General features: G+C 52.7%; 1 protein-coding gene and 4 long non-coding RNA genes across 18 annotated transcripts; 4 read left to right on the top strand and 1 right to left on the bottom strand.

Annotated features, from left to right (window-relative positions):
- Window positions 1-8,635: 8,635 nt before the first annotated feature.
- Window positions 8,636-12,815, top strand: LOC127474313 (uncharacterized). Its single transcript, XR_007905802.1, has 3 exons — window positions 8,636-8,685; window positions 11,782-11,819; window positions 12,403-12,815. It is a non-coding gene; the product is annotated as an uncharacterized LOC127474313 (long non-coding RNA).
- Window positions 12,816-42,682: 29,867 nt separating this feature from the next.
- Window positions 42,683-54,445, bottom strand: LOC127474262 (uncharacterized). Of its 6 annotated transcripts, none has more exons than XR_007905788.1 (5): window positions 54,413-54,445; window positions 51,867-51,907; window positions 43,734-43,926; window positions 43,156-43,348; window positions 42,683-42,770 (listed from the first exon to the last, which is right to left on the bottom strand). It is a non-coding gene; the product is annotated as an uncharacterized LOC127474262 (long non-coding RNA). The 6 variants fall into 6 exon arrangements; XR_007905784.1 differs by lacking the exon at window positions 54,413-54,445 and adding an exon at window positions 53,834-53,947; XR_007905786.1 differs by lacking the exon at window positions 54,413-54,445 and adding an exon at window positions 53,449-53,511.
- LOC127474274 (uncharacterized) lies at window positions 42,818-53,329 on the top strand. Of its 2 annotated transcripts, none has more exons than XR_007905791.1 (3): window positions 42,818-42,944; window positions 51,848-51,965; window positions 53,121-53,329. It is a non-coding gene; the product is annotated as an uncharacterized LOC127474274 (long non-coding RNA). The 2 variants fall into 2 exon arrangements; XR_007905790.1 differs by lacking the exon at window positions 42,818-42,944 and adding an exon at window positions 43,431-43,522.
- A 3,822-nt stretch (window positions 54,446-58,267) lies between the features above and the next one.
- Window positions 58,268-60,093, top strand: LOC127474320 (uncharacterized). The gene is made up of 3 exons (XR_007905809.1): window positions 58,268-58,342; window positions 58,597-58,720; window positions 59,245-60,093. It is a non-coding gene; the product is annotated as an uncharacterized LOC127474320 (long non-coding RNA).
- Window positions 60,094-60,798: 705 nt separating this feature from the next.
- Window positions 60,799-66,984, top strand: LOC127474062 (uncharacterized). 8 transcript variants are annotated; one of them, XM_051794471.1, is made up of 5 exons: window positions 60,799-61,053; window positions 61,634-61,745; window positions 62,444-62,525; window positions 63,945-64,161; window positions 64,748-65,020. In XM_051794471.1, the coding sequence occupies exons 1-5, from the start codon at window positions 61,032-61,034 to the stop codon at window positions 64,864-64,866; spliced, it is 552 nt and encodes a 183-aa protein (XP_051650431.1). In that variant the 5' UTR covers window positions 60,799-61,031; the 3' UTR covers window positions 64,867-65,020. The 8 variants fall into 8 exon arrangements, 1 of the variants encoding a protein (XP_051650431.1); XR_007905711.1 differs by lacking the exons at window positions 61,634-61,745; window positions 62,444-62,525; window positions 63,945-64,161; window positions 64,748-65,020 and adding exons at window positions 66,354-66,478; window positions 66,800-66,984; XR_007905710.1 differs by lacking the exons at window positions 61,634-61,745; window positions 62,444-62,525; window positions 63,945-64,161; window positions 64,748-65,020 and adding exons at window positions 66,367-66,478; window positions 66,800-66,977.
- The last annotated feature ends 1,545 nt before the right edge of the window (window positions 66,985-68,529 follow it).

Here is a 68,529-nt window from a genome sequence, read left to right as displayed (position 1 = left end):
CTGTCTGCTCAGTGTCCCTCTCTGTCCACTCAGTGTCTGTCTTGGGGAGGCTGATATTCTTGTTCATCATCTGGTGCTGTAGCACCATCAGAACTAACCTCCATGCGATGAGCGCCTCTTTAGCTATACGGTCCCCCTTATCGCTGTCCCGCCAGAGGCTGTAGCCTATGGTGTGCCACTGCTCTACGCTGGTGTCCTCGGCAAGCTGGTGACCCTTGCGGTCGAGCCATCTGGCGAGTGATTTTGCCAATTTTTTATCTAAGGGGTGACCGTGTTCTATTACAAAGTCTTTTAGGTGCCTGTATACAAATTTTTGGGAGGTTGAGAGTGTGAGTCCCATGTTGATGTTAGTCGGGTCTCAACAACAGTCTCTTGATGGAAAGTCCTCCCTTTGGTGTTCTGCCGGGCTGTGGGTGTTAGGGTAGGGTGAGGAATGTCCTCAGCAGTTCACCTGTCTGGTGAGTCGACCCGTGCAGCTACCGCTGAGCCCACAGCCGTCTGTTCTGCTGAGGAGGACCGGCGGGGACGATCGCCTCTCCTGGCATCGCCTGAACCCAGGTGAGGACACAGGAGTTCTCTCAATATGAGAGTCCTCAACTGTGCCCCACGTTGGGCGCCACTTGCCATGGTCCGGGGGGATGGGAAATGGGACCGAGCACTGCAATAACGGTTCTTGGCACAGTCGAGGGTTCGTGCAGCAATGCCACTTTATTCAGGGACAACAGGGGTTTAAATAAGGTAAGTCTGAGGGGAGGATTCTGAACTGGGGAGGAGCATGGAACTGACAACTCAGGGAAAAGTGTGATAGGGAAACAGGGAAAAGGCGGGTGGAACTTTGGAGTCTCCAACAGAAAGGGCCAATGGGAGCTCTCTTTGCATTGCAGCAAACTGTAGCCAATCAGTGGCAGAGGGGCGAGAAAGCAGGGGAGGACAGGGTGACAAACAACATTGGGCAGGAAAATCTGAGAGAGAAAGGGGAACAATATGGAGGTATAACAAACTTCATAAAAATTCAACAGTAAACTGGGGTACATAAAACTCCATGACAATACAGCAATAAACTGGGGTAAAACTAGGGAACAACTGTCAGTCTGGTGGATGAATTGTCCAGTGTATAAAAGTCCATCTAGTTCCCATAGATGCTTCTCCATGCCACATATCTTTCCCAATTGGTTTTTTCTTCCACCACACCCTGCTACATGCAAACATAACAAACGACAGCATCAGCAGATGTCTTTCCATTCCTCTTTCCCTTCCCATTCTCCGTTCCTCTTCCAATTCCCACAGCCAACACACTATTTCACTTCTCACTTTAACAAAACTCTTTTCTCCTTCAAGCCCCTCAAAGGCGCCAAGGCCACATAGGAGGCCACACACGAGGCCACACACAAACAGTACTCCTCTTCCCACTTGACTACACCTTCTCCCTCACTGTTCTACAGGGAACACCAGGAATCTGCTCGCAGAGGCCTCTCGTTTCCCATCAGTAGCTCAGCACAAGGAGCTAAAGGAGTTCAAGCCTTAGGCCACAAGAGATGACAGCAAGGAAACTTTGGGAGCAAACTAATGCTGCTAACACGGACCCAGCTGAATCCAGCACACAATCACAGAATCCAAGAGTCCTTCAGCTTGGAAAAGACCTCCAAGCTCACTGAGTCTTGTGCAGCCCCTCCCCGACCGCCTGCAGGGACTGGATGATGCTTTGCACAAGCACCAAAAGGAATGTTGTGAAAGCCATGGCCTGCAGGAGGACACAGAGAAGGGCTTGGTTGGGGCTGGGAAGGAGGGAGCTGGCGCTGGGGGAGCGGGGATGGAGCCTCGGGGATGTGGCGCAGCAAGGACAGGGGCCCAGGCAGCTGGCAGGCGGCAAGGCCTCACCCCCTGCCCCAGCAGCAGCACCGGGCCCTGCCCAAGGCGCTCCTGCCAGGGGCTGGGCCCTGCAGGCAGGGGCAGAACCCTCTCCCTGGGGCGGCCTTGCTACCCCGGCCCTCGTCCGGCCCAGCCTCTCCCTGTGTGCGTGCTCCCCACAGCACAGGCTGCACTGGGCAGCATCCCCTGATGGACCCTGCAGAGCTGCCCCACGGGGACACTTCCCTTTTATGTCACAGGTGCCACAGCCTGTCCCAGCCAGCCCTGCCCATTGTCCCCACCCCGGCTCAGTGACTCACAGTGGCCCCTGGCAACCAAAGAACCAAAGCCCCACACCCCCAGAGTGCAGCCCTACCCATGTGCAAGGGGCCCCCAAAGGGTTCCCTGCACAAAGCAGCCCCTCCAAACCCTTGTCAGATAGAAAACTGGGGGACGTGACCCTTGGATGCTTTTAGGACAGAGATACAAGCTTTTCTTGAATAATGGAGGGGGTCACTTTTTTATTATTCATATTTACAGTTATCCATTTGGGGACAGGATGTCCTACAGGCTAATGTGCTGTCACATTTGGAGTGAAAAGTACTTTTCAAAGAAACCCAGGGTGCATGGGTGATGCAGAGGAAGCTGCCAAGTCACCCAATGTGAAGCTCAACACTGCTTTGCACCAGCACTGCCCTTTCACACACATCTTTGGCAAAGACAAAGATGTCAGGCTTTAGTTTCTAAATCAGTAACACTTGACAAGACCGCTTTATGAACTGACAGCAAGAGAACTTAGGAGCAGTTTAGGGTTGGCAAGTGTAGGAGCCAAGAAGAGAAGGGCTGATGGGTATGTCATGAACACTGACAGCTGGATGGTCGTGGAGCCGACCAAGGACTGCCAGACACAAAAGACATCACCTGTTGGACTTGGTCCAAACACCAGCCCCTCCTCTCCCTTCTCAACCACTCAACCACAGCCTGCACACACCCACACCTGCCAGGGCCAACTGGCTGTTTCTCTTCTCTTTTCTGCCTGGGGGCGAAGGAAGAAGGACAGGGAGGGCATTTGCCTTTGGGCCAGAGGGAAGGGGAAGGAGATCCCCCCAAATCCATCCCTGGCAGGATGGGGGCTGGAGGAGACATTGGGGAACCCCCAAGAATATTTTCAAGGGGAAAAAAGGATGGGGGCACCCACAGGGGGTTGGGGGGGGGGAGGGACCCAGGAATCTCGTGGTGGGACACTGGGGAGTTCCCAGTAGTTTCTTGGGGGGGTGGACCCCCAGTAGTCCGGGGTGGAAAAATGGACGGAGGAATCCGCCGTAAAGGGTGGGTGACACCCAAAAGACTCTAGGAGGGGGTCAGGAGGGGCCCCGGAGTCCTGAAGAGTGTTTGGGGGTCCCCAGGAGGGAGTCTGGGGGTCTGAGGTGGTCCCAGGAGATTTTCAAGGGTTAAGGGGATGCACAGGAGATTTGGGGGAGGAGGGGGAAAGGCGGAGGGTCCCCAGGAGTCTTGGGGGGGATCTGGGCGGTTCCCGAGAGTCTTGGGGGAGATTCGGAGGGGTCACCAGGAGCCCCCGGACCCCCTGAACTCACCCCACACCACCATGGCCTCGTTGGGGTCGGACGTGAATAACAGCGCGGCGGGGGGGAGACCCTGGGGCCAGGATCGATCGGGACCAATCGGGTTCAATCCCGATCCTCCCCTCCCCCGCCATCACCGCCCCGCTCCCGGCAGCCCCCGCGGAAGTTTCCACGTTCTATTGGGTGACTCACCGGCACAAGGACAGGGGCCCAGCAGAATTTGGCAATGACGTCATTCCAGCAGAGCCGTTCTATTGGCTGCGACCCACGAGGGAGCCCCAAAACCTGTTCCTGCCTTGGGGGGGAAGGACAGCCGGCACGACCGGGAACGGGGGTGCAGAGGGTGTTCAAGTGCCCAGGAAAGGGGCAAAAAACTTTCCCCTCTCCCTCCCAGTGCCCCCTCAGCCCATCCCAGTGTCTCCCCTCTCTCCCAGTGCCCTCTCAGCCCATCCCGGTCTCTCCCCTGCTCTCCCAGTGCCCCCGTCCATCGAGGTCCCAGCCCAGCCCTGCCCCCTGCTCTGCTCCGGCCTGGATTTCTCCCCTGCAGGGGCAGCTGAGGTGGCTCCAGGGTGGGTGGGAGCTTTCGGGGCAGGGGGTGGCTCCTGACATGCTGCTGGAACCGCCCCTGTCTGGGCGGGCCCGTCAGCCTGGGGCACCTCCTCACCCGAGCCTGGGGGACGGACCGGCAACTGGGAGGGGCTTTGGGAAGGAATGGGGAGGCTGAGAAGGGCTTGGAGGTCGTGGGGGTAACTGGGAAGGGGTTTGGGGGAGTTTGGGGGTTTGGGAGGGAGGTTGGGGAGATTGGGGCAGCTGTGAGGGGTTTTGAGGAATCGTCGGGGATGTGGGAAGGAACTGGGAGAGAGTTTGGGGGCATACTCAAGGGGAAGGGGGCAACTAGGAGAGGGTTTGAAAGGTCCTGGGAGGGCTGGAGGTAACTGGGAGGGGTTTGGGGGCATCTTGTGGGTTTTTGTGGGTCTGGGAGGCAGTCTGGGGGCCTCGGAGGGTTTAAGGGGAAGTTGGGAGTGTCCTGTGGGACCGGGATGGGATTTGAGGGTTCCTGGAGGGGCTGGGAGGGCTTTATGCCTTTATACTGCGGGCATTGTCTAGTATTGATGGGGGTTATCCGTGAGTTGACTGTTTCATAATCATCCAAATTTTAACAAGACTTTGAAGGTGGTCAACCTCAGTTTGAAGCAGCTCATTTTTAGCAACAAATTTATCCGATTTTTCTCCTGTTTCCCTCTCAAAGGCTAACGATGACTTCAACACCACATTTTCTGATTTCAAAACAGTAGACTCAACATCAGAAATCCATTCATGACTTCCCTGTCACCACTCCATCCGAATGTCTGTGCACTCACTGTGGCCTGAGAGAAACCTACCTGTTTGCAGCGCACTGACTGGGTAACTTTTCTTTTTGCAGGTGGAAAAGGGCAGATAAAGAAAAAACAGATGGGTCCAGCAGAAGTGATGCTGCTTCTGTCAAAAGCAGAGCAGAGACCGAAAGCATAGCTTGCAGTCTCTTTTTTAAGGTTAAGTTCAGAGAAAAGGGTTTGCGTATAGCTTGCAGTCTCTTTTTTAAGTTTAGGCTTAGGTAACAGGGTTTGCGTATAGCTTGCAGTCTCTTTTTTAAGTTTAGGCTTAGGTAACAGGGTTTGCGCATAGTTTGCAGTCTCTTTTTTAAGGTTAGGGTTCGGGAAGAGGGTTTGCGCATAACTTGCAGTCTCACTTTTAAGGTTAGGGTTAGGGAAAAAGGTTTGCGCATAGCTTGCATTCTCACCTTTAAGGTTAGGGTTAGGGAAAAAGGTTTGCGCATAGCTTGCATTCTCACCTTTAAGGTTAGGGTTAGGGAGAAAGTTTTGCGCATAGCTTGCAGTCTCTTGGTTAGGGTTAGGGTTAGGGAACAGGGTTTGCGCATAGCTTCCAGTCTCTCTTTTAATGTTGGGGTTGGGGGACAGTGCTCTATAGAAGCAGAGTACATACTGGACGGCGGTGGGTATTCTGCCAGACACGCAACAGAACAGCAACAGCAAAAGCAGAGACCCAAGAGAAAAAGCAAAAGATTCTGACAGCGGTGGGCAGTGAATCGGGCTTATAGCCTGAGAGGGGCTTATTGGGCACCACTGCGTGTCCAGAATGGGCTAAAACCGCGATTGTTAGATCGCGCACTGAGACAAATTCTTCCTAACCCTAACCCTTACCCGTACCCCTAACCCTAACCCTAACCCTAACAGTAACCCTGTCTTTTGCTAACCCTAAACCTAGCCCTAACCCTAACTTTTGCTAACTCTAACCCTAACCCTAAATTTCATAACCCTAACCCTTTCTAACCCTAACCCTAACCCTAACCCTAACCCTAACCCTAACCCTAACCCTAAACCCTAACCCTAACCCTAACCCTAACACTAAACCCTAAACCAAAAGGAAACTTCCTTTGCTATGCCTACTGGGCAGAGTCAGTGCTGATTGGTGTTACAACCCGCCCCAGGAAAAGGGGAGAGGGGGTAACTCAGGTTTTTATTAATAATTCCCTTGGGGTGGATTATAGTGAAACAACACTAAATAATCGGTGTCTGAAAACATATACTGGCAAGGTTTATTTTTACAATTCTGTATCGACAGGCATGCTAGCAGTTTGGGAGTTGGGCTATCAGTTGGGAGGCATGGCTGAAAACAGGAAACAACAGCCCTAATTCCCAGGAAAGAAAGCCTGGAAGCTTTGGCTTTGTGGTGCAGTTGGTGGGCCACACTGGGCACTCCATGGGCAGGCAGCAAGAGTTTTTTGGATCTGGGAGTCAATCTGGGGGCCTCGGAGTGTTTGAGGGGAAGTTGGGAGTGTCCTGTGGGACCAGGATGGGATTTGAGGGCTCCTGGAGGGGCTGGGACGGGTATATACTGCGGGCATCGTCTAGTATTGATGGGGGTAATCAGTGAGTTGACTGTTTCATAATCATCCAAATTTTAACATACAATATGATTATTAGAATAAAAAGCAAAAAGGTAATATCAACAAAACATGGGTGAAGCTCTTGGTTGAAGACTGGTTTCTTCTTTTTCTCCAGTGATTTTAATTCTTTTTCGTCTGGGTTTTAATCCCATCTTTGGCATTTTGCTGCGAACATTTTGTCCCCATATCCATTGGAAATTGTATTAACTGTTGATGAGAACAAAGTGGAATCCCAAGGTATGTGATATATTGATAGGATTTCACTGGTTGGCTTTTAATTTGTCCAGGTTTATTGCCATAATGCTTCTGCTCTTTAACCACTTGAATCAGAATGAATTGAGTTGTTTTCTGGGTCAGGTTCTCTTTTTGAGTCCAAGGTTTTTTAGTGGATTCAGTATCAGGCACAAAGGAAATTGAGGGAGGTAAAGAATAATCTTCCCTTTGTTCATTATCACAGGGATCACTCAGTCTATTTTCATTAATGTGAGGAAAGCTGGGAGACTCTAGAAACATCAGTTGAACTTCAAATTCTCCTTGTTTCTTTCTCTCCTGAGACTTAGAATCAGGGTTCTCTGTGGTTTCCCAAGTCTCAATGCCAGGGTAAGACACTGGTTTATGAAGTTGCCTGACCAAACCAGGAGCCTGTTTTTTTAGCAACAGTTTTCTCTCTGCACTCTGGTGCAACAAGACTTTGAAGGTGGTCAACCTCAGTTTGAAGCAGCTCATTTTTAGCAACAAGTTAATCCGATTTTTCTCCTGTTTCCCTCTCAAAGGCTAACGATGACTTCAGCACCACATTTTCTGATTTCAAAACAGTAGATTCAACCAGGGTAGAGCAGTATAAACCGATATAAACCAGTACGGGTAACTGAAACAGGGAATGGGGTGGTGGGATCAGTAAGGACCAGTTAAGGGGGTTGGGGGCACTTCATCATCTCCGTCAAGGTCAGACCAGTACAGACCAGTATAAACCAGTATAGACCAGTATGGACTGGTATAGACCAATATAGACCAGTATAAACCAGTATAGACCGGTACGGGTCATTGGAATGGGGAATGGGGCAGTGGGACCAGTAAGGACCAGTTAAGGGGGTTGGGGGCACTTCAGCATCTCCATCAAGGTCAGACCAGTACAGACCAGTATAAACCAGGGTAGAGCAGTATAAACCAGTATAAACCAGTACGGGTCCCTGGAACACGGAATGGGGTGGTGGGACCAGTAAGAACCAGTTAAGGGGGTTGGGGGCACTTCAGCATCTCCATCAAGGTCAGGTCAGTATAAACCCACATAGACCAGTATGGGCCAGTATAAACCGGTATAAACCAGTATGGACCAGTACAGGTCACTGGAACGCGGAATGGGGTGGTGGGACCAGTAAGGACCAGTTAAGGCAGAACTCAGTTGGGACTTAGTGGTTTGGGGGTGGGCGTGTCCCTTCTTTAGGTGGGCGTGGTCTCTCCCTGGTGGGCGTGTCCCATCCCAAGGTGGCCATAGCCTCTGCAAGTGGGCGTGTCTTTTGCATCCTCTCCCCCTCCCTGAACTGGGAGCTCAACTGGGACTTACTGGGTTTTGGGTGGGCGTGTCCCCTCCCAATGATGGACCCACTTTCAGCCCCTCCCCCCACCTTTAAAGGCCCCCCCAAAGCCCCTCCCCCCCCTTCCTGCACCTCCCCAACCCTCAGGGTCTCTCCTGTCCCGCCCCCACCCTCAGAGTCCCTTCCTTCCCCTCCCCCCAGTGAACCTGCTACCCTTCCCCCACTCTCAGGAGCCCTCCCTGCCCCTCCCCCACCTTCAGGGGCCCTCAGGACCCCTCCCCCAACCTCAGAGACTCTCCTGCCCCTCCCCCACCCTCGGGGAACTTCCTACCCTTCCCCCACCCTCAGGGACCCTCAGGGCCCCTCCTTCACTTTCGGGGTCCCTCCCTGCCCCTCCCCAACCCTCAGGACCCTCCTGCCCCTCCCCCCACCTCGGGGTCCCTCCTGCCCCTCCCCCACCCTCAGGGACCCACCTACCCCTCCCCCACCCTCAGGGACGGTCCTGCCCTTCCCCCACCCTCAGGAACCTCCTGCCCTTCCCCCACGCTCAAGGACCATCCTGCTCCATCCCCACCCTCAGTGTTCCCTCCTTCCCCTCCCCCCCCCACTGGGGCTGTTACTGGTCCCTTACTGGTCTGCATTGGGAAGGGAGAGGGGAGGGGCCGCCCCCTCGAGGCCCCTCGCCCCAGTGACGTCGTCGGGTCCCAAAAATAGCCCTGGGGGCCCAAACTGGAGGGGGGACCTGGAGCCGCTCCCAGTGTGACCAGTTCAGGTACTGGGAGGGACTGGGAGGGACTGGGAGGGGGCAGGGCTTCCCCCTCTCCCCCCCTCCGTGTCCTTGGGGTGACCTTGGGGAGGGAGGGGGATGGGCCGCTCCCAGTGGCTCCCAGTAGCTCCCAGTAACCCCAGTAATGCCTCCGGTATCTCCAGTGACCCCCCCAGTAACCCCAGTGACCCCCCCAGTAGCTCCTAGTAGCTCCCAGTAACCCCAGTGTCTATCCCAGTAGCTCCCAGTAACTCCCAGTAATCCTAGTGTCCATCCCAGTAACTCCCAGTAACCCCAGTGTCCACCCCAGTAGCTCCCAGTAACTCCCAGTAAGCCCCCCAGTAGCTCCCAGTAACTCCCAGTAACCCCAGTGACCCCCCCAGTAGCTCCCAGTAACCCCAGTGTCCATCCCACTAACCCCAGTGACCCCCCCACTAGCTCCCAGTAACTCCAGTGTCCATCCCAGTAACCCCAGTGACCCCCCCAGTAGCTTCCAGTAGCTCCCAGTAACTCCCAGTGTCCCCCCCAGTGCCTCTAAGTATGTCCCAGTTTAACCCAGTTCCCCCCCCGTGGGCCCTGGGCCGGGTGGGGGAGGGGCGGGCTCACATTTCCATGGCAACATCCCTTTCCCTCTGGCCCAGTTTCTCCCAGTTCCTCCCAGTTTAACCCAGTTTTTCCACATTTTTCCCCATTTTTCCACATTTCCCCCCATTTTCCCCATTTTTCCCAGATTTTCCCCCATTTTTCCACATTTTCCTGAATTTTTCCCCATTTCCCCCCCATTTTCCAGATTTTTCCCAATTTTCCCACATTTTCCCAGATTTTTTCAGATTTTCCCAATTTTCCCACATTTTTCCCCATTTTTTCCACATTTTTCCCACATTTTCCCAGATTTTCACACATTTTTCTCCAGATTTTCCCAGATTTTTTTTCCCATTTTTTCCACATTTTCCCCGATTTTTTCTCACATTTTTCCCAGATTTGCCCAGATTTTTTCCCCCATTTTCCTGGATTTTTCCCAGAATTTCCCATATTTTCCCCATTTTTCCAAAATTTTTTTTATCTTTCCCCATTTTTCCCCATTTCCTGGATTTTCTCCCATTTTTTCCACATTTTCCCGGATTTTTCCACGTTTTTCCCAGATTTTCCCAGATTTTTCCCCATTTTTCCCAGATTTTCCCCAGATTTTTTCCCATATTTTTAAATCTTTCCCCATTTTTCCCCATTTTCTGGGATTTTTTCCCATTTTTCTCTATTTCCCCCCATTTTCCCAGCATTTCCAGCATTTCCCCCCCCAGTTTGTCCCCATTTTCCCAGATTTCTCCCAGATTTTCCCAGATTTTGCCCTATTTTTTCCCCATTTTCCCAGATTTTTCCCAGATTTTTCCTCCACTTTTCCCAGAATTTCCCACATTTTCCCAGATTTTTCCCACATTTTTTCCCATTTTTCCCACATTTTCTCAGATTTTTCTCCACATTTTCTTCCAGATTTTCCCACATTTTCCCACATTTTTCTTGATTTTTCCCGATTTTCCCCATTTTTCCGGATTTTTTCCAATTTTTTCCCATTTTCACACATTTTTCCTCATTTTCCCCCATTTTCACGGATTTCTCCTCATTTCCCCCATTTTCTCACAGTTTTTCCCAATTTTTTCACATTTTCCCAGATTTTTCCCCATTTTCCCCAGATTTTCCCCATTTCGCCCCCATTTTCTCGGATTTTTCCCCATTTTCCCACATTTTCCCAAAGTTTTTCCCACATTTTCCCAGATTTTCTCCCTATTTCCCCAGATTTTTCCTCATTTTCCCCATTTTTTCCCAGATTTTTTCCCGATTAGTTTCCCCATTTTCCCGGATTTCCCCCCTTTTTTTCCCACATTTCCCCGGATTTTTTCCCAATTTCCCCCCATTTTCCATGATTTTTCCCACATTTTTTCCACATTTTCCCAGATTTTTCCTCATTTTCCCCCATTTTTCCCACATTTTTCCCCATTTTTCTCAGATTTTTTTCCCCATATTTCCAGATTTTCCCAGAATATTCCCCATTTTCCCCCATTTTTTCCCTTTTTTCTCTGATTTTTCCCATTTTTTCCCCTTTCCCCCCCATTTTTTCCACATTTTTCCCAGATTTTCTCCCTTTTTCCCCAGAATTTCCCAGGTTTTTTCCCAATTTTCCCCATTTTCCCAGTTTTTTCCCATTTTTCCCCCATTTCCCCAGATTTTTTCTCGATTTCCTCCCATTTTCCCAGATTTTCCCCCCATTTTTCCCACATTTTCACAGATTTTTCTCCAGATTTCCCCCACATTTTTCCCCCATTTCTCCACATTTTCTTGGATTTTTGGGTCCCCAGTTTTCCAAATTTCCCAAATTTCCCCAGTGGGAAAAAATGGGGGGAAAAAACCCAGGAATTTTGGGGAAAATGGGGAAAAATTGGGGAAAAAAGTGGGAAATTTGGTGAACACGAATGAAAAATTGGGAAAAATGGGAGAAAATTTGAGAAAAAAGTGGGAAATTTGGGGAAAATTGATAAAAATGGGGAAAAATGGGGGGAAATTTAGGAAAACTGGGGGAAAATCCGGGAAAATGTGGACAAACGGGGGAAATTTTGGGGAAAAAGTCAGAAATTTGGGGAAATGGGGGATTTTGAGGGGAAATGGAGGGAAAACTGGGAAAAAAGTAAGAAATTTGGGGAAAACGGGTGAAAAATCAGGAAAAATGGGGGATAATTGGGAAAAATTAGGGGAAATTTAGGAAAAAATTGGGAAAAAAAGACGGAATTTGGGGAAAATGGGAAAATTTGGGAAAAATGGGGTGAATTGAGAAAAAAATGGAGGAATTTGGGTAAAATTGGATGAAAAATTGGGGAAAGTTGGGAAAAATGGGGGCAAATTTGGGGAAAATGGGAAAAAATGGGGGAAATTTGGGAACAATGGAAGGAATGTGGAAAAAAAATGGGGAAAAATGGAGAAAAATGGGGAAATTTGGGAAAAATGGAGGAAATGGGGGGAAAATTGGGGAAAGAGTGGGAAATTTGGGAGAAATGGATGAAAAACTGGGAAAAATGAGGGGAAATTTGGGAAAAACTTGGGTGTCCCCACCAGGTTCGGCCCCGCCATGGCCCCGATAGCCCCGGGATCAGGTGAGACCCCTACCCCATGCCCTGACCCCTCCCCCTCCCCGAGGTCACTGCCCTGACCCCCCGAGTCCAGGCTGTGACCCCTCCCCCACCCCGTGGCCCCTCCCACACTTTATGGCCCCTTCCCCATTCTGTGGCCCCTACCCCATTCTGTAGCCCCTACCCCACTCTGTGACCCCTCTCCCACTTCATGGCCCCTCCCCCACTCTCTGACCCCTCCCCCACTCTATGGCCCCTCATCCACTTTATGGCCCCTCCCCCACTCTCAGACCCTTCCCCCACTTTAGGGCCCCTCCCCCACTCTGTGGCTCCTCCCCCACTCTGTGACCCCTCCCCCATTCTGGGACCCCTCTCCCACTCTGTGGCCCCTCCTCCACTTTACGGCCTCTCCCCCACTCGGTGACCCCTCCCCCACCGACAGCTTCTCCCTGCAGAGAGAACAGCCAACACACTATTTCACTTCTCACTTTAACAAAGCTCTTTTCTCCTTCAAGCCCCTCAAAGGCGCCAAGGCCACATAGGAGGCCACACACAAACAGTACTCCTCTTCCCACTTGACTACACCTTCTCCCTCACTGTTCTACAGGGAACACCAGGAATCTGCTCGCAGAGGCCTCTCGTTTCCCATCAGTAGCTCAGCACAAGGAGCTAAAGGAGCTCAAGCCTTAGGCCACAAGAGCTGACAGCGAGGAAACTTTGGGAGCAAACTAATGCTGCTAACACGGACCCAGCTGAATCCAGCACACAATCACAGAATCCAAGAGTCCTTCAGCTTGGAAAAGACCTCCAAGCTCACTGAGTCTTGTGCAGCCCCTCCCCGACCGCCTGCAGGGACTGGATGATGCTTTGCACAAGCACCAAAAGGAATGTTGTGAAAGCCATGGCCTGCAGGAGGACACAGAGAAGGGCTTGGTTGGGGCTGGGAAGGAGGGAGCTGGCACTGGGGGAGCGGGGATGGAGCCTCGGGGATGTGGCGCAGCAAGGACAGGGGCCCAGGCAGCTGGCAGGGGGCAAGGCCTCAGCCCCTGCCCCAGCAGCAGCACTGGGCCCTGCCTCTCCCTGTGTGTGTGCTCCCCACAGCACAGGCTGCACTGGGCAGCATCCCCTGATGGGCCCTGCAGAGCTGCCCCACGGGGACACTTCCCTTTTATGTCACAGGTGCCACAGCCTGTCCCAGCCAGCCCTGCCCATTGTCCCCACCCCGGCTCAGTGACTCACAGTGGCCCCTGGCAACCAAAGAACCAAAGCCCCACACCCCCAGAGTGCAGCCCTACCCATGTGCAGGGGACCCCCAAAAGGTTCCCTGCACAAAGCAGCCCCTCCAAACCCTTGTCAGATAGAAAACTGGGGGACGTGACCCTTGGATGCTTTTAGGACAGAGATACAAGCTTTTCTTGAATAATGGAGGGGGTAACTTTTTTATTATTCATATTTACAGTTATCCATTTGGGGACAGGATGTCCTACAGGCTAATGTGCTGTCACATTTGGAGTAAAAAGTACTTTTCAAAGAAACCCAGGGTGCATGGGTGATGCACAGGAAGCTGCCAAGCCACCCAATGTGAAGCTCAACACTGCTTTGCAACAACACTGCCCTTTCACACACATCTTTGGCAAAAAGATGTCAGGGTTTAGTTTCTACATCAGTAACACTTGACAAGACCTCTTTATGAACTGACAGCAAGAGAACTTAGGAGCAGCTTAGGGTTGGCAAGTGTAGGAGCCAAGAAGAGAAGGGCTGATGGGTATGTCATGAACACTGACAGCTGGATGGTCGTGGAGCCGACCAAGGACTGCCAGACACAAAAGACATCACCTGTTGGACTTGGCCCAAACACCAGCCCCCTCCTCTCCCTTCTCAACCACTCAACCAAAGCCTGCACACACCCACACCTGCCAGGGCCAACTGGCTGTTTCTCTTCTCTTTTCTGCCTGGGGGCGAAGGAAGAAGGACAGGGAGGGCATTTGCCTTTGGGCCAGAGGGAAGGGGAAGGAGATCCCCCCAAATCCATCCCTGGCAGGATGGGGGCTGGAGGAGACATTGGGGGACCCCCAAGAATATTTTCAAGGGGAAGAAAGGATGGGGGCACCCACAGGGGGTTGGGGGGTGGGAGGGACCCAGGAATCTCGTGGTGGGACACTGGGGAGTTCCCAGTAGTTTCTTGGGGGGGTGGACCCCCAGCAGTCCGGGGTGGAAAAATGGACGGAGGAATCCGCCGTAAAGGGTTGGTGACACCCAAAAGACCCTAGGAGGGGGTCGGGAGGGGCCCCGGAGTCCTGAAGAGTGTTTGGGGGTCCCCAGGAGGGAGTCTGGGGGTCTGAGGTGGTCCCAGGAGATTTTCAAGGGTTAAGGGGATGCACAGGAGATTTGAGGGAGGAGGGGGAAAGGCAGAGGATCCCCAGGAGTCTTGGGGGGGATCTGGGCGGTTCCCGAGAGTCTTGGGGGAGATTCGGAGGGGTCACCAGGAGCCCCCGGACCCCCTGAACTCACCCCACACCACCATGGCCTCGTTGGGGTCGCACGTGAAAAACAGTGCGGTGGGGGGAGACCCTGGGGCCAGGATCAATCGGGACCAATCGGGTTCAATCCCGATCCTCCCCTCCCCCGCCATCACCGCCCCGCTCCCGGCAGGCCCCGCGGAAGTTTCCACGTTCTATTGGGTGACTCACCGGCACAAGGACGGGGGCCCAGCAGAATTTGGCAATGACGTCATTCCAGCAGAGCCGTTCTATTGGCTGCGACCCACGAGGGAGCCCCAAAACCTGTTCCTGGCTTGGGGGGGAAGGACAGCCGACACGACCGGGAACGGGGGTGCAGAGGGTGTTCAAGTGCCCAGGAAAGGGGCAAAAAACTTTCCCCTCTCCCTCCCAGTGCCCCCTCAGCCCATCCCAGTGTCTCCCCTCTCTCCCAGTGCCCCCGTCCATCGAGGTCCCAGCCCGGCCCTGCCCCCTGCTCTGCTCTGGCCTGGATTTCTCCCCTGCAGGGGCAGCTGAGGTGGCTCCAGGGCGGGCGGGAGCTTTCGGGGCAGGGGCTGGCTCCTGACATGCTGCTGGAACCGCCCCTGTCTGGGCGGGCCCGTCAGCCTGGGGTACCTCCTCACCCGAGCCTGGGGGACGGACCGGCAACTGGGAGGGGCTTTGGGAAGGAATGGGGAGGCTGAGAAGGGCTTGGAGGTCGTGGGGGTAACTGGGAAGGTGTTTGGGGGAGTTTGGGGGTTTGGGAGGGAGGTTGGGGAGATTGGGGCAGCTGTGAGGGGTTTTGGGGAATCGTCGGGGATGTGGGAAGGAACTGGGAGAGAGTTTGGGGGCATACTCAAGGGGAAGGGGGCAACTAGGAGAGGGTTTGAAAGGTCCTGGGAGGGCTGGAGGTAACTGGGAGGGGTTTGGGGGCATCTTGTGGGTTTTTGTGGGTCTGGGAGGCAGTCTGGGGGCCTCGGAGGGTTTAAGGGGAAGTTGGGAGTGTCCTGTGGGACCGGGATGGGATTTGAGGGTTCCTGGAGGGGCTAGTAGGGCTTTATGCCTTTATACTGCGGGCATTGTCTAGTATTGATGGGGGTAATCTGTGAGTTGACTGTTTCATAATCATCCAAATTTTAACAAGACTTTGAAGGTGGTCAACCTCAGTTTGAAGCAACTCATTTTTAGCAACAAATTTATCCGATTTTTCTCCTGTTTCCCTCTCAAAGGCTAACGATGACTTCAACACCACATTTTCTGATTTCAAAACAGTAGACTCAACATCAGAAATCCATTCATGACTTCCCTGTCACCACTCCATCCGAATGTCTGTGCAGTCACTGTGGCCTGAGAGAAACCTGCCTGTTTGCAGCACACTGACGGGGCAACTTTTCTTTTTGCAGGTGGAAAAGGGCAGATAAAGAAAAAACAGATGGGTCCAGCAGAAGTGATGCTGTTTCTGTCAAAAGCAGAGCAGAGACCGAAAGCACTTTAGGAAGTTGCTTACAGAAGCACTTGTGCATTCCAAGTTACAGCTCAGGAGTCTCAGTGACTTGTCCAACATGGGAGTTCCTTTTCCATTTCTCAACCCCCAGATTCCTCAGGAGTAGGAAACTGGAAACACTGACTGAGAAAAGGTCCATTCCTTCCTAATAATTGTGCTTTGCCCTTCCCATTTGACAGTGCTCTTAGAAATGTGCTGGTGTGATCTGGATCTGGGAGCAGCCCTGACCTCCCACAGCCCTGACCACACACACCTCATCCAACGGCAGGATGAACCTGCCTGGCTCCTGCTGGGGTTCTCACCACCCACCGACAGCTTCTCCCTGCAGAGGGGTGGGCAACTACCCAGGCAGGATGAGACCTGACCCCGGCAGGCAGCAAAGTCCCTGCCCTGGCACAAAGAACCCCGGAGCACAGGGACACTGCTCTGCAGGACAGCCCCGGGCATCCCTGGCTGCACCCCCACCTTCCCACCCCGCAGCCATCCCTGGGAGAAGGAGCTCACCTGCGCTGTCCCTCTGACGGTGCTGCAGGGAAGGCCTGCCCTGGAGAACCTCCTCCTCCGGCGCAACAGAGAAACTGGGAGAGTCCTGACAGATGTGCAAGGCTGTGGGATGTGGTAGCTTTAGGAGATTCCTCCAGGAACACAAGCGACATTGCCCTGCACCTGTAGACTCACTCTGCAGAGGAGTGTGAAGTTGTGTCCCCAAGTTGTGTCTCAGCTGAACACCTCCCATCTTTCTGCTGCCTTTAACCTCCCTTTTGCCTTTCTTCTCTTCTCTCGTGCCTACAGGCAGTGCCCTCGGCCCTGCTGGGCTGTGCAGAGGAGCTGCTCCTGGGCAGAGCTGTCTCTCTGCAGTGCTGCCCGCTTGCCAGGATTTCCCTGTGTGCCAGGAGCCCGGCCCAGCTGAGCAGCACAGCAAGAGCCAAAGGCAGCCCTTTCTCTGCCCCTCTGGGTTCCCCGCAGGTGTCCCTGGGGCTCCAGGGGAACCTGCTGTGGAACAGACTGAAAGAAACAATGATGTTCCCTCTTCTCACCTCTTCAGTGACACTTCTTTCCAGCAGTGACACTTCTTTCCAGCTGTGACACTTCTTTCCAGCAGTGACATTTCCCCTCTTAGAAAATTACCAGGGTATGATGATCACCTTTTCTAGTTTCATCATTACACAGGACACCAGGAGGGTGACAGCAAAGGATCTGGTAACTCCCTGGCACAGCGGGGGTTTTCCTGATGCACACATGGGGGTGTTCAGAGACACGAGTCCTTCCCTGGCACACACACAGGCAGTTCATTGCAGCAGGGGCAGTGTCTCCCTGGGCTCCTGCTACCACTCCCAGAGCCGGGAGCCACCTCAGCCCTGTAATGCTCCCACCCTGCCCACTCCTACACTTCAGATGAACATTGGGGTTTTCTAGTCACTGGAACTGCCCAGCCCAGTCCCTCCCTGGTCCCCCCATCTCCCTGCCCCGCCCCAGCCCAGCAGAGCAGCACAGTCGTTTCTGGTCCTGCAGCAAGAAAGGGAGGCAATAGAGGACAGGGACAGTGACTGCATGTCTGGACTGCTCAGGAGATCATCAGCTCAGGCGGCAGCTCCTGCAACCCCAGGACCAGACCCGCTTCCCAGTGGCCCAGGCAGCTGCTGCCACGTGGGCACAAACTCTGCTGCCCAGGAGGGTCCTGTAGTGAAGGACTTTGCAGATGGCCACGTAGCGGTCATAGGACATGATGGTGAGAAGGGCAAGCTCCGCTGTGATCAAGAAGAAAAGCAAAAAACACCTGTGCAGCTCATCCTGAGTAGGCCATGCCCCTGGTGTTCCAGAGGGAATGGGCCATGGTTTTGGGGAGAGTGGTGCAGATGCAGCCCGGGTGTGTGAGGGAGAGGTGGAGCAGGAAGAAGTCCCTGGGGGGTGTGCAGGTGGTGGTGGCAGGCTACGGCGCTGAGGATGAGGCCGTTGCCCAGGAGGGCAGCCAGGGAGATGCCCAGGAAGAAGCAGAAGTGCAAGAGCTGCAGCCAGGAGGAGGAAGTGGGGGATGGAGCTGCTGTTGGACAGGAGCTTCCTCCGGGCATCAGGAAGTGTCCAAGGAGGAAAAGGCAGTGAAAACTTTGGGACAGGTTTCCTAGATCAAACCCATGAATTCCTCTGAGCATCTACCCTCATCCCAAGTATCTGCAGTCACACATATATAGATTCTGGACTGTAGAAGACAGGCTTAGCATGACTTTAAGATGATTTCTTCTCAATTTTTTGATTTATTTTTCTACTGCCAGGTCTGAGAGGGGCATCGTGGAACCAAAGGAACCCTGAGACATTTCAGAATCCCACATGTGTTGGGTGTGTCTGAGCTGGAGTTCATTTTCTCACTGCAGGCGTCACAGGGCTGTGCTTTGCATTGGGAGCTACAAAGGGGTTAATCACACCAGTGCTTTGGCAACTGCTGAGCAGGGCTGGTGCAGCATCTGCATTGTCGGCTTCGTCCCCTGAATCGGGGGCAAGATCATGGGAGGCGATACAGACAGGTCAGTTGAGCCAAATGGACCAAAGGGACATTGCAGAATATATGGTGTCAGCTCAGCTACAAGAGCTCAGGAAAGGAACAGGAAAGGGGGAAAATCCATTTTTTTACAATACATGCCTTCTGAGCGGCTTCTCTGTGTGGTGAAACCCTGCTTCCCATGAAGTGGCCAGGTATCGCTGCTGACAGGAAGTAGAGAGAAAATCTTTTTATTTTCCTCTTCACTTATGCATGCACAAACTTTGGCTTTTGTTTTAGTAAAGTGGAACCTGATCTCAAGGTAGAAATAATTTTCCATCTTATTCTGTCTCTTCTCTCTGGCTGGGAAGGGCAGCAGTAGAGCAGCTTGGTGGGCACCTGGCATCCAGGTAAGGTCAACCCACTGCAACATTGCAGGGTCTCATGGAACCAAAGGACTGCTGGGAGACTGGGGGAACTCACGGAATTAAGTGGCCGTCGTGGCACTGCCCTGCATCATAGAAGCAAATGTTCCCTGGGAAACTACAGAAACCAGGGACTTAAGGGACATCATTGGGATGTGCGGGACCTCATGGAATTAAACAAACCGTGGGATATCTTTGGAACTTCATGGAATCAAAGGGATAAAACAAAAGAATTAAACCCCATGACCAGAAACCATTGGATCGAACATTTCTTTAATATGCCAGCTGGGGATTCATGGGGGTACTCTGCCATGCATGAATCAAAGAAGCAGTATAAATTTCGGAGTATAAATATAGTGATACTTGAAAGACCCTCCCCTTCACAAGCAGTCCAAAATTCTCTTATGATTTTAGGGTCAAATAGCCTCTTGGATTTTATTCGTGGAGCAAGACTGCCATCTAGCGTCCATTTCTTCTGGGAGGGGCAGTCATTTTCACAGAGTGGTCTTCTCCCTTAGCAGGCCTCGTAGCATCTCTGCTTGATCTATCCGACCCCTAACCCCTAAACTAAATGCTTTAGGACCAGCTAAGACGTGTCTTAGAACTTCCCATTTGCTTAAACAATGTATAATTGACTTTCTTCTTAACAGAACAATCTCTTATTAAACAAGTTTTCTGAGGCCTGTAAGCTAATTTCTTGAAGATGGGCATATGATACACTCTCTATTAGTTTCCATGTATCATCTAAATTCTCTCTCCTACAACTAATTGTAGTCTTAAAAGAAAAGAAAAGACTGCTACCATGCCAAGAAAGCAAACCCCTTTGTTGATTAGGATTTTTATCTAAGAAAAACTTCTGATTTACGAAGCCATTAAGGATGGAGATCCTCTCTCAGTTCAGTGCCATTGTGACAATATGGGGCCTCATGTCACAAATGGAACACAGAACACTGCACACTCCCAAGCAATCAAACGGGCCATTGTAACACTCCAGGTCCTCATGGAAGACGGAACCCCTGCAGAGAGAACTCAAATCAGAGGTTTGGGCAATCCTCAACCAGAGGAAATTCAACAAGGGGAAGCGCCAGATCCTGTCCCTGTGATGGGGCAACCCCGAATGTCCGGACAGACTGGGAATGATATTCTGCATAGCAGCGCTGGAAAATGGCCTCTGGGGTCCTGGTGGATGGCCAGTTGGCCAAGAGTCAGTGGTGCCCTGGCAAGGGCTCACTGCTCGGTCACAGGAGGGTTTTCAGACACACGAGTCCTTCGCTTGCACACAGACACAGACAGTTCATGGCAGCAGGGGCAGTATCTCCTGGGGTTCCTGCTGCCACGCCAGGAGCCTGGATGCACCTAAGCCCTTGTGGGGTGCCACCTGCTCTGCCACTATCCTGAGAGATGGAAACGCGGAGCTCTGTCCAAGAGAAGCACATCCCAGAGCTGCACGCATGGGCTTTGCCAGGATTTAGAACCGTAAATGCAATGTGACACCGAGACACTCTTTGTCCCACATAACTTCAAGGTCTCCCCAGGAGGTTGATGGCAATTGTTCTTGCTCAGGGTCATCTCCCCACAGCAACAGCAGGTGTGTGCTCAAGACTTGTCTGTGCAATGCAAACAGATACACGCTGTCTAGTTCTTCCGGTCTCTCCAAGGAAGGCAAAAGAATCTCTGTGTGCCGGGTGAGAAGCCAGTGCTGGAAGTTGAGGTTCTATTGTGAGCGCCAAGAGCGGATGGCAGGTCTGTGATGAATGCCCTGAGGAGATGACCTGGGTTTTCCAGTGCACATGGCAATATGTCACACCCTGCTTTGGTGGTCATTTATGTCCTACGGAGGTGACAGAGATGGGAAAGAGAATGAAATTTTTGAATGTGCCTCTGAGTGCCCCTCAACCTGCTGTTAATATGCAGATTCCAGTACATCCAGTTCAGGTGTGAGAGGCTGTTCCCTGGTCCTCTGAGCAAGAAGAGCTGGACGAGGGACACAGCAGAACTCGCTTACTGAGACTGCATCTCCATGAATCCCAAAGCAAGTGCGAGGGGTTATGCCACGTCCGAGTTTTCTCAGGGGAAGGTGTTTCTGCCATGCACTGCCTCCCCGTGGCACTGGTGCCACAGCCCCCGACAAAACCACAAGTGGTCTTTGTCCCTAGCAAAAGTGCTCCTACTGCTAGTAGGGATGTTCCACGGGAAAGGCCAGTTGAGTTTGAGCCGGGAGGGCACTGAGCCCGGAGGGATGTTCTGCCTCTCGTGCCCCTCGACCATTCTCGCAAGCCCAGCCCGGCACCGCCGGTACTACGGTGCAGAGCACGGACCGCTGCTGCGCTGCCGCCGCTGTCGTCTGGCCTCCGCCTCCAGCCAGCACCCGAGGAGAGCCCGAGAGGCACCAGCGCCTGTCCAAGCCCCGGGGCGGATTTGTAGGAGGAGGACAGGGAAAGAGGGAGAGGAAGGCAGAGGAGGTGGAGAGGAGGCGGCCCGCCAGGAGCAGAGAGTCGGGGCTGGCGGGGGCAGCGAGGTGCCGGGAAGCGGATCGACGGCTGCGGCGCTGTTGGATAGCGGGGCTGGCCGCGGTTTTGATCTGTGCGCAGGGCTGGCGGCCGGAGACCGTAGGGGCCGGGGCAGCCCCCTGGGGTGGACGTGCATATTCCTCGAGGCTGCCCTCCTGTCTGGTAGTTTCTTCACAAAGCTCTTCTCCCGAACTATCTTCCCAGCCCTCCCTCCCTCTGGTCAATAAAGTATTCCCTGGGAACACTCATCGCTTTTTTCTTTGTCGAGCCGTTATTCTTTCCTTGCTTTACTCTCTGTCCTTCAGTGAATTCGTGCAGTCCGTCCTTCCCCTTTCCTACTTTTCTTCCTCTCTTCGCTTGGCTTAATCCCGCAGCTTTCCATTCTTCAGTGACTTCACCTATCCACTTCTCTTTACCGCTCACCTCTCTCCAGCAAATATTAATGGTCATTTCAACTACTACACGCCTTTATATCCTCTTAAAATTCTTCCCCGTATTGGCTTGACTGCTGCTGTGCCCTTTGTTTTGGGAAAAAACATCCAGTGCAAAAACACTTCCGACGGCTTTTTTCATCTCCCTGCCAGTGTCTGCAGGTTGAGCCCAGGTGCAGCGGGACCCTTTGGTAGAGACCACCGAGAGCAGTGAAATCACCAAGTGCTCACACGCCAACATACGAAACGGTGAATTTATCTATTCCCACCGGCAGCTCCCGGGTCACAGTCCCGAGCTCCTCCTACGTGCTGCTAAATGGTCCAGAGATCTGCGGGCGCCAACGGGGGGGCTTGGGTGACGGGTGATGGTCTTTCCATCGTCCTCTGGCTCTCCGGGCACCGTCATGGAGACGAGTTGCGTATTAGCGCTTCTATTAAAACCGGGTTTTCAGCCATACAAAGAGAACAGGCTTGAGTACCTGGGTGCCAAGTGACGTAAAAAGCACAGCGCAGCGCAAGAGGCACCAGTACTAGAACACTGAATTTACCCCTGACCTATCAAATGCTCATCTCACTAAATTTAATAATGCGTCAGATTTTGCTTCCAGGCTGCCTCTGGTACGAGCTCCAATTTTCTCCAGGCTGCCCAAATTGTTAGAGCTCTCTGTTTTCAGGACAAGCATACATATTTCAGGTGTTCCCTAGTCTTCTGAGCAGGAGAAGTGACACAACTGGGATCTCATCATGGAGACTGTATCTCCATTGGTCCAAAGCGGGTGGGAGATGCCATGCCGTGATTTCTCATGGGCAGGTGCTTCACCCATGCACTGCTTGGGCGTAGTACCGGTGCCACAGCCCAAGTCTAAAACTAAGGTGCTATTTGTCTCCTGCAGAAATGCTCCTGCTGACAGCTCCGCTCCCCACAGACGTCGATCGGTCTCCCGGTGTATCGCAGCCCCCATAAGCCATGGCCCACTGCAAACAGAGAGATTTGAATATGTTGCCAGTCGGGGAAAACTGGAAGTCGTGCCAGAGGCAGCCTGCAGGTTGAAAGGGATGCATTAATAAAGTTAGCTAGATGAGAGTTTGATAGACCTGGAACAGCTTTGGAATGATCTCCTGATTTTCTTTAGAAAAGGAGAAATGTGTGACTGCAGAGAGAGCCGAGATATCTATTGGTGGCAGCATGTGGAGGAGAGGACAGACGGAGAGGGATAGCGAACCTGAAGTGGCGAGCAGAGAGAGAGAAGGAGACCTGAGCTTTCTCTTCTTTCCCTCTTTATTTCTTTAGAGAAGTAAGATCGCCTGGAGTTAACACATGATCTGCAGCGATGTTTCTCTATTCAGTTGCATTCCCCACGGGGCCTGAAAAGGTAGTTGAATATTTCCTGGGAGGAAAAAGAATGCATTTATGAAAAGCTGGGATATAGAGAGGAGGTGGACCAGGCAGAAAGTGACGACTAGGTAGCCAAAATTCATGCTGAGACAAACCTTCCTGTTTGCCGAGAGTGTCAGAAATCTCAACCCTGTGCCGAGAGAAGAGAGTTGCCAGCAACTAATCTCTTAGAGGGGGAGCAAAGGAAGCAGGAAGGCCGAGAAATGAACTGTACTTTCAGTACCTCAAATGCTCTCTTTGGGTTTCTCCCTCCCCAAGTAGCAACCCGTCTGAATCCCCCAACCGATGGCATTCTGAGCATTGCCTGGCTCTGGGGTCTCACTCATGGGCAGAGATTGTTCCCGGTCAGCTCGCAGTGCAGTCCTCCCCTCCCCAGTTGCAATCGCCTGCTCTGCTGCACACCCACTGATGTGCTTTTGGGAGCTCCGGGCTTCTACCCTTCTGCACCTTTCACATCTTCCCGTGCTGTCCTCAGCTCTCTGGGCTGCTTGCAGCTTCCTTGGGGAACACGTGTCTCCTCCGCTTCTGTGGCTTTTCCCCTGTCCTTCTTCATCTGCCTGGGAAGAATGCCACTCTCACAGCTCCCCGGGAAAGGGAGATGAGCCCTCCTGGGCAGCAGCCCAGTGTCTCTAGATTTGCCTTTCTCTTCTGCGAAAACGCAGAGTCTGAGAGGAAGGTGGCTCCAGCAGGGCTGCTGGATATCCCAGTTCCAGCGATGGCAAGGAGAGCATATGCCCTAGGGAATGTACTGAGGGATGAGCAGGGAACAGGATGAAGACCCTTACGCACGTACAGGGAGCACATGGGGCAACTGCCAGAGTGCTGCATGCGAAAAAGAGAAGCGGATAGGTGAAGTCACTGAAGAATGGAAAGCTGCGGGATTAAGCCAAGCGAAGAGAGGAAGAAAAGTAGGAAAGGGGAAGGACGGACGGCACGAATTCACTGAAGGACAGAGAGTAAAGCAAGGAAAGAATAACGGTTTGACAAAGGAAAAAAGCGATGAGTGTTCCCAGGGAAAACTTTATTGACCAGAAGGAGGGAGGGCTGGGAAGATAGTTCGGGAGAAGAGCTTTGTGAAGAACATACCAGACAGGAGGGCAAGCTCGAGGAATATGCACGTCCACCCCAGGGGGCTGCCCCGGCCCCTACGGTCTCCGGCCGCCAGCCCTGCGCACAGATCAAAACCGCGGCCAGCGCCGCCAGACCCGCTCTCCGACAGCGCCGCAGCCGCCGATCCGTTTCCCGGCACCTCGCTGCCCCCGCCAGCCCCGACTCTCTGCTCCTGGCGGGCCGCCTCCTCTCCACCTCCTCTGCCTTCCTCTCCCTCCTCCCCTGTCCTCCTCCTACAAATCCGCCCCGGGGCCGGGACAGGTGCCGGTGCCTCTCGGGCTCTCTGCGGGTGCTGGCTGGAGGCGGAGGCCAGGCGAGAGCGGCGGCAACGCGGCGGCGGTCCGTGCTCTGCACCGTAGTACCGGCCGGGCCAGGTTGGGTTTACGAGAATGGTCGAGGGGCACGAGAGGCAGAACATCCCTCCGGGCTCAGCGCCCTCCTGGCTCAACCTCTCCTGGCCTTTCCCGTGGAACATCCCTACTAGCAGTAGGAGCACTTTTGCTAGGGACAAAGACCACTTGTGGTTTTGTCGGGGGCTGTGGCACCAGTGCCACGGGGAGGCAGTGCATGGCAGAAACACCTTCCCCTGAGAAAACTCGGACGTGGCATAACCCCTCGCACTTGCTTTGGGATTCATGGAGATGCAGTCTCAGTAAGCGAGTTCTGCTGTGTCCCTCGTCCAGCTCTTCTTGCTCAGAGGACCAGGGAACAGCCTCTCACACCTGAACTGGATGTACTGGAATCTGCACATTAACAGCAGGTTGAGGGGCACTCAGAGGCACATTCAAAAATTTCATTCTCTTTCCCATCTCTGTCACCTCCGTAGGACATAAATGACCACCAAAGCAGGGTGTGACCTATTGCCATGTGCACTGGAAAACCCAGGTCATCTCCTCAGGGCATTCATCACAGACCTGCCATCCGCTCTTGGCGCTCACAATAGAACCTCAACTTCCAGCACTGGCTTCTCACCCGGCACACAGAGATTCTTTTGCCTTCCTTGGAGAGACCGGAAGAACTAGACAGCGTGTATCTGTTTGCATTGCACAGACAAGTCTTGAGCACACACCTGCTGTTGCTGTGGGGAGATGACCCTGAGCAAGAACAATTGCCATCAACCTCCTGGGGAGACCTTGAAGTTATGTGGGACAAAGAGTGTCTCGGTGTCACATTGCATTTACGGTTCTAAATCCTGGCAAAGCCCATGCGTGCAGCTCTGGGATGTGCTTCTCTTGGACAGAGCTCCGCGTTTCCATCTCTCAGGTGGTGGGGCATCTCAGATAGTGGCAGAGCAGGTGGTACCCCGCAAGGGCTTAGGTGCATCCAGGCTCCTGGTGTGGCAGCAGGAACCCCAGGAGATACTGCCCCTGCTGCCATGAACTGTCTGTGTCTGTGTGCAAGCGAAGGACTCGTGTGTCTGAAAACCCTCCTGTGACCGAGCAGTGAGCCCCCGCCAGGGCACCACTGACTCTTGGCCAACTGGTCATCCACCAGGACCCCAGAGGCCATTTTCCAGCGCTGCTATGCAGAATATCATTCCCAGTCTGTCCGGACATTCGGGGTTGCCCCATCACAGGGACAGAATCTGGCACTTCCCCTTGTTGAACTTCCTCTGGTTAAGGATTGCCCAAACCTCTGATTTGAAGTCTCTCTGCGGGGCCTCCGTCTTCCATGAGACCCTGGAGTGTTACAATGGCCCCTTGATTGCTTGGGAATGTGCAGTGTTCTGTGTTCCATGTGTTACATGAGGCCCCGTATTGTCACAATGGCACTGAAATGAGAGAGGATCTCCATCCTTAATGGCTTCGTAAATCAGAAGTTTTTCTTAGATAAAAATCCTAATCAGCAAAGGGGTTTGCTTTCTTGGCATGGTAGCAGTCTTTTCTTTTCTTTTAAGACTACAATTAGTTGTAGGAGAGAGAATTTAGATGATACATGGAAACTAATAGAGAGTGTATCATATGCCCATCTTCAAGAAATTAGCTTACAGGCCTCAGAAAACTTGTTTAATAAGAGATTGTTCTGTTAAGAAGAAAGTCAATTATACATTGTTTAAGCAAATGGGAAGTTCTAAGACATGTCTTAGCTGGTCCTAAAGCATTTAGTTTAGGGGTTAGGGGTCGGATAGATCAAGCAGAGATGCTACGAGGCCTGCTAAGGGAGAAGACCACTCTGTGAAAATGACTGCCCCTCCCAGAAGAAATGGACGCTAGATGGCAGTCTTGCTCCACGAATAAAATCCAAGAGGCTATTTGACCCTAAAATCATAAGAGAATTTTGGACTGCTTGTGAAGGGGAGGGTCTTTCAAGTATCACTGTATTTATACTCCGAAATTTATACTGCTTCTTTGATTCATGCATGGCAGAGTACCCCCATGAATCCCCAGCTGGCATATTAAAGAAATGTTCGATCCAATGGTTTCTGGTCATGGGGTTTAATTCTTTTGTTTTATCCCTTTGATTCCATGAAGTTCCAAAGATATCCCACGGTTTGTTTAATTCCATGAGGTCCCGCACATCCCAATGATGTCCCTTAAGTCCCTGGTTTCTGTAGTTTCCCAGGGAACATTTGCTTCTATGATGCAGGGCAGTGCCACGACGGCCACTTAATTCCGTGAGTTCCCCCAGTCTCCCAGCAGTCCTTTGGTTCCATGAGACCCTGCAATGTTGCAGTGGGTTGACCTTACCTGGATGCCAGGCGCCCACCAAGCTGCTCTACTGCTGCCCTTCCCAGCCAGAGAGAAGAGACAGAATAAGATGGAAAATTATTTCTACCTTGAGATCAGGCAATTTACTAAAGCAAAAGCCAAAGTTTGTGCATGTATAAGTGAAGAGGAAAATAAAAAGATTTTCTCTCTACTTCCTGTCAGCAGCGATACCTGGCCACTTCATGGGAAGCAGGGTTTCACCACACAGAGAAGCCGCTCAGAAGGCATGTATTGTAAAAAAATGGATTTTCCCCCTTTCCTGTTCCTTTCCTGAGCTCTTGTAGCTGAGCTGACACCATATATTCTGCAATGTCCCTTTGGTCCATTTGGCTCAACTGACCTGTCTGTATCGCCTCCCATGATCTTGCCCCCGATTCAGGGGACGAAGCCGACAATGCAGATGCTGCACAGTTGCCAAAGCACTGGTGTGATTAACCCCTTTGTAGCTCCCAATGCAAAGCACAGCACTGTGACGCCTACAGTGAGAAAATGAACTCCAGCTCAGACACACCCAACACATGTGGGATTCTGAAATGTCTCAGGGTTCCTTTGGTTCCACGATGCCCCTCTCAGACCTGGCAGTAGAAAAATAAATCAAAAAATTGAGAAGAAATCATCTTAAAGTCATGCTAAGCCTGTCTTCTACAGTCCAGAATCTATATATGTGTGACTGCAGATACTTGGGATGAGGGTAGATGCTCAGAGGAATTCATGGGTTTGATCTAGGAAACCTGTCCCAAAGTTTTCACTGCCTTTTCCTCCTTGGACATTTCCTGATGCCCGGAGGAAGCTCCTGTCCAACAGCAGCTCCATCCCCCACTTCCTCCTCCTGGCTGCAGCTCTTGCACTTCTGCTTCTTCCTGGGCATCTCCCTGGCTGCCCTCCTGGGCAACGGCCTCATCCTCAGCGCCGTAGCCTGCCACCACCACCTGCACACCCCCCAGGGACTTCTTCCTGCTCCACCTCTCCCTCACACACCCGGGCTGCATCTGCACCACTCTCCCCAAAGCCATGGCCAATTCCCTCTGGAACACCAGGGGCATGGCCTACTCAGGATGAGCTGCACAGGTGTTTTTTTGCTGTTCTTCTTGATCACAGCGGAGCTTGCCCTTCTCACCATCATGTCCTATGACCGCTACGTGGCCATCTACAGGACCCTCCTGGGCAGCAGAGCTTGTGCCCACGTGGCAGCAGCTGCCTGGGCCACTGGGAAGCGGGTCTGGCCCTGGGGCTGCAGGAGCTGCTGCCTGAGCTGATGATCTCCTGAGCAGTCCAGACACGCAGTCACTGTCCCTGTCCTCTATTGCCTCCCTTTCTTGCTGCAGGACCAGAAACGACTGTGCTGCTCTGCTGGGCTGGGGCGGGGCAGGGAGATGGGGGGACCAGGGAGGGGCTGGGCTGGGCAGTTCCAGTGACTAGAAAACCCCAATGTTCATCTGAAGTGTAGGAGTGGGCAGGGTGGGAGCATTACAGGGCTGAGGTGGCTCCAGGCTCTGGGAGTGGTAGCAGGAGCCCAGGGAGACACTGCCCCTGCTGCAATGAACTGCCTGTGTGTGTGCCAGGGAAGGACTCGTGTCTCTGAACACCCCCGTGTGTGCATCAGTCCAGCTCAGGGTTGGACACCTCTCAGAGCCCTGACACATTTCTCTGTGTGACTCCAGGAAAACCCCCGCTGTGCCAGGGAGTCACCAGATCCTTTGCTGTCACCCTCCTGGTGTCCTGTGTAATGATGAAACTAGAAAAGGTGATCATCATACCCTGGTAATTTTCTAAGAGGAGAAATGTCACTGCTGGAAAGAAGTGTCACTGCTGGAAAGAAGTGCCACTGAAGAGGTGAGAAGAGGGAACATCATTGTTTCCTTCAGTCTGTTCCACAGCAGGTTCCCCTGGAGCCCCAGGGACACCTGCGGGGAACCCAGAGGGGCAGAGAAAGGGCTGCCTTTGGCTCTTGCTGTGCTGCTCAGCTGGGCCGGGCTCCTGGCACACAGGGAAATCCTGGCAAGCAGGCAGCACTGCAGAGAGACAGCTCTGCCCAGGAGCAGCTCCTCTGCACAGCCCAGCAGGGCCGAGGGCACTGCCTGTAGGAACGAGAGAAGAGAAGAAAGGCAAAGGGAGGTTAAAGGCAGCAGAAAGATGGGAGGTGTTCAGCTGAGACACAACTTGGGGACACAACTTCACACTCCTCTGCAGAGTGAGTCTACAGGTGCAGGGCAATGTCGCTTGTGTTCCTGGAGGAATCTCCTAAAGCTACCACATCCCACAGCCTCGCGCATCTGTCAGGACTCTCCCAGTTTCTCTGTTGCACAGGAGGAGGATGTTCTCCAGGGCAGGTCTTCCCTGCAGCACCGTCAGAGGGACAGCGCAGGTGGGCTCCTTCTCCCAGGGATGGCTGCGGGGTGGGAAGGTGGGGGTGCAGCCAGGGATGCCCGGGGCTGTCCTGCAGAGCAGGGTCCCTGTGCTCCGGGGTTCTTTGTGCCAGGGCAGGGACTTTGCTGCCTGCTGGGGTCAGGTCTCATCCTGCCTGGGTAGTTGCCCACCCCTCTGCAGGGAGAAGCTGTCGGTGGGTGGTGAGAACCCCAGCAGGAGCCAGGCAGGTTCTTCCTGCCGTTGGATGAGGTGTGTGTGGTCAGGGCTATGGGAGGTCAGGGCTGCTCCCAGATCCAGGTCACACCAGCACATTTCCAAGAGCACTGTCAAAAGGGAAGGACAAAGCACAATTATTAGGAAGGAATGGAGCTTTTCTGAGGCAGTGTTTTCAGTTTCCTACTCCTGAGGAATCTGGGGGTTGAGAAATGGAAAAGGAGCTCTCATGTTGGACAAGTCACTGAGACTCCTGAGCTGTAACTTGGAATGCACAAGTGCTTCTGTAAGCAACTTCCTAAAGTGCTTTCGGCCTCTGCTCTGCTTTTGACAGAAGCAGCATCACTTCTGCTGGACCCATCTGTTTTTTCTTTATCTGCCCTTTTCCACCTGCAAAAAGAAAAGTTGCCCCGTCAGTGCGCTGCAAACAGGCAGGTTTCTCTCAGGCCACAGTGAGTGCACAGACATTCGGATGGAGTGGTGACAGGGAAGTCATGAATGGATTTCTGATGTTGAGTCTACTGTTTTGAAATCAGAAAATGTGGTGTTGAAGTCATCGTTAGCCTTTGAGAGGGAAACAGGAGAAAAATCGGATAAATTTGTTGCTAAAAATGAGCTGCTTCAAACTGAGGTTGACCACCTTCAAAGTCTTGTTAAAATTTGGATGATTATGAAACAGTCAACTCACGGATTACCCCCATCAATACTAGACAATGCCCGCAGTATAAAGGCATAAAGCCCTCCCAGCCCCTCCAGGAACCCTCAAATCCCATCCCGGTCCCACAGGACACTCCCAACTTCCCCTTAAACCCTCCGAGGCCCCCAGACTGCCTCCCAGACCCACAAAAACCCACAAGATGCCCCCAAACCCCTCCCAGTTACCTCCAGCCCTCCCAGGACCTTTCAAACCCTCTCCTAGTTGCCCCCTTCCCCTTGAGTATGCCCCCAAACTCTCTCCCAGTCCCTTCCCACATCCCCGACGATTCCCCAAAACCCCTCACAGCTGCCCCAATCTCCCCAACCTCCCTCCCAAACCCCCAAACTCCCTCAAACACCTTCCCAGTTACCCCCACGACCTCCAACCCCTTCTCAGCCTCCCCATTCCTTCCCAAAGCCCCTCCCAGTTGCCGGTCCGTCCCCCAGGCTCGGGTGAGGAGGTGCCCCAGGCTGACGGGCCCGCCCAGACAGGGGCGGTTCCAGCAGCATGTCAGGAGCCAGCCCCTGCCCCGAAAGCTCCCGCCCGCCCTGGAGCCACCTCAGCTGCCCCTGCAGGGGAGAAATCCAGGCCGGAGCAGAGCAGGGGGCAGGGCCGGGCTGGGACCTCGATGGACGGGGGCACTGGGAGAGCAGGGGAGAGACCGGGATGGGCTGAGAGGGCACTGGGAGAGAGGGGAGACACTGGGATGGGCTGAGGGGGCACTGGGAGGGAGAGGGGAAAGTTTTTTGCCCCTTTCCTGGGCACTTGAACACCCTCTGCACCCCCGTTCCCGGCCGTGCCGGCTGTCCTCCCCCCCCAAGGCAGGAACAGGTTTTGGGGCTCCCTCGTGGGTCGCAGCCAATAGAACGGCTCTGCTGGAATGACGTCATTGCCAAATTCTGCTGGGCCCCTGTCCTTGTGCCGGTGAGTCACCCAATAGAACGTGGAAACTTCCGCGGGGGCTGCCGGGAGCGGGGCGGTGATGACGGGGGAGGGGAGAATCGGGATTGAACCCGATTGGTCCCGATCGATCCCGGCCCCAGGGTCTCCCCCCGCCGCGCTGTTTTTCACGTGCGGCCCCAACGAGGCCATGGTGGTGTGGGGTGAGTTCAGGGGGTCCGGGGGCTCCTGGTGACCCCTCCGAATCTCCCCCAAGACTCTCGGGAACCGCCCAGATCCCCCCCAAGACTCCTGGGGACCCTCCGCCTTTCCCCCTCCTCCCCCAAATCTCCTGTGCATCCCCTTAACCCTTGAAAATCTCCTGGGACCACCTCAGACCCCCAGACTCCCTCCTGGGGACCCCCAAACACTCTTCAGGACTCCGGGGCCCCTCCTGACCCCCTCCTAGAGTCTTTTGGGTGTCACCAACCCTTTACGGCGGATTCCTCCGTCCATTTTTCCATCCCGGACTTCTGGGGGTCCACCCCCCCAAGAAACTACTGGGAACTCCCCAGTGTCCCACCACGAGATTCCTGGGTCCCTCCCCCCCCCCAACCCCCTGTGGGTACCCCCATCCTTTCTTCCCCTCGAAAATATTCTTGGGGGTCCCCCAATGTCTCCTCCAGCCCCCATCCTGCCAGGGATGGATTTGGGGGGATCTCCTTCCCCTTCCCTCTGGCCCAAAGGCAAATGCCCTCCCTGTCCTTCTTCCTTCGCCCCCAGGCAGAAAAGAGAAGAGAAACAGCCAGTTGGCCCTGGCAGGTGTGGGTGTGTGCAGGCTGTGGTTGAGTGGTTGAGAAGGGAGAGGAGGGGGCTGGTGTTTGGGCCAAGTCCAGCAGGTGATGTCTTTTGTGTCTGGCAGTCCTTGGTCGGCTCCACGACCATCCAGCTGTCAGTGTTCATGACATACCCATCAGCCCTTCTCTTCTTGGCTCCTACACTTGCCAACCCTAAGCTGCTCCTAAGTTCTCTTGCTGTCAGTTCATAAAGAGGTCTTGTCAAGTGTTACTGATTTAGAAACTAAACCCTGACATCTTTGTCTTTGCCAAAGATGTGTGTGAAAGGGCAGTGCTGTTGCAAAGCAGTGTTGAGTTTCTCACTGGGTGACTTGGCAGCTTCCTGTGCATCACCCATGCACCCTGGGTTTCTTTGAAAAGTACTTTTCACTCCAAATGTGACACCACATTAGCCTGTAGGACATCCTGTCCCCAAATGGATAACTGTAAATATTAATAATTAAAAAGTGACACCCTCCATTATTCAAGAAAAGCTTGTATCTCTGTCCTAAAAGCATCCAAGGGTCACGTCCCCCAGTTTTCTATCTGACAAGGGTTTGGAGGGGCTGCTTTGTGCAGGGAACCCTTTGGGGGCCCCTTGCACATGGGTAGGGCTGCACTCTGGGGGTGTGGGGCTTTGGTTCTTTGGTTGCCAGGGGCCACTATGAGTCACTGAGCCGGGGTGGGGACAATGGGCAGGGCTGGCTGGGACAGGCTGTGGCACCTGTGACATAAAAGGGAAGTGTCCCCGTGGGGCAGCTCTGCAGGGCCCATCAGGGGATGCTGCCCAGTGCAGTCTGTGCTGTGGGGAGCACGCACACAGGGAGAGGCTGGGCCGGACGAGGGCCTGGGCAGCAAGGCCGCCCCAGGAAGTGGGTTCTGCCCCTGCCTGCAGGGCCCAGCCCCTGGCAGGAGCGCCTTGGGCAGGGCCTGGTGCTGCTGCTGGGGCAGGGGGTGAGGCCTTGCCGCCTGCCAGCTGCCTGGGCCCCTGTCCTTGCTGCGCCACATCCCCGAGGCTCCATCCCCGCTCCCCCAGCGCCAGCTCCCTCCTTCCCAGCCCCAACCAAGCCCTTCTCTGTGTCCTCCTGCAGGCCATGGCTTTCACAGCATTCCTTTTGGTGCTTGTGCAAAGCATCATCCAGTCCCTGCAGGCGGTCGGGGAGGGGCTGCACAAGACTCAGTGAGCTTGGAGGTCTTTTCCAAGCTGAAGGACTCTTGGATTCTGTGATTGTGTGCTGGATTCAGCTGGGTCCGTGTTAGCAGCATTAGTTTGCTCCCAAAGTTTCCTCGCTGTCAGCTCTTGTGGCCTAAGGCTTGAGCTCCTTTAGCTCCTTGTGCTGAGCTGCTGATGGGAAACGAGAGGCCTCTGTGAGCAGATTCCTGGTGTTCCCTGTAGAACAGTGAGGGAGAAGGTGTAGTCAAGTGGGAAGAGGAGTACTGTTTGTGTGTGGCCTCCTATGTGGCCTTGGCGCCTTTGAGGGGCTTGAAGGAGAAAAGAGCTTTGTTAAAGTGAGAAGTGAAATAGTGTGTTGGCTGTTCTCTCTGCAGGGAGAAGCTGTCGGTGGGGGAGGGGTCACCGAGTGGGGGAGAGGTCGTAAAGTGGGGGAGGGGCCACAGAGTGGGAGAGGGGTCACAGAATGGGGGAGGGGTCACAAAGTGGGGGAGGAGCCACAGAGTGGGGGAGGGGCCCTAAAGTGAGGGAAGGGTCTGAGAGTGGGGGAGGGGCCATAAAGTGGATGAGGGGCCATAAAGTGGGGGAGGGGTCAGAGAGTGGGGGAGGGGCCATGAAGTGGGAGAGGGGTCACAGAGTGGGGTAGGGGCTACAGAATGGGGTAGGGGCCACAGAATGGGGAAGGGGCCATAAAGTGTGGGAGGGGCCACGGGGTGGGGGAGGGGTCACAGCCTGGACTCGGGGGGTCAGGGCAGTGACCTCGGGGAGGGGGAGGGGTCAGGGCATGGGGTAGGGGTCTCACCTGATCCCGGGGCTATCGGGGCCATGGCGGGGCCGAACCTGGTGGGGACACCCAAGTTTTTCCCAAATTTCCCCTCATTTTTCCCAGTTTTTCATCCATTTCTCCCAAATTTCCCACTCTTTCCCCAATTTTCCCCCCATTTCCCCCATTTTTCCCAAATTTCCCCATTTTTCTCCATTTTTCCCCATTTTTTTTCCACATTCCTTCCATTGTTCCCAAATTTCCCCCATTTTTTCCCATTTTCCCCAAATTTGCCCCCATTTTTCCCAACTTTCCCCAATTTTTTTACCAATTTTCCCCAAATTCCCCCATTTTTTTCTCAATTCACCCCATTTTTCCCAAATTTCCCCACTTTCCCCAAATTCTGCCATTTTTTCCCAATTTTTCCCTAAATTTCCCCTAATTTTTCCAAATTATCCCCCATTTCTCCTGATTTTTCACCCGTTTTCCCAAAATTTCTTACTTTTTTCTCAGTTTTCCCTCCATTTCCCCTCAAAATCCCCCATTTCCCCAAATTTCTGACTTTTTCCCCAAAATTTCCCCCGTTTGTCCACATTTTCCCGGATTCTCCCCCAGTTTTCCTAAATTCCCCCCATTTTTCCCCATTTTTATCAATTTTCCCCAAATTTCCCACTTTTTTCTCTAATTTTCCCCCATTTTTCCCAATTTTTCATTCGTGTTCACCAAATTTCCCACTTTTTTCCCCAATTGTTCCCCATTTTCCCCCAAATTCCTGTTTTTTTCTCCCCATTTTTTCCCACTGGGGAAATTTGGGAAATTTGGAAAACTGGGGACCCAAAAATCCAAGAAAATGTGGGGAAATGGGGGAAAAATGTGGGGAAAATCTGGAGAAAAATCTGTGAAAATGTGGGAAAAATGGGGGGAAAATCTGGGAAAATGGGAGGAAATCGAGAAAAAATCTGGGGAAATGGGGGAAAAATGGGAAAAAACTGGGAAAATGGGGAAAATTGGGAAAAAACCTGGGAAATTCTGGGGAAAAAGGGAGAAAATCTGGGAAAAATGTGGAAAAAATGGGGGGGAAAGGGGAAAAAATGGGAAAAATCAGAGAAAATAGGGAAAAAATGGGGGAAAATGGGGAATATTCTGGGAAAATCTGGAAATATGGGGAAAAAAATCTGAGAAAAATGGGGAAAAATGTGGGAAAAATGGGGGAAAATGAGGAAAAATCTGGGAAAATGTGGAAAAAATGTGGGAAAAATCATGGAAAATGGGGGGAAATTGGGAAAAAATCCGGGGAAATGTGGGAAAAAAAGGGGGGAAATCCGGGAAAATGGGGAAACTAATCGGGAAAAAATCTGGGAAAAAATGGGAAAAATGAGGAAAAATCTGGGGAAATAGGGAGAAAATCTGGGAAAATTGGGGGAAAACTTTGGGAAAATGTGGGAAAATGGGGAAAAATCCGAGAAAATGGGGGCGAAATGGGGAAAAATCTGGGGAAAATGGGGAAAAATCTGGGAAAATGTGAAAAAATTGGGAAAAACTGTGGGAAAATGGGGGAAATGAGGAGAAATCCGTGAAAATGGGGGAAAATGAGGAAAAATGTGTGAAAATGGGAAGAAATGGGAAAAAAATCCAGAAAAATGGGGAAAATCGGGAAAAATCAAGAAAAATGTGGGAAAATGTGGGAAAATCTGGAAGAAAATGTGGAGAAAAATCTGAGAAAATGTGGGAAAAATGGGAAAAAATGTGGGAAAAATCTGGGAAAATGTGGGAAATTCTGGGAAAAGTGGAGGAAAAATCTGGGAAAAATCCGGGAAAAATCCGGGAAAATGGGGAAAAAATAGGGAAAAATCTGGGAAAATCTGGGAGAAATCTGGGAAAATGGGGACAAACTGGGGGGGAAATGCTGGAAATTCTGGGAAAAATGGGGGGAAATGGAGAAAAATGGGAAAAAATCCCAGAAAATGGGGAAAAATGGGGAAAGATTTAAAAAAATGGGAAAAAATCTTGGGAAAATCTGGGAAAAATGGGGAAAAGTCTGGGAAAATCTGGGAAAAATGAGGAAAAATCTGGGAAAATGTGGAAAAAATGGGAGAAAATCCAGGAAATGGGGAAAAATGGGGAAAGATAAAAAAATTTTGGAAAAATGGGGAAAATATGGGAAATTCTGGGAAAAATCCAGGAAAATGGGGGAAAAAATCTGGGCAAATCTGGGAAAAATGTGAGAAAAAATTGGGGAAAATGTGGAAAAAATGGGAAAAAAAATCTGGGAAAATCTGGAGAAAAATGTGTGAAAATCTGGGAAAATCTTGACAAAATGGGGAAAAATGTGGGAAAATGGGGGGAAAATGGGAAAAAATCTGGGAAAATGTAGGAAAATTGGGAAAAATCTGGAAAATGGGGGGGAAATGGGGAAAAATTCAGGAAAATGTGGAAAAATGGGGGAAAATCTGGGAAAAATGGGGAAAATGGGGGGAAATGTGGAAAAATGGGGAAAAATGTGGAAAAACTGGGTTAAACTGGGAGGAACTGGGAGAAACTGGGCCAGAGGGAAAGGGATGTTGCCATGGAAATGTGAGCCCGCCCCTCCCCCACCCGGCCCAGGGCCCACGGGGGGGGGGAACTGGGTTAAACTGGGACATACTGGGAGGCACTGGGGGGGACACTGGGAGTTACTGGGAGCTACTGGAAGCTACTGGGGGGGTCACTGGGGTTACTGGGATGGACACTGGGGTTACTGGGAGCTACTGGGGGGGTCACTGGGGTTACTGGGAGTTACTGGGAGCTACTGGGGGGCTTACTGGGAGTTCCTGGGAGCTACTGGGGTGGACACTGGGGTTACTGGGAGTTAATGGGATGGACACTAGGGTTACTGGGAGTTACTGGGATGGACACTAGGATTACTGGGAGTTACTGGGAGCTACTGGGATAGACACCGGGGTTACTGGGAGCTACTAGGAGCTACTGGGGGGGTCACTGGGGTTACTGAGGGGGTCACTGGAGATACCGGAGGCATTACTGGGGTTACTGGGAGCTACTGGGAGCCACTGGGAGCGGCCCATCCCCCTCCCTCCCCAAGGTCACCCCAAGGACACGGAGGGGGGGGAGGGGGGGAAGCCCTGCCCCCTCCCAGTCCCTCCCAGTCCCTCCCAGTTCCCTCCCAGTCCCTCCCAGTACCTGAACTGGTCACACTGGGAGCGGCTCCAGGTCCCCCCTCCAGTTTGGGCCCCCAGGGCTATTTTCGGGACCCGGTGACATCACTGGGGCGAGGGGCCTCGAGGGGGCGGCCCCTCCCCTCTCCCTTCCCAGTACAGACCAGTAAGGGACCAGTAACGGCCCCAGTGGTGGGGGGAGGGGAAGGAGGGAACACTGAGGGTGGGGATGGAGCAGGATGGTCCTTGAGCGTGGGGGAAGGGCAGGAGGTTCCCTGAGGGTGGGGGAAGGGCAGGACCGTCCCTGAGGGTGGGGGAGGGGTAGGCGGGACCCCGAGGTGGGGGGAGGGGTAGGAGGGTCCTGAGGGTTGGGGAGGGGCAGGGAGGGACCCCGAAAGTGAAGGAGGGGCCCTGAGGGTCCCTGAGGGTGGGGGAAGGGTAGGAAGTTCCCCGAGGGTGGGGGAGGGGCAGGAGAGTCTCTGAGGTTGGGGGAGGGGTCCTGAGGTCCCCTGAAGGTGGGGGAGGGGCAGGGAGGGCTCCTGAGAGTGGGGGAGGGGTAGCAGGTTCACTGGGGGGAGGGGAAGGAAGGGGCCCTGAGGGTGGGGGAGGGACAGGAGGGACCCTGAGGGTTGGGGAGGTGCAGGAAGGGGGGGGAGGGGCTTTGGGGGGGCCCTTAAAGGTGGGGGGAGGGGCTGAAAGTGGGTCCATCATTGGGAGGGGACATGCCCACCCAAAACCCAGTAAGTCCCAGTTGAGCTCCCAGTTCAGGGAGGGGGAGAGGATGCAAAAGACACGCCCACTTGCAGAGGCTATGGCCACCTTGGGATGGGACACACCCACCAGGGAGAGACCACGCCCACCTAAAGAAGGGACACGCCCACCCCGAAACCACTAAGTCCCAGCTGAGTTCTGCCTTAACTGGTCCTTACTGGTCGCACCACCCTATTCCGTGTTCCAGTGACCCGTACTGGTTTATATTGGTCTATACTGGTCCATACTGGTTTATACTAATCTATACTGGTCTATACTGGTCTATACTGGTCTATACTGGTCTACACTGGTCTATACTGGTCTATAATGGTCTGACCTTGATGGAGATGCTGAAGTGCCCCCAAGCCCCTTAACTGGTCCTTATCGGTCCCACTGCCCCATTCCCCATTCCAGTGACCCATATTGGTCTATACTGGTCCATACTGGTTTATACTGGTCTATACCAATCTATACTGGTCTATGCTGCTCTGTACCGGTCTGACCTTGATGGAGATGCTGAAGTGCCCCCAACCCCCTTAACTGGTCCTTACTGGTCCCACCGCCCTGCTCCCCATTCCATTGACCCATACTGGGTTGTGGTGGCAAGAACCCCAGCAGGAGCCAGGTGGGGTCTTCCTGCCATTGGATGAGTGCTCTGGGAGGTCAGGGCTGCTCACAGATCCAGATCACAGCAGCACATTTCCAAGAGCACTGTCATACCTTGGGATTCCACTTTGTTCTCATCAACAGTTAATACAATTTCCAATGGATATGGGGACAAAATGTTCGCAGCAAAATGCCAAAGATGGGATTAAAACCCAGACGAAAAAGAATTAAAATCACTGGAGAAAAAGAAGAAACCGGTCTTCAACCAAGAGCTTCACCCTGTTACTGTTTTGTTGATATTACCTTTTTGCTTTTTATTCTAATAATCATATTGTATGTTAAAATTTGGATGATTATGAAACAGTCAACTCACTGATTACCCCCATCAATACTAGACGATGCCCGCAGTATACACCCATCCCAGCCCCTCCAGGAGCCCTCAAATCCCATCCTGGTCCCACAGGACACTCCCAACTTCCCCTCAAACACTCCGAGGCCCCCAGATTGACTCCCAGATCCAAAAAACTCTTGCTGCCTGCCCATGGAGTGCCCAGTGTGGCCCACCAACTGCACCACAAAGCCAAAGCTTCCAGGCTTTCTTTCCTGGGAATTAGGGCTGTTGTTTCCTGTTTTCAGCCATGCCTCCCAACTGATAGTACAACTCCCAAACTGCTAGCATACCTGTTGATACAGAATTGTTAAAATAAACCTTGCCAGTATATGTTTTCAGACACCGATTATTTAGTGTCGTTTCACTTTAATCCACCCCAAGGGAATTATTAATAAAAACCTGAGTTACCCCCTCTCCCCTTTTCCTGGGGCGGGTTGTAACACCAATTAGCACTGACTCCGCCCAGTAGACATAGCAAAGGAAGTTTCCTTTTGGTTTAGGGTTTAGTGTTAAGGTTAGGGTTTAGGGTTAGGGTTAGGGTTAGGGTTAGGGTTGGGGTTAGGGTTAGGGTTAGGTTTTGAGTTAGGGTTAGGGTTAGAAAGGGTTAGGGTTAGGGTTAGGAAATTTAGGGTTAGGGTTAGAGTTAGCAAAAGTTAGAGTTAGGGTTAGGGTTAGGTTTAGGGTTAGCAAAAGACAGGGTTACTGTTAGGGTTAGGCTTAGGGTTAGGGTTAGGGTTATGGGTAAGGGTTAGGGTTGGGAAGAATTTGCCTCAGTGTGTGATCTAACAATTGCGGTTTTAGCCCATTCTGGACATGCAGCGGTGCCCAATAAGCCCCTCTCAGGCTATAAGCCCGATTCAGTGCCCACCGCTGTCAGAATCTTTTGCTTTTTCTCTTGGGTCTCTGCTTTTGCTGTTGCTGTTCTGTTGCGTGTCTGGCAGAATACCCACCGCCGTCCAGTATGTACTCTGCTTCTATAGAGCACTGGCCCCGCCCACTGGGTGGAGTCAAGAGGTGGAGTCCGTGTTGATTGTTCTTTGTCACTGGCTCCGCCTACTGGGCGGTATCAGTGCTGATTGGTGTTACAACCCGCTCCAGGAAAAGGGGAGAGGGGGTAACTCAGGTTTTTATTAATAATTCCCTTGGGATGGATTAAAGTGAAACGACACTAAATAATCGGTGTCTGAAAACATATACTGGCAAGGTTTATTTTAACAATTCTGTATCAACAGGCATGCTAGCAGTTTGGGTGCTGTCATACCACAATGTGACACAGAGATAACCTTTGGGGGGGGGAAAGAAAATGCATAGGGGAGAGAAAGGCAGGATAAGAGCAAGGGAGAGTAAGAGAAAGAAAAGCTGAGAGTGGACAGATGTATATAGTCACCGCCCACGGGGTCCAGCGATGCTTCCATGTCTGTCAGTTGAAGTGGTGGCCTTGATCTGCCGGGGGTGAAGGAGGGAAGTCCCCATACTCCAAGAAGTTATGAGTTATAGCCATGATTAGTGTCACAGACCATGCCTCGAGCCTCCAACATCTCGAGGGTTGCAGTCTCTCTTCTAAGGTTAGGGAACAGGCTTTGGGCATAGCTTGCAGTTACTGTGTGGACCAATTGTCAGAGACTGAAATGGTTAATGATTTATGCATTCTAGGAGACTTTTCAGGCTTTTGACTTGCATGATACCTCTGATGAGCAGTCGGGCCCCTCCCTCCCTCCAGTGCTGACGGTGTGAAGCCCTGAAAAGGCAAGAGCTGAGCTTACAGTCTTTTGACTGTTGATATATCTGATGAGGAATCAGGCCCCTCCCTCCCTCTGCTATGAGATGTTAGGGTTAGGGTTAGGGTTAGGGTTAAGGTTAGCATGGGTTAGGGTTTAGGTTTTAGGGTTTACGGTTTGGGGTTTAAGGTTGAGGTGTGGGTTTGGGTTAGGGTTTAGTGTTAGGGTTAGGGTTAGGGTTAGGCAGAATTGGTCTCGATGCGCGATCTAACAATCGCGGGCTTAGCCCATTCCAGACACGCAGCGGTGCCCAATAAGCCCCTCTCAGGCTATAAGCCCGATTCACTGCCCACCGCTGTCAGAATCTTTTGCTTTTTCTCTTGGGTGTCTGCCATTGTTGTTGCTGTTCTGTTGCGTGTCTGGTAGAATACCCGCCGCCGTCCGGTATGTACTCTGCTTCTATAGAGCACTGGCCCCGCGCACTGGGTGGAGTCAAGAGGTGGAGTCAGTGCTGATTGTTCTGCATCACTGGCTTTGCCTACTGGGCGGAGTCAGTGCTGATTGGTCCACACAGTAACTGCAAGCTATGCGCAAACCCTTTTCCCTAACACTAACCCTAAAAAAGAGACTGCAAGATCTGCGCAAACCCGGTTCCCTAACCCTAACCCTAAAAAAGAGACTGCAAGCTATGCGCAAACCCGGTTCCCTAACCCTAAAAAAAACCTGCAAGCTATGCGCAAACCCTTTTCCCTACCCCTCACCTTAAAAAAGAGACTGCAAGCTACTAAGGTTAGGGTTAGGGTTAGGGTTAGGGTTAGGGTTAGGGTTAGGGTAAGGGTAAGGGTAAGGGTAAGGGTTTAGGGTTAGGGTTAGGGTTAGGGTTAGGGTTAGGGTTAGGGTTAGGGTAAGGGTAAGGGTTTAGGGTTAGGGTTAGGGTTAGGGTTAAGGTTAGGGTTATTGTTAGGGTTAGGGTTAGGGTTAGGGTTGGGGTTAGGGTTGGGGTTAGGGTTAGTGTTAGGTTTTGAGTTAGGGTTAGGGTTAGAAAGGGTTAGGGTTAGGGTTAGGAAATTTAGGGTTAGGGTTAGAGTTAGCAAAAGTTAGAGTTAGGGTTAGGGTTAGGTTTAGGGTTAGCAAAAGATAGGGTTATTGTTAGGGTTAGGGTTAGGGTTAGGGTTAGGGTTAGGGTTAGGGTTAGCGTTAGGGTTAGGGTTAGGGTTATGGGTAAGGGTTAGGGTTAGGAAGAATTTGTCTCAGTGCGCGATCTAACAATCGCGGGTTTAGCCCATTCCGGACACGCAGCGGTGCCCAATAAGCCCGTCTCAGGCTATAAGCCTGATTCACTGCCCTCCACTGTCAGAATCTTTTGCTTTTTCTCTTGGGTCTCTGCTTTTGCTGTTGCTGTTCTGTTGCGTGTCTGGCAGAATACCCACCGCCGTCCAGTATGTACTCTGCTTCTATAGAGCACTGTCCCCTAACCCCAACATTAAAAGAGAGTCTGGAAGCTATGGGCAAACCCTGTTCCCTAACCCTAACCTTAAAAAAGAGACTGCATGCTATACGCAAACCCTTTTCTCTGAACCTAACCTTAAAAAAGAGACTGCAAACTATGCGCAAACCCGATTCCCTGACCCTAATCCTAAAAAAGCGAATGCAAGCTATGTGCAAACCCTGTTCCCTAACCTTAACCTTAAAAAAGAGACTGCAAGCTATGCACAAAACCAGTTCCCTAACCCTATCTTTAAAAAAGAGACTGCAAGCTACTAGGGTTAGGGTTAGGGTCAGGGTTAGGTTAAGGGTTAGGGTTGGGGTTAGGGTTAGGGTTAGACAGAATCTGTCTTAATGCGCGATCTAACTATCGCGGGTTTACCCCATTCCAGGAACGCAGTGGTGCCCAGTAAACCCCTCTCAGGCTATAAGCCCGATTCAGTGCCCACCGCTGTCAGAATCTTTTGCTTTTTCTCTTGGGTCTCTGCTTTTGCTGTCGCTGTTCTGTTGCGTGTCTGGCAGAATACCCACCGCCGTCCGGTATGTACTCTGCTTCTATAGAGCACTGGCCCCGCCCACTGGGTGGAGTCAAGAGGTGGAGTCCGTGTTGATTGTTCTTTGTCACTGGCTCCGCCTACTGGATGAAGTCAGTGCTGATTGTTGTTGCAACCCGCCCCAGGAAAAGGGGAGAGGGGGTAACTCAGATTTTTATTAATAATTCCCTTGGGGTGGATTAAAGTGAAACGACACTGTGCTGGCACCATTTTCCTGCGAGGGATCCTCATTTGTATCGGGTTTTGGAGGGGCGAGCCGGCTATTGTGGAGTAGGCTGACCAAAGGGGGGACAGCAGCCCTGTTTGCCAGGACAGAAAGCTTGTGAGCTTTGGCTTTCAGGTGCAGTGTGTGGCGCAGCCTGGGCACTCCGTGGGCAACCAGGGCTTTCTGCGCTGACACCTTGTGCCTTTGAGGGATCCTCATTTGCATCGGGTTTGCGGGGGGCGAGCCGGCAAAGGCGGATGGGGCTGACCAGAGGGGGGACAGCAGCCCTGTTTCCCAGGACAGAAAGCTTGTGAGCTTTGGCTTTCAGGTGCAGTGTGTGACGTAGCCTGGGCACTCCGTGGGCAGCCAGGGCTTTCTGTGCTGGCACCTTGTCCCTGCAAGTAATACTCATTTGGATCGGGTTTGGAGGGGTGAGCCGGGAATGGCGGGCGGGACTGACCAAAGAGGGGACAGCAGCCCTGTTTCCCAGGACAGAAAGCTTGTGAGCTCTGGCTTTCAGGTGCAGTGTGTGGCGCAACCTGGGCACTCCGTGGCCAGCCAGGGCTTTCTGTGCTGGCACCATTTTCCTGCGAGGGATCCTCATTTGTATCGGGTTTTGGGGGGGCGAGCCGGCTATTGTGGAGTAGGCTGACCAAAGGGGGGACAGCAGCCCTGTTTCCCAGGACAGAAAGCTTGTGAGCTTTGGCTTTCAGGTGCAGTGTGTGGCGCAGCCTGGGCACTCCGTGGGCAACCAGGGCTTTCTGCGCTGACACCTTGTGCCTTTGAGGGATCCTCATTTGCATCGGGTTTGCGGGGGGCGAGCCGGCAAAGGCGGATGGGGCTGACCAGAGGGGGGACAGCAGCCCTGTTTCCCAGGACAGAAAGCTTGTGAGCTTTGGCTTTCAGGTGCAGTGTGTGACGTAGCCTGGGCACTCCGTGGGCAGCCAGGGCTTTCTGTGCTGGCACCTTGTCCCTGCAAGTAATACTCATTTGGATCGGGTTTGGAGGGGTGAGCCGGGAATGGCGGGCGGGACTGACCAAAGGGGGGACAGCAGCCCTGTTTCCCAGGACAGAAAGCTTGTGAGCTCTGGCTTTCAGGTGCAGTGTGTGGCGCAACCTGGGCACTCCGTGGGCAGCCAGGGCTTTCTGTGCTGGCACCATTTTCCTGCGAGGGATCCTCATTTGTATCGGGTTTTGGGGGGGCGAGCCGGCTATTGTGGAATAGGCTGACCAAAGGGGGGACAGCAGCCCTGTTTGCCAGGACAGAAAGCTTGTGAGCTTTGGCTTTCAGGTGCAGTGTGTGGCGCAGCCTCGGCACTCCGTGGGCAGCCAGGGCTTTCTGTGCTGGCACCATTTTCCTGCGAGGGATCCTCATTTGTATCGGGTTTGGGGGGGCGAGCCGGCAAAGGCGGGCGGGTCTGACCAAAACGGGGACAGCTGTAGGAGGCGTGTCTGGATGCACAGGGGATGTGCCAGGGCGATGGGCCCGAGGGGACATGCGCAGTCACATATAACTCTATTGGCTGAAGAAGTCACATGGTACACAGGGATTTAAGAGTGGGAATTTTGAATAAACTTTCTCTTTGTATCACCACCGCACGAAGAGCGTCATTTATTCCTTGTTGTACAAGGGGCGCCTGCTACAAGTGGCACCCGAACGGGACATCTTTAGCTTATATTAAGTGAGATATCTATCCTGGATCAGGAGATCAGCTGGTGTCTCCGGGATCTTCTTCATTTTCGAAGAATGGAGACTTCACCACAAAAAACTTTGACGTCAATAACCCGTGGTCTTAGTGGGATCTAAGAGACGGACAGTTAGTTTAGTGAGCTCAATAATAGTAAGATAGTGCACGGAAGAAGAGAAGAAAGAGTTAAGGAAGAAACCGAGAGGTCAAAGCAGCCACCGGAGAGAGCGGAAAGGGTCAACGCAACATCGAAAGCGGTGAGTGACTGGGACGCACCCCGCACGTCTAAGACTGCTCCCTGGGCGAAAGCGTGCCTGCAGCTCGGAGAACGAGCCGCGGAGCACCTTAAGATCGTCAGGGAAAGGCCTGTTAGTCCCCTGAGTGTCGGTCATCTGGTAAAGCGACTCTTCGCTACCGACTGTGTGGACCACGTGCAAGAAGCGGCCTACCGCTGCCGCGTCCTAGCAACCCCAGCCACCGCTGACCCCCGCGGAGCCCCCGTTCCAGTTTTCTGTCCAGCAGAAACTGGCCGCGGCTCCCCGCCTGCTCACCGCTGCAGACTGACCCTGCGGCGTGCTTAAAAAGCACTGCCAGCAAAAAGCCCCTGCGCCGTATTAAGACCGCGCGGGCTTTACCGAGGCACCGCGCCGCGCCTTCCGACACAGCGCGCCCCCGACCCCCGCGCCGCCCAGCGAACCGCGGGAGCCCCGGAGCCGCCGGGAGCCGGGAGCCGGAGCCGGGACCACGCTGAGCCGCCGCCAGCGCCGCCGCTTCGTTCGCTGCTTCGCAGCCCGCACACGCCGATCGCCACAGCCCCAAGCCGCCGCCTCTACAGCCAGCCCCCGCGTCCGTCGCTACAGCTGCCCGTGCCTGCCGCCGCCGCTTGCCGCTTGCTGCCTGCACCGGGACATCAGCCGCCGCCACCGGGACGCCACAGCCCAACCGACAGTGAGCCAACACAAATCAACAAACCGACAGACCCTCTTCAGCAGCGCACCCCAGCAGCGCCGAGACACAAAGGTAACATGGGGAACTTTTTCCCTACAGAAGTATCACGGGACACAGAAGCACTGGCTGCTCTGCTGAATCCTTACTATGTTCAGGTTACAAGGGCTGAACTATCAGAGTTGGTGCGGCTCATTAAAGCAGCCGTACCAGAACTACCTCTAGTTGAAGCCCTCAACATTCACATATGGGACAAAATAGGCAATCTTATCAAACTCAAGGCTCAGGGAGGGGATTCCCAGGCAAACAATGCTTACCCAGCCTGGCAAGCTATAATGACTGCATTAAGCAGATCCCACCAAAGAACGACGAACACATACACCCCCACTCAGGCTGCAAGCAGCAGCCCCACTTTTACGCGCCGCAGTTTGAACTCACAAAGCTCGGCGGGAGGAGGGGGTGGAGCCGTTCACAATTCTAATACGGGGAAGGGAACCGGGAGCCCAAGGGACAGGGACCGGCGGGAGGGAGCGGGGCCCCAGATGCGAGGTTCCAGTCAGTGGGACAGCAGCAGGGGGTCCCGTGACGGGAATGGGGGGGCTAGCCCAGCTTACTCGCCAACCCATCCCGCGCATGAACGCCGAGTACGCGCCCAGGAGCGGGCACCACCATCTCGCCCGCCACGCGGTACGGACACCGACCCGTCCTTCCCCACCCCCGCGCCGTACTCCCCAACCACCACCACCACCCACCCACAGACAGCCGCTTTCGCCGGAGCTGCAGGGGGGGGGGAATGGGAGGAATGGGGGGAGGAGGAGGGGGATTTCGGGATAGCTCCGCCGGCAAGGGATGAAGCAACATACCGAGAAGGTACAATTGATAGGTGGGCTTTATGCAGAGAAGAGGCATTGCGTACTGGGAACTTACAAGTTATACAAGCATGTCCAGTAATTATTGGTCCACGTCAAAGCCGCAGGTTCCAACCATTACCACATGAACTAACCAAAGAACTAAGACAGTTCATGAGAGAAACTGGCATATCATCCCCTAACACGCTTGCATTTTTAGAGTCACTAAGTTCCACATACATCTTCATGCCTCATGACTGGAGAACCTTGTTACAAATAAGCCTTTCTAACACACAATACAATGTATGGCTGAACGATTTTAGAGAAATCTGTTCTGCTTACGCTAATGACCCGCAAGCAGGGGTATCAGCACACCAACTCACAGGGGATGGGAACTATCGTTCCATAGATGCTCAAACCGGTTACACTAGAGAGGTATACGAGGTAATAGCAAAACATGCCATGCGGGCAATAAGAAAATTACCTACATCAGACAGAGATGCAAACTTGTCATTCACCAAAATAATACAGGGCCCAACAGAACCCTACACAAAATTCTTAGATCGGCTGCAATCTGCTCTGGATAGGCAGATTGAAAATGAGGAAGCCAGAGAGATCCTTAGTAGAAGACTGGCTTTCGAAAATGCTAATGTGGATTGTAAAAGAGTTCTGCAAACTCTTCCTAAGAGGGAAACTTGCAGTATCTCAGAATTAGTTCCTGCCTGCCAAGAGGTGGGTTCTTTAACACATCAATCAGATTTGCTAGCAGTAGAACTGAGTACTCAATTAAGGACACAACAGGGAGCCAGACCCAAAGATGGTTGTTTCATTTGTGGGGCCCCTGACCATTTCCGAAGGGACTGCCCTCAGAAACCTCTAGCATTGGCACCTCGAAAGCAACCCAAAGCAAGGAGGATGCCAAAAAACTGGAGGCGAGGGGCGCTGTCGCACGCCCCGGTACAGCAATCACATGCGACACAGGGGAACAGGCTGGCGATTTGTGCCCCCCCAGCTCAGCCAGCGCTCTGTGCCCCTGCACCCCAGCCAGCAATCTGTGCCCCACCACATCAGCCAGCGCTGGGCTGGACTTATCCAACAGGGACACAGTTCTCATAACTTCCACTGAGGTGGTGCTAATCCTGACTGGACATCGGGGTCCCCTTAATCCAGGGGTACATGCACTGCTGATTGGAAGGTCCTCTACCACCAGAATGGGTTTGTTTGTGCTGCCAGGTGTAATAGACTCGGATTCTCATAGCAAGATTCTGATAATGGCATGGACCCCTTCACCCCCCTGCTTCATCCCGAAAGGACAGAAGCTTGCTCAGTTAATCCCCTTATACAGTACGTTGCCTGCAGGGGAGGGGGGGAGAGAGCGGGGTTCAGGGGCCTTTGGCAGCACGGGACAACCACAAGTTTACTGGGCAGCAGCCATCACAGCAGCACAGCCGCTCATGACGTGCCAGGTTAATGGGCACCGATTTACAGGCCTTTTGGATTCGGGAGCCGATGTTTCCATAATAAAGGACTCCGAATGGCCACTTGACTGGCCTACTGTTTGCCCAGCTGCAACCATTCAAGGGGTGGGAGGCACACAAAGACCCAGACAGAGTGCTCAAGTACTCACTGTCTTGGGACCAGAGGGGCAAGTAGCAAAAGTAGCTCCATTCATAGCCCCAATCCCTTGCTCTCTGTGGGGACGTGATATACTTTCCCAGTTTGGCACAGTAATGCAAATTCCTCCTGCAAGCAGCCAGGTTTTTCAATAGGGGCCATTGGTCAGCTGTCCCAAGCACCGATTAAGCTGGTCTGGAAAAGTGACCAGCCGGTCTGGGTAGACCAATGGCCCATGAAAAAAGAAAGGTTTGAACATTTAAAGATGCTTGTAGAGGAACAATTGGAAGCAGGACACATTGTGCCAACAAATAGTCCCTGGAACACTCCTGTATTTTGCATTCCCAAAAAAACTGGCAAATGGAGGATGATTCAGGATCTCAGAGCAGTAAACGCAGTCATTGAGTCTATGGGGGCATTGCAACCAGGATTACCCTCACCTGCTATGCTCCCAGCGAACTGGCCTCTGACAATAATTGATTTAAAAGATTGCTTTTTCACCATATTCCTGCACCCCGAGGATGCCCCAAGGTTTGCATTTTCTATTCCAGCATTAAACAACTCACAGCCTATGCAAAGGTATCATTGGGTTGTTCTCCCTCAGGGGATGAAGAACAGTCCAACCATATGCCAAACAGTAGTTGCAAATGCTATTCAATCCGTCAGAAAACGTTTTCCTTCTGCAATAATCTACCAATACATGGATGATATTTTAATAAGCATGGCCACAGAAAATGAACTGCAAATTGTTGTTACTGCTTTAACTGATGCTGTCCAAGAAGCAGGCTTACAGGTTGCAGCAGAGAAAATCCAGCGATCGCAGCCCTGGAGCTATCTTGGATGGAGAATCACGCAACAACAGATTTCCCCACAGCCACTGCAGCTCGAGGTAAAAGACACTTTAACCTTACATGAGTTGCAAAAACTCCTGGGAGCTATTAATTGGTTAAGGCCTGTTCTAGGCTTAACCACAGAGGAGCTACACCCTCTCTTTGTGTTACTAAAGGGGGACTCTGATCTGACGTCTAATAGGGCTCTGACAGCAGAGGCCAAACAGGCGTTAGACATTTGTGCCAAGGCGATAGAATCTAGGCAGAGCAGAAGGAGAGATCCTGAACTGCAAATCTGCCTGGCCTTAATTCCCAGCAGGTATCAGCCATTTGCAGTCTTATTCCAGTGGGACCAGACTGAAAAGGACCCACTACTGGTTCTAGAATGGCTATTTCTGCCCCACACCCCACCTAAAACTGTATGGACAATTAATGAAATGTTTGCTAAGCTTGTTATTAAAGGCAGAGCTCGATTACAGGAACTAGATGGAAGAGATCCAGCGGTCATCTACATTCCAGCCACGAAGGACAATTTAGCTTGGATGCTGGCTGAGGACACCGAGTTCCAAGCTGCCTTAGCAGGTTTTGATGGTAACATTTCAGTTAATCTCCCTAAGCACAAACTTTGGGCAGAAATCGGTAATTTGCCTTTAAGAACCACGACTAGATGCAGAAGTGAGCCAGTAAAAGGCCTCACAGTTTTTACAGATGCATCTGGGCGATCACAGAAAGCTGCAGTGACTTGGATAAATCCTGATACCGGACAATGGGAACAAAAAGTACAGACCATGAACCAATGCTCTGTGCAGGTTCTGGAACTGGCTGCCATTCGTATTGCCTTGGAAAAGTTTTCTGAACAACCCGTTAATATTGTCACTGATTCTTGTTATGCTGCAGGGCTAGTTTCACGTCTAGAATGTTCATTTCTTCGGGATGTTTCTAACCCTCATTTGTTGTTTGAAATGCGTTGTATTTGATTCCTTGTCAATCACAGAAGGTTTGATTTTTATATAATGCACATCAGGTCTCACACTGACATGCCAGGGCCAATAGCTGAAGGGAACCAGGAAGCTGACAAAGCAGCAATGTTCAACACAGTGCCTAGGACCCTTAAGCAAGCAAAATTGTCCCATTCGTTTTTCCACCAGAATGCACGCTCTCTAAAGAGACAATTCAAAATTACTATCAATCAGGCCCGAGATATCATATTGACTTGTCCAGACTGTCAAAAAATTACCCCCATGCCATCTCAGGAAGGTGTTAACCCCAGAGGGTTAATATCCAATCAGATATGGCAAACAGATGTTACACACATCCCAGAATTTGGCTCCTTGAAATATGTACATGTAACTGTAGACACACATTCACAGTACATCACTGCTACAGCACACACAGGTGAGAAAGCCAAGGATGTAATAAGACACTGGCTAAGCTGTTTTGCTACCCTTGGCACTCCACAACAGATTAAGACTGATAACAGACCAGCATACGTCTCTGAAAAGGTAAGGAATTTCCTATCAGAGTGGGGAATTTCACACATCACAGGGATCCCACACTCACCTACCGGACAAGCAATTGTAGAAAGGGCACACCGCACACTGAAAGAGATGCTAATAAAACAAAGAGGGGGGGAGAAGCTATACAGTCCGCAAGAACGTTTGTGGAAAGCCACATATGTTATCAATTTTTTAAATTGTGACAGTGCTGAAAGAAGCAGATATGAGAAGCAGCACAAATCTCAGGCGTTTGCCTCTCCCAGGCCATTAGTCATGGTAAAAGATTTGATCTCGGGACAATGGACAGGACCTTTAGATCTTCTGACTTGGGGGAGAGGTTACGCTTGTGTGGCAACAGGAAAAGAACTAAAGTGGATTCCCTCCAGGTGTGTAAAACCCTATTTGGATACACAATCACAGCTGCAGGAACCAGATAACTCAGGAGTTTAAAAACAGTTATGTTATGTTTCAGTTTATATTAATGACCAATGTGGTGACAAGCAAACTGCAAATATTGGTGTGTGTATGTGTATGCGTGAATGATGACGGCCGTCGTGTGTGAGATGAGTGAATGAATAAGAGAGTTGTGTGACTGGAAAACATAAAAACACAGAATACCTCACAAGACCACATTACCTACACCACAAGGTCACCTTGGAAGAATTGAGTTTTGATATGCTTACCCTGTTTCTTGAATAAAGTTTGAAATCCCCAGTTATTAAAAAACCCTCAGATTAATAAAAGTTATAGTTTACACACAGTTGGGCTAAAGGCCCCAAGTCAATAAAATAATTATCCAAGTTGCACTACCCTATAGGAATATAAGGTTTTAAAAGGGTTATGTTAGAGTTAAGAAGCTAAGCGAAGCAATGCGCTGGGTCGCTGCGAAGCTTGGTAGTTTACAATGTTCTGGTTGTTTGCACTGTTTTTTACACTGTCTTTTGTGGCTTCTTTAAGATATTAGAGAGAGGGGATATGTAGGAGGCGTGTCTGGATGCACAGGGGATGTGCCAGGGCGATGGGCCCGAGGGGACATGCGCAGTCACATATAACTCTATTGGCTGAAGAAGTCACATGGTACACAGGGATTTAAGAGTGGGAATTTTGAATAAACTTTCTCTTTGTATCACCACCGCACGAAGAGCGTCATTTATTCCTTGTTGTACAAGGGGCGCCTGCTACAGACAGCAGCCCTGTTTCCCAGGACAGAAAGTTTGTGAGCTTTGGCTTTCAGGTGCAGTGTGTGGCGCAGCCTGGGCACTCCGTGGCCAGCCAGGGCTTTCTGTGCTGGCACCTTGTGCCTTTGAGGGATCCTCATTTGTATCGGGTTTGGGGGGCGAGCCGGCAAAGGCGGGCGGGGCTGACCAAAACGGGGACAGCAGCCCTGTTTCCCAGGACAGTAAGGTTGTGAGCTTTGGCTTTCAGGTGCAGTGTGTGGCGCAGCCTGGGCACTCCGTGGCCAGCCAGGGCTTTCTGTGCTGGCACCTTTTCCCTGTGAGGAATCCTTATTTGTATCGGGTTTGGGGGGGCGAGCTGGCAATGGTGGACGTGACTGACCAAAGGGGGGACAGCAACCCTGTTTCCCAGGACAGTAAGCTTGTGAGCTTTGACTTTCAGGTGCAGTGTGTGGCGCAGCCTGGGCACTCCGTGGCCAGCCAGGGCTTTCTGTGCTGGCACCATTTTCCTGCGAGGGATCCTCATTTGTATCGGGTTTTGGGGGGGCGAGCCGGCTATGGTGGAGTAGGCTGACCAAAGGGGGGACAGCAGCCCTGTTTGCCAGGACAGAAAGCTTGTGAGCTTTGGCTTTCAGGTGCAGTGTGTGGCGCAACCTGGGCACTCCGTGGGCAGCCAGGGCTTTCTGTGCTGGCACCTTGTGCCTTTGAGGGATCCTCATTTGCATCGGGTTTGGGGGGGGCGAGCCGGCAAAGGTGGGCGGGTCTGACCAAAAGGGGGACAGCAGCCCTGTTTCCCAGGACAGAAAGTTTGTGAGCTTTGGCTTTCAGGTGCAGTGTGTGGCGCAGTCTGGGCACTCCGTGGGCAACCAGGGCTTTCTGTGCTGGCACCTTGTCCTTTTAAAGGATCCTCATTTGTATCGGGTTTGGGGGGGCGAGCCGCCAATGGCGGGCGGGGTTGACCAAATGGGGGACTGCAGCCCTGTTTGCCAGGACAGAAAGCTTGTGAGCTTTGGCTTTCAGGTGCAGTGTGTGGCGCAGCCTGGGCACTTTGTGGGCAGCCAGGGCTTTCTGTGCTGGCACCTTGTTCCTTTGATGGATCCTCATTTGTATCGGGTTTGGGGGGCGAGCCGGCAAAGGCGGGCGGGGCTGACCAAAACGGGGACAGCAGCCCTGTTTCCCAGGACAGAAAGGTTGTGAGCTTTGGCTTTCAGGTGCAGTGTGTGACGTAGCCTGGGCACTCCGTGGCCAGCCAGGGCTTTCTGTGCTGGCACCATTTTCCTGCGAGGGATCCTCATTTGTATCGGGTTTTGGGGGGGCGAGCCGGCTATTGTGGAGTAGGCTGGCCAAAGAGGGGACAGCAGCCCTGTTTCCCAGGACAGAAAGGTTGTGAGCTTTGGCTTTCAGGTGCAGTGTGTGGCGCAGCCTGGGAACTCCGTGGGCAGGCAGAGGTTTCTGTGCTGGCACCTTGTGCCTTTGAGGGATCCTCATTTGTGTCGGGTTTGGGGGGGGCGAGCCGGCAATGACGGGCGGGGCTGACCAAAGAGGGGACAGCAGCCGTGTTTGCCAGGACAGAAAGCTTGTGAGCTTTGACTTTCAGGTGCAGTGTGTAGCGCAGCCTGGGCACTCCGTGGGCAGCCAGGGCTTTCTCTGCTGGCACCTTTTCCCTGCAAGTAATACTCATTTGGATCGGGTTTGGAGGGGCGAGCAGGGAATGGCGGGCGGGGCTGACCAAAGAGGGGACAGCAGCCGTGTTTCCCAGGACAGAAAGCTTGTGAGCTTTGGCTTTCAGGTGCAGTGTGTGGCGCAGCCTCGGCACTCCGTGGGCAGCCAGGGCTTTCTGTGCTGGCACCATTTTCCTGCGAGGGATCCTCATTTGTATCGGGTTTTGGGGCAGGCGAACCGGCAAAGGCGGGCGGGACTGACCAAAGGGGGGACAGCAGCCCTGTTTCCCAGGACAGAAAGCTTGTGAGCTTTGGCTTTCAGGTGCAGTGTGTGGCGCAGCCTGGGCACTCCGTGGGCAGCCAGGGCTTTCTGTGCTGGCACCATTTTCCTGCGAGGGATCCTCATTTGCATCGGGTGTTGGGGGGGCGAGCCGGCTATTGTGGAATAGGCTGACCAAAGGGAGGACAGCAGCCCTGTTTCCCAGGACAGAAAGGTTGTGAGCTTTGGTTTTCAGGTGCAGTGTGTGACGCAGCCTGGGCACTCCGTGGGCAACCAGAGGTTTCTGTGCTGGCACCATTTTCCTGTGAGGGATCCTCATTTGTATCGGGTTTTGGGGGGGCGAGCCGGCTATTGTGGACGTGACTGACCAAAGGGGGGACAGCAGCCCTGTTTCCCAGGACAGAAAGCTTGTGAGCTTTGACTTTCAGGTGCAGTGTGTGGCGCAGCCTGGGCACTCCGTGGGCCGCCAGGGCTTTCTCTGCTGGCACCTTTTCCCTGCAAGTAATACACTATTGGAACGGGATTGGAGGGGCGAACCGGGAATGGCGGGCGGGGCTGACCAAAGTGGGGACAGCAGCCCTGTTTCCCAGGACAGAAAGGTTGTGAGCTTTGGCTTTCAGGTGCAGTGTGTGGCGCAGCCTGGGCACTCCGTGGGTAGGCAGAGGTTTCTGTGCTGGCACCTTGTGCCTTTGAGGGATCCTCATTTGTATCGGGTTTGGGGGGGGCGAGCCGGCAAAGACGGGCGGGGCTGACCAAAGGGGGGACAGCAGCCCTGTTTCCCAGGACAGAAAGGTTGTGAGCTTTGGCTTTCAGGTGCAGTGTGTGGCGCAGCCTGGGCACTCCGTGGCCAGCCAGGGGTTTCTGTGCTGGCACCTTTTCCCTGCGAGGAATTTTCGTTTGGATCGGGTTTGGGGGGGGTGAGCCGGCAATGGCGGGCGGGGCTGACCAAAGGGTGGACAGCAGCCCTGTTTCCCAGGACAGAAAGCTTTTGAGCTTTGGCTTTCAGGTGCAGTGTGTGGCGCAGCCTGGGCACTCCGTGGGCAGCCAGAGGTTTCTGTGCTGGCACCATTTTCCTGCGAGGGATCCTCATTTGCATCGGGTGTTGGGAGGGCGAGCCGGCTATTGTGGAATAGGCTGACCAAAGGGGGGACAGCAGCCCTGTTTCCCAGGACAGAAAGGTTGTGAGCTTTGGCTTTCAGGTGCAGTGTGTGGCGCAGCCTGGGCACTCCGTGGGCAGCCAGGACTTTCTGTGCTGCCACCTTTTCCCTGCGAGGAATTCTCATTTGTATCAGGTTTGGGGGGGGCGCAGGGGTCATGAGGGAACAAACTAAAATCTTCGTCCAAAAATTAGAATAAGAATAAAGAATCCCCGAGCTGTCCAGGTGAATTCCCTGATGGAGGCAACCCATCGCTGAGAAAGGGCATGTGCTGCCGCTTGGTCTTTGTGAAACCAAAGTTCCTGTTGGTGAAGTCGAGAGGATTTTCTGATGGTGCTGAGATTTTAAATGCCAAATTTTAGCATCTGCTCCCACAAAGGAGCCGTCACCTCCGTACATGCCCCGCTCACTCTCAAGGGGTCTTCGTTTCCGTTTCCATGAAAGCTGTGTTGTATGTCACAGGAATGCAGCTGAAACCTGCTCTGAAAAGGCTGGAGAGACACGGGAAAAGGCCTGAAGAGGAGCAGCTCAATCCAAATTGGGTATTTCGTAGGAAAAGCCTGGCTGGGCGCTTCAGGGAATAGGTGTGGAGGCTGACCCAAAGCCCTCTGAGATCAGAGTCGGCCGTCAACAACGACCTTCCCCTCACAAATCCAAGGTCCCAGCTCCCGGTGGGACCCCTGACGGCCACCAGCCACAGCCAGCTTTGTCCCAGCTCCGGGAACATGGTGGCCACCAGCCTCTGGCCTGCTGATACACCTTGGTATTTGTATTTTTATTTTGAATCAACAGCACTTTCAGCTACTTTTATTATTGTTTTTAATTCTCCTAAGTCTGTATTTACTTTGGAGGAGAGAATGAAAACTTGGGATGAAATTAAGTGGATCAGGATGGTGGAACACAAAGGAAAAAAGTAGAAAACATTTCAAATATTATTAAAGTGATTTTTTCCCCAGTAATATAAAACATGAAATTCCTTATAACATTATAGTATTTTACAGTTTTATGAAGCTTTCTATTGTGACTTTTATGGAATCAAAAGATGAAGATGATGAGATATTTTAGCATTTATATTTTTCAAAATTAAATGTCTACTGAAAATAAAGTAACTTTATGCATTTCTGGGAGAGTTCATGTCCATTTTCGCTCCTCATGTGTTGAGTCTTGTCTGATTGAATTGAGATCTGAGGATCACTGTGGTGGGATGGGGGAGTGGCTGGAAATTTGGAAGCAGGCGTCATTGGTTCGCCTGGATTGCCAAGGAGCAGCATGGAGATGAGCCCACTGGTGCCAGGGGGCTCACCTCCTTCAGGAAGCAGGCGGTGGGTGCAGGGGAGATGCAGCAGGTGGAGACAATGGAGAGGAAGGTCCTGGTGGAGCCCAGGAGCACAGGCAGGGGCGCCTGGCTGTAGCTGCTGGCGTACTCGTACAGATACCTGCGGCAGGGGCGGGATGAGGAGAGCCGGCACACCGGCATCGGGAGCAGGAGCTGCGGGATTTAGGGGCGTTGGGGCTGCCCGGGGATGGGAGCCCTCTCCAGCTACCGGGAACGGCGAGTCCGCACTGCAGGACTTGACCGACAGGGCCGAGGACTGCGGCAGGGACAAGTGGTTATGACCACCCACGACACACTATCTAATCCCAGCCGTGGTTTGGGGTCCATCCCCCGCTTTTGGGTCGCGCCCCGGGGCTGCAGTCCCGGCCGTGCCCACCGGGGATCACCGCTCTCCCGTGCCGCGGCACAGCCCCGGCTCCCCCGGCCCGAGCGGGACCGTGTCCCGTTCCCTGGGGGGGTCCCAGCCCCGCTATGGCCGCAGCGGTCCCGATCCCAGCCCCAAGCCCACCTCGCTCCTCCCGCCACGGGGCCCCCACTCCCCACTCGCCTGCCGGGCGAGAGGCGGCACTGGCCGGGACCTGCAGCGGGCACGGGCGGGACCCGGCAACGAGCCCTGGGAACAAACCCCCGAGCACGGACCCCCGGGAACGAGCCCCTGGACTTAAGAGTAAGGGGTTTGAAACCCTCAAAAGCTCAGTGATGACAGAACAGTGTCACTGCCTTTATCAGCTCATCTCGAAATTCAACACGTCACAAGAAGCTGTGCAGAAATACCCATCTCAACAAAGATCTCCCAGAGCAGTTCGAATCCAAGTGTGCTTCGCTTCAGCTGTGCACAAGCACCACTCCTGCTCACGTCCGTGCTGTGTTTGACAGAGTCTGCAGAACATTCCTTTGGGGAACGTGCTGGTTCCTGCTCACGAGGAGGCTGATACATCAGACTTACTGCCTGAGGTACAAAACACTCTCCAGAGTAATCACCCCAACAACTGGATCAGATAGAAACACATCCTTAGAAATAACAATTGCGATGCCAAGGTTTTGTGTTTTAAACTCTCTGTCTCTCCCTCCAGAGTTCTCCTGGCAATGTAGGGATGGTGTTTAAGAGCAGCATAAGGAGAACTGACAGTCACTGTTCCACACTTTCCAGGATAGCAACACTGCCAAACTGAGCTTGTAACATAGACACTCTCAGGATAATTTGTATCTCTCATTAAACGCTAATTCTTCATTAGAAGAATCAGGACAGAGAGGCTGATTTAACACCTAGAGGGATTCGTGGGCTACAATGAGGACACTGAACACAAGCCTGGTGCTCCTGAAAAGGGCAGGTATTGACTGAACAGGTGCCTCAGATCGATCTGTGATAAGAAGTGGGAGGTGGAGTTGGTACCAGAGTCGCTGTCCCTTCACACACAGTTAGTCATTGGCCTGCAGAAAAGAAGGGGGTTCCTGCCTGCTGCTCTCCCCTGGCACTGCCCCGTTCCCTGGGAAAGTGCAGCTCTTGTCCCTGCTGTGTAAAGGTGGGGAAAAGGCAGCGAGAGAAAGGCAGCCCAGCTTGGGGGGTGAGCCTCCCTTCCTTCAGCTGCTGGGAAACGTGGCCGGGGTCCCTCAGAGGCACTCCAGCTGAGGAGCTGCACCACTGCCAGAGGGACTTGGAAGTGACGGGGCAAGGGCAGCTCCTAAAATGCCCAGTTGGAGGAACGAGCCGCCCAGGCCTCCGCACCGAGCCCTATACAGGGCGTTTGGGCTGCTGGGGAATGGCCCAGCAGGGAGGTTCTGCTCCTGCCAGCCCAGCTGTTGCTTCCAACCGCAGAGGAGGGGAAGGTATTTTGTCAGGACAGTCGCTCATGGAATGGGTTGCCTGGGGAGGTTGTTGTATCCCCATCCGTGGAATGTTTCCAAACATGACTGGATCCCTCCCTGAGCAGCCCGGTGCGATCCCATTGGTGACTGTGGCCTGAGCAGGAGGTCAGACTTCGAGACCTTTAACTGTCTCTTCTGACCCAGATTCCTCTACAGTCCTGCAGCACTTCTGGCTTCTTACAGTCCATGAGACCTGTTGGTTCCACAGTCTGCAGAGAAGCTCCTTTGCCCAGCAGGCAGTCCTGGAATGCCCAGACATCCATGGCAGAGATTCCCAGAGCTGCCATGTGCCCCAGCTGTCCCTGAGCCCCAGCTTTGGCCTCGGCACTGAAACGCTGCCAGGACCTGTCCCTGCTGTGCAGGTCCGTGGGGCTGCAGGACACGGTGTCACACAGCACACACGGCCACTGGGTCCTGCCAGCCCCTGCAGCCTGTGCTTCCTGATTGCCGGGGATTTTAGGGGCCACCCGTCTCCAGGGATGGGCAGGGAAACAGAGATTTCCTGTGACTGGGAGCAACGCAGGGCCTTGCCAAGGCAAGAAAATGGCCCGGGGTTCAGGTGCCCGTGTGCAATTCCATGTGCAGGGTGTCTCCCCCAGCAGCAGGTTCCCGGCCCCAGTTCCCGATCTCCCGGAGCGGAGCGGGCGGGGCGGGGCCGCGGGGACAGGCGGGCTGGGATTGGGCGGCGGCGCTCGAGTGCTGATTGGGCAGCGCTGCCGGCCCGCGGTATAAAGGGCCGGCGGGGGGGGTGCGGGCGGTTGTGTGTGAGGGCTGAGGGTGCGGCCCTGCTGCTGCCCGGGCTGCGGAGGGGAGAGCGCCTTGGCCGCTGGGTTTGTGCACCGGGGGAGCCGGAGGGCGTTTAGGGGCGCCTTGTGCTGGGCAGCGGGGGCCGGGTAAAGCCCTTCCCTACCGGGTGACCCTGGGGGAGCCGTGGCAGGACTGCGGGGCTGGTGCTCTCTGGGTGGATCAAGTTTTGCTTTGGAATTCCAAGCCCTTTCCCTGTGCAGGGAGGCAAAGACTGCTTCAGCTTGGTTTTTTTTGGTGCTGCGTTAATGCTTTTTGCTCGTTCTGTGTCGATTTGCAGCCTGGCTCGTGGTTTCCCCTGGTGCTGGGGAGTGGAGGCGAGTTGTGCTTCCTGCCGGGAGAGAGAAGGGCCTTGGGAAGCTGCTCCATGAGCCACAGCTGTGCCGAGCCGGGAGTCTGTCCAGGTAAGAGCAGGGCTTCTACTGCCCGTGAGGAGCTGGGTTCTGCTGCTGAAACATGCCCATGCCTTGAAATGCAAGGACAGGCAGAAGCTGGGAGGGACCCTGAGCACATTTGAAAAGCCCTTGACTGTGGGCCAAGTGTCCAGGAGAAATGATTCCTTTTTTTGCAGGGAGGCAGTTTGTGAGGACAGGGGGGTTGCTATGCTCTCTAGCAAAACTACTCCCCTTGGGATGTGCAGGGTGAGGAAGTGTTGGCCACGTGTGGGCTGGAGCAAAGGTGTGTGGGTGCCTGTGTGTGACACCCGTGGGTGTGCTGGAAGGGGGTTCTGGTGCCATTGGAGCTGCCAGGGAACCAAAAGGGGCACAGTTGTCTGGAAAAGGTGAAAGCTCTGTTGGCCTCTGTTGACACCTGCCCCAAAGGAGCTGCAAATTTTGCCCCTCTTGGTTGCAGGCTTCCCAAAGCTCCCAGGAAAGGAAGTTTTAGATTCCAACTCCCCTTTCTGCTAAAGGTTTCCTTGCTCTCTCAGCAGGATGTCGAGTGCCACCATGTCCCCAAGGTAACCCTTGCTGCTGTTGGGAGAGCATGAGGTGGATGGAGAGGATCCCCAGCCATCTGCAGGCAAAAGGGACTGGCACAACTGCGATTTTTCTCCAGCTCTCTTAAGGTGGACTTTCAGGGTACCATGGGTAATGTGCCAGCTCTCCTGCTGGAGTGTTTGTCTTCTGCTATATTTGAACATAAGGGGTAAAACTAAAGTCAGGTGTGTTCTGGAGTATGTTACACTCGTGCAAAGCTCCTTCCCTCTGTTTATTTTCTGTTCTGGAAAGCACAGTCTGGGGTTCCTGGGCACTTCCTATTAAATGATTCCGTGAAAATAATTTTGTACTGAAAGGAGAAAGGAGCTGTCTGTTTGAGATCAGATGTCACTGATAAAAGCTTTGTTTTTTCACTCAGTAAGCTTTTAAAATATCTCATGGTGTGTAGGAATGCCTGGCTTCTAAACCTCACCAGCTGAGTCTTAGAAGTTTCTTTGAAGAGCTGTTTTCAGGCAGCAGAATTGGCCCTGCAGGAGGGACTCTGTGCCTGCTCTCCCGTGGCTCCAAGGGATCTCTGGCCCTTCACGCCGGCAGCGAGATTTTCTCGGGAAGGGCCTCAGATCCCCGGACCAGTCTGGGACACAGGCAAGATCCCCCTGCATTTTGGGACCAACTTGGGCCCCCTGGAGGGACAGTGCTGTTGGTGCCCCCCGGGTTGGGGCACCCCGAGGACTCCAGCGCGCACCGAAAGGATTATTCGGCGAGATCCTCGGAGTGCCCGGCCCTGGGGAGTTCAAAGCAAGGTCCCTGCAATGGATTCAGGCATTGCTGAGAGTATCCCAGGTGTAGCTGTCCATGCTAGGCTGGACTGGAATTGGGTTCTAAAAGTGGTGCTCCAACTGCAAAGGAAGTGTGGGATTGGGGTTAAGAAACGAGCAGTGATGGTCCAATTGGCTGTTTTCTCTTGAATGTAATGGTAAGAGCTGCAGGAGTGCAAGGTGTGTGTTCCAGTCCCCAGCATTTGGTTTGCACATGTCCTGGTCAGACACAGGTCCAACTTCCTCAGTCCTTATCACAAGAGAAGGAGAATTAAGGGCTGGCAGTGTTAAGGTGATTGGTGTGACAGGGGTTAAACTGGGAAAACATTGGGGAATTCCTCAGTTTCCCTATTTGCCAAACTCACCCAAACCTGTGCTAGGAAGAGATTGAGTGGAGAAGTTGAGGCAGAAATGAAATGGAAAACTGGGGATGTTGAAACTGTAGTTGCTGGAACTAAATGTGTCAAAGCAGCAGCTCTTGTTGTGCAGGGAATAACTCCTGTCAGCAGCAAGGTCCTGACTGAAGTGACAGCTGCAGTGGTTCCTGTGGTGTGGGCCAGTGGAGTTCCAGGAGAGTGGAAGAGGGCAGAACCTGTAGGTATTAGCCCTGATGTGGGATCTATATGGGTAAGGCAAACCCAGTATCCTCTAAAATCAGAATGCCAGCTTGGATTGGTTGCAGTAACAGCTAAATTGGCTCATCCTGGTTTGCTTGTAGGATGTGAATGCAAGAACCTGCCAAGAAAAGCAAGGGCCAAATGATTGATGAGTGCAGGACCTGAGAGAACCACCTTGAATGACAATCTCAAGGAGTTTCCTGTATTGGATTTAAAAGATGGCCTTTGCTGCATCTCCTTGAGCAAGGAAAACCAAGAAACCTTTGCCTTTGAAGGAGAAAATCTGGAAAGGGGAAAGGAAGAAGAGAAGCCACCTGACTCCTCCTGAGCCCCAGACAGCCCATGAACTGCCTTCCTGGGAATGGTAGGTCGTGCTGGACTCTGGATTGCTCCCTCTGGATGTGTGGTAAGACTTATACCAGCTTTTCCAACAGCCTGTAAGCATTTGCTGCCTTGGCTAGATGGTGCCAGGGCAGCCTTTAAGCAGTTAAAGCATTCCCTGAGGAGAGCTCTATGTCTGCCAGATCTCTCAGAACTGTTGGAAGCATCTTTGCTGGGGAGGGCAAACAAAGGACAAGGTGTGCAGTGACCCCCCAACAAGGGACTTTGAGTTAATGGCATCCCTGCAAGTGAACTTTGTGGGCTGTTCCCCGTGGAGGGCAGGTGATAGTCCCAGCTAGAGTGATGGGCAAAATGGTTAAAAGAGAGCCCCAAAAGCTGGAAATCCTCCTGGAGGCTCTTGGCAAAGAGAGTTTCCTGAGTTGCCCCTGAAAGAAGGATAGTGACAGCTTTTGAGTGCTAGTAGATGCTTTTAATAGATAGCCTTGAGTGTGTCCTTGTTGCACCAGTAGGCCTTGTCCAAGTTCCCATATTCCAGGAGATATACCTATTGAAGTTTAAAATGATCTCCATAATCCTTTGTTGGCTTGAGGCTCTCCCCTCAGGAACTGCAGGAACTCCTGGTGCCGCCTGGGCCGATGGATTGGACGCCCCAGCCCCTCCGTTCCTGCCCAGCCACTGGGGCCGTGTCCAGTGGTGGCACTGCCAGCCCTGCAGGTGAAGTGGGAAGGGCCTTTCCAGGTCTTGTGGGTCACATTTATAGCAGCTAAAGTTGCAGAAAAAGGATGTTGAGTCTCTTCTTCTTGAGTTCAGAAAGCTCCTTTTGTTTGGTGAGCAGAACAAAGTGGATCCTTCAGAGTTCCCATCTGTGTTTGTGTCTCAGCCTGTGTTATGATTCAGGGCTGTAGCTGTTGTTGTCACTGAGGAGTCAAACTCTGCTTTAAATCATGAGACACTGGCCTAATGGCTGAGTGTGAAGAATAAAGAGGGAATGATATCTGAGTGTTGAGATGTAACAAGAGCTAATCCTTTTTGCAGTGGGATGTAGCCTGGAAACTGCACAGAGCTGAGCCAAGGGATTGAAAGGGACCTGTAAGGAATTGGCTATAGAACAGGAGTTGCCTAGGCTGTGAGAAAATCTTCGATAGGGAAGCTACAGTGTCTTTGTGCCAGCTAGTTGGCTGGTAAACAGGCTGTTGTGATAAGCAAAACAAAGGCAACTGAGAGCCACCTGTGTCAACATAAGAAAGGACTAAGAGGCGGAATCAACATTTAAGCCAGAGCCAATAATGAGCTTAGCTTTTGCAATATGTATGAGCTAATTATAAAGCATATATTAAGCTGTTAGCAATGATCAATAAACGAAGGTTGCTGATTCTCATATTGAGTGTGACTTTCTTCCCTCGTCGTGACAGGGACCACCCAAGGGAGGTGAAGAAAGAAGGAAGAAGGGAAGTGAGGCAGCAGCCAAGCAGCACCAATTGCCTGTGTAAGCAGGTGAGTTATCTTGAAATTCCTAAGGCAGGCACTGAGGACTTTGAGGGCTCCAGACAGAGCAGAGCTGCGAAGGCCCTCGGTGAAGCCCCTTGGAAACCTTCTAAGGGTAGGTGTGTATGGTAGTAAGTGTTGGAAAATGCCCTGAATGTGAAACAGGAATGCAGAGAACAAAAATGAATCCTCCTGTCATGCTGCCATATCAGCTGCAGTGGAGACACCTGTGTGTGCCCTTTGGGATCTGATTGCCAGGACACCTGGCGGGGTGGAATTATTCAAGAGCATAGAAATAAAAGGTTGCCTGGCTTCTAAAACTCATCAGTTGAGTCTCAGAGGTTCTTGTAAGAAATTTTAGGTAACACCTGAACTTTTGTGTGTACTTCTGAGTTCAGTTGGAAAGAGATTGTCCAGGGAAGAGGAATCTTGCTCAGTGCAAGAAGTTGCCCTTGATGAACTTCCTATCTGAACTGATGCCCTTGGCAGGAGAAGTGCTCAGCAAGGAGGCTCTTTGCTCCTAGGCAGGAAGAAAGGCCAGTGCCCTTCCTCCCCAAGGCCCAGCCCAGCAGGGCTGGCAGGAACTGCTGGTGTGGCTGCTCTTTGGGTTCTCAGCTGTGGCTGTGGGGTGGTGACCTCGTGTTCCTCCCTGTGCTCCAGGGCAGCCAAAAGCCCCAGCACAGCCCCTGGGCCTTTCTGGGAGCCTGAGCTATTGTAGTACTGGGGATGGGGGTTTGGGTTTTTGTTTCCCTAAAAGTGGAACCATTGGGGGGGATCTCTTATCTCACAGTTGTTGTTGTTTTGATATCTTAATGAATTACAACTTGAGAAGAAAACCTTGTGTAACTTAGCAACTGACTTGCACTGGTTCCACTGAAAGTGCCAAGGAGTTGTAGTGTCCACTGGATTGTTTGTATTGAAGCAGTTTGGTGTTTACAGAGGGATAATAAACTCCTGTCAGCAGCAAGGTCCTGACTGAAGTAGCAGCTGCAGTTGTTCCTGTGGTGTGGGCCAGTGGAATTCCAAGAAAATGGCCAAGGACAGAACCTGTAAGAATTACCCCTAAGCCATAGTCTCTCCTGGTAAGGCAAACCCAGTATCCTTTAAAATTAGGAAGCCAAGCTGGATTGGTTCTAGTAAGAGCTAAATTTGCTGATGATGGTTTGATAGTAGAATGTGAATGCAAGGACCTGTAAAGAAAGGAAATGGGCAAGATGATTGATTGCTGGGAGCAGGGGCTGGCAGACAGTGGCAGTGGATGTTTGGTTGTGGTTGGGAATGAGCAGCTTGACCTCCCCAGGGTTGTCTGTGCTGGGGGTGGGTTTGGGTCCTGTGTGGCCACAGGTCTGTGCAGCAGCTGGAGCCTGGGCAGGTTTGGGGGCTGTGGTGTGCCAGGCTGCTGAGTGTATTGTCCCTGTTTCCTTGGAGTGTCCCAGTGTCCCTGCTTGGCTGTTTGTTGCCCTGCAGGCAGAAGAGCCCAGGGCTGAGATGGCTGAGTGTTGGTGTGACCCAGAGTGGGTGTCCCTGCCCTCGGGACAGTCCCCAGAGCTGCCTTTGGCATCCTCTGCTGAAGGGTGGGAGCTGCCCAGAGCCAGCAGCATCCAGCTGGAGGATCCAAGAGGATGCAGCTCTGTTTTCCTGGGAGGTAAGAGGTGGGGGTGCAGGAGCTGGTAGGGGTGTTTCGCAGGTAGAGGGAGGGCAGGAGCAGGAGAATTGCAGGTGCAGCAGCTGTGTCAGTGCTGGATGGAGTCAGGCTGGGAAAGGGCCCTGAGTGTCAGGGCAGGGGAGAGCCCAGGGTGGCCCTGGGAGCCCTGGGGCTGTGAACAAGTGCAGTGGGCAAAGGAATGGGCACTGGAGAGCTGGGCAAACAGCTGGAGGAGTTGCAAGGAGAACTAGGAGACTGGAATGCAGGAGCAGCAGCTCCCTGTGTGTGTGTGTGTAGAACCAGGTGTACTGCAGCCTCGAGTGAGGTGGGAAATGAACCTCAGGAGGCTGGGAACGAGTCCCACAAACTGGTTAAAGTGGGATGGACTCTTCCCAAGTGTCTGAAAAGCTTTTCTTCCGTGTTGCTTTATCAACTGAAAACTGGAGTGATTGTTGAGGTGTTGGCAGTTGTTTTCCTGTGTTTTTGGTGAGGTGTTGACTCAGTACCTTTCTTGGAGCTGCTGTTGGATGAAGAGGTGCCCCCAATTCACCTGTAAGGTCCTGGTTTTCTTCCCTGCTTCTCCCAGCTTGTCCAGGAGATGGAATTCCAGTGCTACAGTCTAGATGGGTCGTGGTGCTCCCAAAAGGAGCCTTTGTGCCTTCAGCACAAGTTTTGGTGCCACTGGAGCTGCTGGGAGAAGCATAAGGTTGGCAGTGAGAGGCCTGGAATGATGTTACTGTGGCACAGAAGAAATGAGCAGTGATGGTACAATTGACTATTTTCTCTTGAATGTAATGCTAAGAGCTGCAGGAGTGCCAGGTGTGTGTTCCAGTCCCCAGCATTTGGTTTGCACATGTCCTGGTCAGACACAGGTCCAACTTCCTCAGTCCTTAACCCAATTGAGGGGGAATTAAGGACTGGCAGTGTTAAGGTGATTGGTGTGACAGGGGTTAAACTGGGAAAACATCGGGTGGTTCCTGAGTTTATCTCTTTGCCAAACTCACCCAAAGCTGTGCTAGGAAGAGATTGAGTGGAAAAGTTGAGGCAGAAACAAAATGGAAAACTGGGGATGTTGAAACTGTAATTGCTGGAACTAAATGTGTCAAAGCAGCAGCTCTTGTTGTGCAGGGAATAACTCCTGTCAGCAGCAAGGTCCTGACTGAAGTGGCAGCTGCAGTGGTTCCTGTGGTGTGGGCCAGTGGAGTTCCAGGAGAGTGGAAGAGGGCAGAACCTGTAGGTATTACCCCTGATGTGGGATCTATATGGGTAAGGCAAACCCAGTATCCTTTAAAATCAGAATGCCAGCTTGGATTGGTGGCAGTAACAGCTGAATTGACTCATCCTGCTTTGCTTGTAGGATGTGAATGCAAGAACCTGCCAAGAAAAGCAATGGCCAAGATGATTGATGAGTGCAGGACCTGAGAGAACCACCTTGAATGACAATCTCGAGGAGTTTCCTGTATTGGATTTAAAAGATGGCCTTTGCTGCATCTCCTTGAGCAAGGAAAGCCAAGAAACCTTTGCCTTTGAAGGAGAAAGTCTGGAAAGGGGAAAGGAAGAAGAGAAGCCACCTGACTTCTCCCTTAGCCCCAGACAGCCCAAGAACTGCCTTCCTGGGAATGGTAGGACGGGGTGGACTCTGGATTGCTCCCTCTGGATGTGTGCTAAGACTTCTATACCAGCTTTTAAGAACAGCCTGTAAGCATTTGCTGCCTTGGCTAGATGGTGCAAGGGCAGCCTTTAAGCAGCTAAAGCATTCCCTGAGGAGAGCTCTGGGTCTGCCAGATCTCTCAGAACTGTTGGAAGCATCTTTGCTGGGGAGGGCAAACAAAGGACAAGGTGTGCAGTGACCCCCCAACAAGGGACTTTGAGTTAATGGCATCCCTGCAAGTGAACTTTGTGGGCTGTTCCCCGTGGAGGGCAGGTGATAGTCCCAGCTAGAGTGATGGGAAAAATAGTTAAAAGGAAGCCCCAAAAGCTGGAAATCCTCCTGGAGGCTCTTGGCAAAGAGAGTTTCCTGAGTTGCCCCTGAAAGAAGGATAGTGACAGCTTTTGAGTGCTAGTAGATGCTTTTAATAGATAGCCTTGAGTGTGTCCTTGTTGCACCAGTAGGCCTTATCCAAGTCCCCATATTCCAGGAGATATACCTATTAAAGTTTCAGATGATCTCCATAATCCTTTGTTGGCTTGAGGCTCTCCCCTCAGGAACTGCAGGAACTCCTGGTGCCGCCTGGGCCGATGGATTGGACGCCCCAGCCCCTCCGTTCCTGCCCAGCCACTGGGGCCGTGTCCAGTGGTGGCACTGCCAGCCCTGCAGGTGAAGTGGGAAGGGCCTTTCCAGGTCTTGTGGGTCACATCTATAGTAGCCAAAGTTGCAGAAAAAGGATGTTGAGTCTCTTCTTCTTGAGTTCAGAAAGCTCCTTTTGTTTGGTGAGCAGAACAAAGTGGATCCTTCAGAGTTCCCATCTGTGTTTGTGTCTCAGCCTGTGTTATGATTCAGGGCTGTAGCTGTTGTTGTCACTGAGGAGTCAAACTCTGCTTTAAATAATGAGACCCTGGCCTAATGGCCAAGTGTCAGGAAAAGAGTGGGAATGATATCTGAGTGTTGAGATGTAACAAGAGCTAATCCTTTTTGCAGTGGGATTTAGCCTGGAAAATGCACAGAGCTGAGCCAAGGGATTGAAAGGGACTAACCAAGGGAGGTGAAGAAAGAAGGAAGGGAAGTGAGGCAGCAGCCAAGCAACACCAATTGCCTGTGTCAGCAGGTGAGTTATCTTGAAATTCCTAAGGCAGGCACTGAGGACTTTGAGGGCTCCAGACAGAGCAGAGCTACGAAGGCCCTTGGTGAAGCCCCTTGGAAACCTTCCAAGGGTAGGTGTGTATGGTAATGAGTGTTGGAAAATTTCCTGAGTAGGGATTAGGAATGCAGGGAAGGAAAATGAATCTTCCTGTAATGCTGCCATATCAGCTGCAGTGGAGACACCTGTGTGTGCCCTTTGGGAGCTGATTGCCAGGACACCAAGTGGGCTGGGATCATGGCAGGGTGTTGTAAGCAAGGACTGCCTGGCTTCTAAACCTCACCAGCTGAATCTTAGAGGCTTCTTTGAAGAGCTGTTTTCAGGCAGCAGAATTGGCCCTGCAGGAGGGACTCTGTGCCTGCTCTCCCGTGGCTCCAAGGGATCTCTGGCCCTTCACGCCGGCAGCGAGATTTTCTCGGGAAGGGCCTCAGATCCCCGGACCAGTCTGGGACACAGGCAAGATCCCCCTGCATTTTGGGACCAAATTGGGCCCCCCTGGAGGGACAGTGCTGTTGGTGCCCCCCGGGTTGGGGCACCCCGAGGACTCCAGCGCGCACCGAAAGGATTATTCGGGGAGCTCAAAGCAAGGTCCCTGCAATGGATTCAGGCATTGCTGAGAGTATCCCAGGTGTAGCTGTCCATGCTAGACATGGAGCTCTCTAATGCACTGGAATTGGGTTCTAAAAGTGGTGCTCCAGCTGCAAAGGAAGTGTGGGATTGGGATTAAGAAACGAGCAGTGATGGTCCAATTGGCTGTTTTCTCTTGAATGTAATGGTAAGAGCTGCAGGAGTGCAAGGTGTGTGTTCCAGTCCCCAGCATTTGGTTTGCACATGTCCTGGTCAGACACAGGTCCAACTTCCTCAGTCCTTAACCCATTTGAGGGGCAATTAAGGACTGGCAGTGTTAAGGTGATTGGTGTGACAGGGGTTAAACTGGGAAAACATTGGGGAATTCCTCAGTTTCCCTATTTGCCAAACTCAGCCAAACCTGTGCTAGGAAGAGATGGACTGGAGTCTCTGATCTCCTGAGTAGTTCTTCTGCATGATCTGGGAGCCTCTGGGATTAGACTGGACTGGGCAGACAGGGAGCAGTTTGTCCTGTGGAGTTGGGCTGGGTTTGTTCAGGATGCCTTGGGAGGCGGGGCTGGGGAGGCTCCTCTGTTGGCTGTAGTGGTGGAAGGTTGTAGCAGGAGGGATGGAGCCTTTGACCTCCTGCTCCCCCCGTGAGCCCCGACGGGACCGTGCCCTTGGCAATGGAGGGCCCCCGTTGCTGAGTCAGCGGTTCCGGGGGCCAGGAGGGATGGGATCAGGATGCCGAGCTCCACCCAGGGCCAGGGCTGCAAATGTTGTAACCCTGGAAAGAACTGAAAGCAGAGTGAGATGGAGGCCAAGCTCCAGCACGAGGATGGGTGAGAAAAGACTGTGGTCCTCAGGTGGAGCTTTGAATTCCCTGGAAAAATGGATCCTGTCAGACGGTTCAGGCCCTGGTGGGTGCTGGAGCAGAGGCCTCTAATTTATGGTCACCCTAAAAAGTTGCAAGGGCAGCAAGTTTTGAGTGCAGGATGAGGTG

This window comes from Manacus candei, unplaced genomic scaffold (genome assembly GCF_025592945.1).
Source record: "Manacus candei isolate 608988 ecotype Guabito, Panama unplaced genomic scaffold, ASM2559294v1 h1tg000005l, whole genome shotgun sequence".
NCBI lineage: Eukaryota > Metazoa > Chordata > Aves > Passeriformes > Pipridae > Manacus > Manacus candei.
The sequence above is the reverse complement of the archived record's forward strand: the minus strand, read 5'-3'. Positions and strand labels throughout refer to the sequence as shown.

What these genes read in the sequence shown, in the direction of transcription:
- LOC127474062 (XM_051794471.1), top strand. Translation starts at nt 61,032, where the DNA reads ATGAACTGCCTTCCTGGGAATG. An exon ending in TGGCACTGCCAGCCCTGCAG is followed by an intron (nt 61,746 to 62,443) that starts GTGAAGTGGGAA and finishes TCGTCGTGACAG; the next exon opens with GGACCACCCAAGGGAGGTGA. An exon ending in CAGCTCTGTTTTCCTGGGAG is followed by an intron (nt 64,162 to 64,747) that starts GTAAGAGGTGGG and finishes TGCTTCTCCCAG; the next exon opens with CTTGTCCAGGAGATGGAATT.